Consider the following 72089-nt stretch of genomic DNA (forward strand, 5'->3'; position numbering starts at 1 on the left):
CTAACCGTTTCACGAAGCCCTCCTTGACAAGAAAGGCAAGATCGGGGGCGCTAATGCAGTTTCGCACCCGCCGATTACAGTGCTAGCATACCTCATCACCAATACTTGGGCCCAAATCATGTCATGACTAGCCTGGAGGCGTCTGGGAGTAAAATTATTTCTACTATACGTAGGCTTACTCCCCATGACGCCTGGCACGGCAAGGCATTGGGCCACACGAAGGAGAGTTTTTTGGAGAAAACAATGTTGCTCCTAAATATTTGATTTATCTAACTTGCTTATCACACAATTTTGTAAATGGAAAAGAAGTTAATTTCCCCCCATTAGGCACTTATAAAGTTGTTTTACACGAAAAATAATACAAATATTAATAAAAATCATGTAAGAAGATGAGCGGATACTCACCGATGATCTTGTCACCATATTTCCTTCTTTGTTCGTAGCCTAGTTACAAGACGCGTATAAGAGAGGGCGACGATATCATAAGCAGTGCCAATAAAAAAAAAAAATTTGGCCGATGATAATCGTGAATTGTTAAATACTTGCATTAGCCACTAAATATTTATGTGCTAAGCCTACGTGTAGTAGAAATACTTTTACTCCCTAGACGCCTCCAGGCTAGTCATGACAAGTCTCTCGGTCACATTTAACCACTGCTTTTCCGGCGCTAATGCAGTTTCGCATCTGCCGATTACCAGCATACCTCATCACCAATACTTGTTCCCAGATGTCATGACAAGTCTCTTGATTCACATTTGCTTTCCAAAATATTGCGAGGGGTAACGGCTGTATTTTGACTGCGATCTCGAAGACATCGATCGTTCGAATCCTCAGTCAAACATCGCTTCGCTCGCATTATTTGGTTGCTAAATTCAGTCCATATCAACATTACGGCGCACGGCAAATCCAAGCGATTCGCGAAGCGATGTCTACGGATTAGATCAACGACGTCGAGGTCGAAGCCGAAATACAGCCGTTCTCAATCACGATATTTTGTAAAGCATTGGGTATATTGATATTGAAATGTGACTGAGAGACTTGTCATGACATTTTGGAACAAGCATCGGTGATGAGGTATGCTGGTAATCGGCCGGTGCGAAACTGCATTAGCGCCAGATCGGGGACGACAACCTAACTAAATAGTAAATATTTATGACACCTCCAAACCTTCAACCTGTCAACTTCTTTCTTAATGATAGACGGTAGTGGCATCACATGGAAAGCCAATAGGCTCCAAGAGAGCACCGATGGGTGTATTACGTGCCGCTGTGTACAATCTCAACAATTGCATGGCAATCCCTACCTCGAGCGAAGTTTGTGCAGGCTCCACTCCACTTAACTACCGCTACACAACACTACGCTCCACCTACTCGAACTTCGAGACCGTGAACTCGATCTGATATTCCGTGTGACAGAGGTGGGATTTTATGGGGGGGGGGATATAAAATTCATGCAACATCTTGATTTTTTAAAAGAATTAAAACTAATATTCTTACTTTACATAAAGTTTCATTTCTTTCCCATGCTTTTATCAGTCTCAAAATTGGTGATTTAGAGCCAACATGAAGTTACTCACACATATTCACAATTCGCTGCAGATTTCAAAACATTGCATGCGGATGCAATATGCGCGAGATACCGGGTCTGGTCTGAGCTCAGACCCAACCAACCTCACGCGCATGCGATGTATTGAATATTGATAAGTATGCGGAACCTCATGTTGGCTCTAAATCACCAATTTTGAGACGGATAGAGGCATGGAGAAGAAGTGAAACTTTGTGTGCAGTAAGAATATTAGTTTTATTTTGTTTAAAGAGCGTGATGTTGAATGAATTTTATATTCCCCCCCCCCCCATAAAATCCCACTTTTTGTCACTCGGAATATCAGATCCAGTTCATGGTCTCAAAGTTTGGGTAGGTGGAGCGTAGTGTAGCGATAGTGAAGTGGAGTGGAGCCTGCACGAACTTCGCTCGAGGTAGGCAATCCCGCAAATTTAAAAGAGGTTTTTATGAAATCAAGTCCGTCCGGCCTTCTATGAACACGACAAACTTACAAAAAGATGTGAAGTCAATTCACCCTAAATATCATCAATATCCTTCAAATAGCTTCATTTAAGCGCTAATTTCTCTTCCGGTTGATAAAATATGGATCCGTCTTTAATTTCCGAAATTGTTCGTCTAATTAGCTAAAGGACGCATGATTTATCTACATATTAAAGACACTACATAGAAAAGACTAGGCACAAAGACTATTTCACATGTAAATCAATGCAAAGCATTACGCGATGTCGGCAAAGTGTCCAATCTTTTCATTGTAAAGACTTTAGCGACAATAACAGAGTGTGAGTAAGGTTAAAATGCTCCTCTACTTTTAATGTTTTCATTCATTTTATGTTTAATATAATTAAAGAATATGACTCTTTGCACCTGAATTGTAACACTGAAATATGGAAATGAAGAAGTTTTATCATTATGTATTTTTATTAATCTGCAAATAAAATTGTACTATGTCACTCACATTCATTTCATTAAAGATTCAAAGAGGGATCTCTGGATGATCGAGCAGCAAGTCCATCATTATGTGGGAAAGATACTACAGGTGTACACAGAAAAGGCCATGTTCATGTACAAGACACGGTTGGAGTTCATAAAAGGTGATTATGTAGGCATTCACTTCAGTAGATATTATAATTGCAAAATTAAGCAGATTGTATTCATGCAGTGGCATACAGTGTAGTTGAAAATCCTTGTTAGGAAAAGTAAATTTATTTTTCATTTTTTTTATTAAAGAGTTTCAATATGTGCTTATGACTATGAGGCGCCGATTGTACCAATATTATATAGCACAATTATTTGTTATATAATAATTATTTATTAAATAATAACCATTATATATATATAATTGACATTTTATTTGTAAATAAAAACTATTATATAAAATAACATTTCTAATTATTTATATATAATTCCAACTAATACTTCATTATTTGTAAATAATAATAGTTCGATATTCCATTATTTATAAATAATAATTATTTGTTTTTCATTATTTATAAATAATGATGTTTTCTTTTTCATTATTTATAAATAATGATTATTTGTTTTTTCATTATTTATACATAATCATTATTTGTTTTTCATTATTTATAAATAATCATTATTTGTTTTTCATTATTTATAAATAATCATTATTTGTTTTTCATTATTTATAAATAATCATTATTTGTTTTTCATTATTTATAAATAATCATTATTTGTTTTTCATTATTTATAAATAATCATTATTTGTTTTTCATTATTTATAAATAATGACTTTCGTTTTTCATTATTTATAAATAATCATTATTTTTTTTTCATTATTTAAAAATAATCATTATTTGTTTTTCATTATTTATAAATAATCATTATTTGTTTTTCATTATTTATAAATAATCATTATTCGTTTTTCATTATTTAAAAATAATCATTATTTGTTTTTCATTATTTATAAGTAATCATTATTTGTTTTTCATTATTTATAAATAATGACTTTCGTTTTTCATTATTTATAAATAATCATTATTTTTTTTTCATTATTTATAAATAATCATTATTTGTTTTTCATTATTTATAAATAATCATTATTTGTTTTTCATTATTTATAAATAATCATTATTCGTTTTTCATTATTTAAAAATAATCATTATTTGTTTTTCATTATTTATAAGTAATCATTATTTGTTTTTCATTATTTATAAATAATGACTTTCGTTTTTCATTATTTATAGATAATCATTATTTGTTTTTCATTATTTATTAATAATCATTATTTATTTTTCATTATTTATAAATAATCATTATTTGTTTTTCATTATTTATAAATAATCATTATTTGTTTTTCATTATTTATAAATAATGACTTTCGTTTTTCATTATTTATAAATAATCATTATTTGTTTTTCATTATTTATAAATACTCATTATTTATAAATTATTTTTACAGTTTTCCATTATATACAAATAATAATTATTTATATACAAATAACCATTATTTATTAAATAATGGAAAACTCGCTATAACATGCAAATGTGGGACCGCCCATAATATGAATATTCATGTTCGAGTGCGACCTGTATTCTAGGGTTCAGATACACCGTACCATTTATTTTTCAACCCATCTGTCCTGCTCTCTCTTTCCAACGGCCGCTATCATTGTCCCTTAAACGTTTATGTGAAAATTGCATGGTTATGTATTTTCTTAATCGTTAAGCTTATTAATAGCTTGATTTTGAAAAAGTTATTACTATATTTGTGTTAATTTTACGCGCCTTACCTAATGTCTGGTGATAAGGCTAAGCCCTGCCCGCTTTAAGCACCATTAAGCTTACCTGAAGCATGTCAACGGTGCCAAAGATCTAAGTTAATGACGGTGCTTTGCATTACTGCATAAATGTGAATTATGGAAGAAACCATAAGAAATGTAGTTAGGCGAGTGGTCATGGAGATGGGCCTTGCCCGAACTCCAAGTTCAGTTTCAGCTCCATCGGCATGGTCTTCGAAGTTCGAGTTCGAGTTCGATCCGACTCCAAATACCGTCCGTAGCCGTAGGCGTAACCGGTGGCGGTACTCCACGGCCACCACCAGCACCCGCACCTGGCCGTGGATCTCTGGCTGAAGACGTACCACTGGAGGCAGCCGTAGGCGTAGCCGTGCCACCAGCTGCAGCTCTGCACAGTCCACATTTGACGGTACATGCACAGGTACAAATTAATAACAGTCGTAAGGGGTTAGGTAGCCGGGAGGAGTGTCTTACTCTCGGGGGGGGGGGGGGCACTCGACCTAAAAAATGGTGGTGGCTTTATTCCATCAAAAATTCGAGTGTGTAATTCCCAATGGCATCGGTTTATTTAGTCAGAAAATTAAATACTCTTGGAGAGTATTAGTTGTAATATCGGTTGATATCGGCCCCAGGGGCCCGTTGCAGAAAGAGTTGCAATCAATCGCAACTCTAAAAATCAGGCGCAACTTGATTTTCAACCAATCAACAGCGCGCATTTGATTTTTTGGCGTGGGTTTTAACGCAACTCTTTCTGCAACGGGCCCCAGGGGCCCGTATTGTGGGCGTATTGTGCGTATTGTGGCGTGCGCCTGTAATCCAAGCTGTGGGGAAGTTACAAAGTGATGCAGAAGTTCGAGGTTCGAGCCCTGGTCACGTCTTTCGGATGGCGTTAAAAGTCGGTCCCAAAATTAAACGTAAATAATCGTATCTGAACTGTAAAAAGGAGATGCGTGCAAAATCGGGAGAAAAATTGGACTACTTTGAAAATTATTGGTTGCCCGATCTGGGCCACCAAAACTTAACATTTTTTCAATACTGGTTTCCCGAGGAGAATTTCTGGTGGCCCCGGGCCACCGCTAATGTCGAGCCTTGATTTAGGGTTAATGAACTTTGGTCAAGTTTGGGGTATTTAGTTTAGTTTAGTTTAGTTTACTCCAACGATGTTGTAGGACTAAGCCTGTTCATCGATCAAAGTAGAATGTCTATTGCTGCTCTCCTTCAGACAAAATTAGGTGTGCTACTTGTGTTGGCAGGGAGGGGTGGCAGGGGTATCGTAGACAGCAAAAAATTTCCATGAGAACACACGAGAATCGAAAATCACTCAAAATCATAGGCAATCTTCTCCCAATGCTTATCCAGTCTATTCTTAAATGCAATCACTGAACAAGCAGTAACTACATCTTCTGGGAGACTGTTCCACACATCTATCACTCGGTTAGCAAAGAAAAACTTACGCACATCAAGACGTGAATATCTTTTCTCTAGCTTTAAGGAATGACCACGTGTTTTCCCACCATATCTCCGACAGAAAAGCTCAGAACTTGTATCATAGTAACCATGCAGATATTTGTACACGTCAATCATGTCACCTCTTTTACGTCTGTGACTGAGTGATGGCAATTTCAGGAGGCGAAGACGTTCAGAGTATGATAGGTGCTTAATACCTGGGATCAACTTAGTAGCTCTACGTTGGACACTCTCTATCCGCCTCTGCTCACCCAGCTTATACGGTGACCACGCAGCCTGGCCATACTCTAAGAATGGGCGAATAATACCCTTAACTCTTACTGTGCTAGTACGAATACCCCTTGACTGCCAGGGGTATTCGAGGGAATCCTAAATTGACCGAAACGTAAGCAGAGACCGATTTTAAAACGGTCAAAACTCTTTACCCGTACATTGTATAATGAAACTTTCTACACATGAAATCATGCATGGTTCATGGACTTTCTGATCGTGTTATTATCTTTCTTATTCGCGTTTTTAAAAAATGAGAAAAAATGTAATATTTTCCATTTTTTTTTTTTTCAATAAGTAAAACCTAGAAATTATAATTTCATGAACATTTCAACGAGCAAGTAACCTGATGAATTGTAGAGATACCAAGAAATTAAGAAGATAAAATGAAAGTTCAATGTTTACCCTTTTAAATGACATAGATATTGATGAAAATGAACGAACAGAAATAACAAAAAATAATGCTCTTTTGAATGAAATACTATTTTGGCTATTTAAGTTGCTTCCTCTGAAGAATACACACACAATTGAAAGCGTTCTTTTCCAAAAAAGGGCATCGTCTTCGATCAAGTGACCAATCACAGAACAGCTGTGTTCCCCACGCAAACACACACAGTAATATATCAGAACCCTATATCTTCAAAGTGTGGCCAACCGTAAACTTTCATTCGTGTAGTCTTCAAAATAAGACCCTGTGCTTTTTTTATTCGTAGTGTAACAAACAAAGTTATTGCCAGTCAGAAGAAGACAAAATATGAATTTAAAGATGATATATCAAAATATAAAGAGGGATCGGACAGATTCACTACTAACAAGTTTCGGGTATAAAATCCCACAAAATGATATGGGCGTTCTTGGCAAAGTACAAAAAAGCAAGAAAAAAAACCCGTTTATTTTTCGTGAATCAAAGAAGAGGAAATGCAGATCAGTTACAAACAGAAAATCAATACAAATTTTCAAAAAAGAAAATATGCCTATTTGTTCTGTATTACCGGTCTGACCAATGTAGCCACCTGTTAACATTCTCCGCGACTACATGCTTTTGTTCATGCCACTAAGTCATGAACAATAGATGCCCAGACTCTCTTTCACGAGGAATCTCTAATCCGCGCTCCCTCCTGACCTATTATCTAGGAGAGCAATTTAGCACAGGATGTTCTTAGAAATCGGGGCTCACGCACGTCTTTTGATTTGACTATTCAATACTTTCAAAGGTTCCGATATTTATTTCTTTTTACATTTTACTTTTTTGTGGGTGACCCAGGTAAAAAGAAAACAATTAGCCCCCCCCCCCCTACATAAAAATCCGGCATCCACCCAGGGTCTCCCCAGCTCGTAGCACTATCCGTAGTAAAAACAGAATAATTTGTTCAGATAACATGATGTACAATATATAAAGGCCTTGTCACACCGCCCGAGCGTTGTTGGAGCGGAGAGAAAAAATCATCACCGCTCGCTACTGTTCACCATTTTCGATTTCGATTGTTTTTTTTTCTTCTGATTTTTGTTTTTTGTCTGATATCTATTAATGCATTAAATCAGTTGTCAATTCAATTTTTCTAGTGCTTGGAGGAAAAAAAAATTGAATAAACCTAATTTCATATAATAAAATACAAAAGAACAAATGAGGATGTGACATCATCAGCCCACCTAATGAATATTCATGACGACTGTTTTCACAAAATATTGCTAAACTTTAAAATTCAATAACTTTGTTATTTTGTTATCCGATTTTGATGAAATTTTTCAGTATTTTGCTCAGTGAATTATGCTCTATTTATAAAACTATAAATACTTTCAGCCCAGACATTCCCTTTAATAATAAGAAGGTGAAGGAGAAGAATAATGATAATAATAATTACAATAACAATAATGATAATAATGATTATGATAATAGTCATACTAATAATGATAATAATAATAACAATAATAAATGAATAAATAAATAATGAGTGTGATGATTGTAGTGCGCAGACAAGAGTTGGAAATGTCAGCCTTCTTTACTCATATATTCATAGCGAGAACAATTTTTTGAGAATGCTAAAAACAAAGTATAAGACCTTTCCCCCGTCCCCCCCCCCCCCCGAAAAAAAAAAAATCTTCCACAAATCGTGCACATTTTCAGGCATAAAAAAGCCTTGACACAAGAATACTACCATACCGGCCTGCAAAAGACCCGATCGATAGCTCATGAATATTCATATGACAATAGCTAATGGGTGAGTAGTGTTGGGTGAGGAACATCGTACCGCTCTGTCATTGGTCAATTCCGAGCTGAATGCCCTCGCACATTCGCCTTTGCTCTGCCCATAGAAGTACGTGTATTGCTACACACAACCGTTATATCACACGTGTCTATAGGGGAAATCTTAATTCAGATCGCGGCAATACCTGAAATCAACTCTTCAAAATAATGATGCAAAAATACAATTTTACTCAAACCATGTAAACCACTATTTTTTATATGATAAAATGAATTGTGAATTCCTTGCCAGTATAACAACATAAAAAACACAGAACATGGTGTTGATTTTCTGGCTGTAAAATTGGTTAAACAAAAAAAAGTTACTTGGGCACATATACGTGCCAATGGCATTAGAGGCCTAAGGGCACAAATAGCTGCCAATGGCTCTTAAAGAGTTAAACAAAAGCTTAATTGAGGTCTTATCCAAATGTACAAAAGTTCTTCTTATAATACCAAGCAGTCTATTAGACTTTGACACCACTTTGGAAATGTGCTCCTTGAAAGAAAGACGTGAGTCTACCTGAACTCCTAAATCTCTCTCACTCTCACATTCACGTAGAACAACCGATTGCGAACCTTTGGTCATATGATACTCAGAGTCAGACCTACTTCTTCCAATCTTCAAAACAGTACATTTATCTGGGTGAAAACGTAGCTGCCACTTCTCAGCCCAGGCCTCAAGCTCAGTCAAATCATCTTGCAATTTACCAGTGGCCCCTGGAACATCAGAACGAACATACAACTTAGTATCATAACTTTGAAAGTTTATGGATCTAGTTCATGAAACTTGGACATAAGGTTAATCAGGTAATAGTGAACACCCTGCCTGAGTTTCAGGTCACATGACCAAGGTCAAAGGTCAATGGACTTTGGCCATATTGTGGGTATTTGTTGAATATCCATCATAACTCTTGTAAGTATATTGGTCTAGTTCATAAAACTTGGACATAAGAGTCCTCAAGTATCACCGAGCATCTAATGCGAGTTTCAGGTCACACGACCTAACACAAAAGTCATTTAAGATCATTGAACTTTGGCCGTTTTAGAGGTAATTATTAGATTGCTGTCATAACTTTCAAAGTTTATAGATATAGTGTATAAAATGTGGATATAGGGGTAATCAAGTATCACTGACAAGTCTAGGTCACATGATCAAGGTCAAATGTCAATGAATGTATCCTTATATCAATGTTGTTTTTTGTGAACAATTATTTCATAGTAGTTTTCAAAGTCAGCACTGCTGCTATATCAAATTGTGTGATGCAGGTGAGACAGCCAGTTCAATTTATTCAAAAAATATGTCAATGTTACCAGAATCTTAACATGTCTGTGTTGTGACACATAGCATTGGTGTATTTATCCTTTAAAATGAACTTTTCAAAAGCATTCTGACCCCATGTAATTTATTTCATGGGTTTAGCTTTTTGACCTTTGAGGGTCATTTTGGGTATTTTAGCCATAACTGACCATTCCCGCAGTTTTGCATGATAAACTCTGCACATAGGTAGGAATTTAAGGTCTTCAGCATGTTTTATCTTTCTTTATAAACTGGGATTTTGTAGATTGCGATTTTGTTTTCATTTGTAATTGTTAAGAATGCTACAAAGAATATAACCCTAAAAGGACTGGGGGGCCACGATGCCCCCCCCCCCCCCCCATCAACGCTTTGCATGATATTTCCAAAACGCAAAAAATATAGCACAGTGAAATTATATGACTTTTTTCTTCAAAGTCTTGCAACACCAAACACCAAATTTGTGACATACAGGGTATAGCATTGTGACGCCGCATGACTTTTTACGAGACAATGTCATGCTGAAAATGGCTCATTTTTATACTTTGTGTACAAAGTTTATTGGAGATGAAATTCATCAAAGGGTGATTTATTTTTCATTCTAATTTCTCTGCACAATTGATTTAGTGTTTAATTCAGTTTTTAAATGGTCTGTAATAATTTCCATAAAAAAAGTTTGATTCACCGACCCCATAGGCTGAAAGGGTGATGTCTCATATCACAAAAATGCATTCTTGCCTGTCAGCAGTAGCTTACCTTCTTGCAATAGAGGCTATTGCATATGTAAATTGGATTCTTTGTACAGATAAATTTTAAATGTTGTCCACATAATTTATGTATGCGGGAGATAAAATTATCTGATCTACCTTTGGATTGATGGGCTCATAGGTAAACGGTAATGTGTAATTATATAATATTTTATTAACAGATCCTGAGGTGGAAGGTCTCACCCTGGAGGATTTCTTGCAGTTTTTCTGTGGGGCAAGGTGCATCCCGCTAGGTGGGTTTGACATGGTACCGACCATCAAGTTTCACAACAACATGCTACCTCACCTTTCGACTTGAGCTACAAATCAATCGCAAGTGTGCTGGAGCCGAGGCATTTATAAAGGATATGGTGTTCGGTCTTAAGAATGCGCCTGGTTTTGGACAGGTTTAACTGGATTTCATTGAGTGGAAGTGGTTTGGATACACCATCTCTAAAGTCATGGAAAGGAATTATGAAGGTGGATAGATGTGGAAGTGAATTAGAGAAAAGTGTAGGGTAAAGAATAAGAATTTATTTAAAAAATGAGAGTAATCATTAAAAAGATGGGTTGTAATCCTGAAAGTAGTGGAAAGGCCGAGATGTAGTCACAGTGACAGGCTTGAGTAAAAGGCTGATGGAGAGGTGAGAGAGGGCGAGTAGACAAGAGAAGCTTGCTTGAGTCAGAGTGGAGTTTCAGGTGTACAATAAACCACTGCTGTGATTATTCATACCACCATGCAAGTCTTCAAATATACTTCACATCTTCATTGTATTTCAAATTGTTATGCCTCTTCCAAACATCATTTTGGTTTCGAGTCATCCATTCATTTGAGATCTGCAGTCATATTTTTATATTTACTTAAGTGCCAATGACCATGCATTTCTTTCTTGCCCACCAGAGGTGAAGGCGAGACTAAGGGATCCAAATGTCAGCCCTTCACAAACATGATAGCAACTCCGCAATCTATCTTCCTTTTTCAACCAAACTTGGATGGTAGATGTCCTTAAGGAACCTGCATGTAATGCTGCAGTTGGAGGTCACATGTTAAGGTCATTTGAGGTCAACATTAAAGTTTATGTGCAAGACTCTTTATGTCACATGTCACTTTTCACCCAAACTTGGGCTGTTCTTAAGAGATCTGCATGTCATGGTGCAGTCAGAGGTCACATGGTAAGGTCAAAGGTCTTTTTCAGGTCGGCATTAAAGCTAACGTGCAAGACTCTTATGACACATAACTCCGGAACCATAAGTCACTTATGAACCAAACTTGGGTTGTAGCTGTCCTTAAGAAAAAACCCTGCATGTTGTGTTCATAGGTCACATGGTAACGCAGAAGGTCATTTTTAGGTCATTATTATGACAGAACTCCGCAACTTTCCGTCACTTATGAAGCAAACTTGCTGTACTTAGGAGACCTGCATGTTATTGTGCTCATGGTAAGGTCAAATCTCATTTGAGGTCACCATTAAAGTTAATGTGCAAGACTCTTTATGTCAAAATGGTATTCCATCCCAGTTATTTTACAATGTACTTTTGATATAATCATGTTGCATGCCTTAGCAAATCAGAATATTTTTGGTTACCATCACAAGTATGTGAGAGACAACCTCGCTTCTGCCTTGTATTATTTTGCTTGGTAGACTTTGGACCAAAATGTAAATTTGATAATTCATTTTTATTTGTTGTCAAATTATTTTATGTTTTTTGTGTATCAAACCATAATCGTTGAAAAAGGACACAGAACTTCATCTTTGATATTTTTTTAACAATACTTGTGTTGGAATTCATTGTCACCAAAGAGTCAAAGTATTTAAAGTTTATAGGAAGGTAATAATTCGGGGCCGGAATTTTGCTGCTACAAGTATTTCAATATAACGTGTTTGTTAAGACAGTGTGCTTTCATTATTTCAGGGATCGGGATTCATGGTCTATCTCTGATACAGACCTATCTGCAAATTTCTTGCCAAAGGTGTCAAGGATTTCGAATCAAATTGTTTATGCAGACTTTTGAACTTTCATTTTTTTGGTAAGATAGACTTACAAGACCAAGATGCAACTCTTCAGGATAATCCAATATTATTTGTTGTCAAATAAATTTATGATATGTATCAAACAAGAACCTTTGTAATGGACACAGAACTTCATCTTTGTTAATTATTATATTTAGTGGATCACATGCTACATGTACAAATAAATGTACCCAAGGGAGATATATTGATATAAGTGAATTCACTAGAAAGGTACTATATTGCTGTTGTGTAAGAAGGTATTTATAGAGGACACAGGTGTGTTACCATAAAGATACAGGTGAAGGTGTAACTGGTGCTCTTGCATTTTATCAAGTATCTAGTTCACAAAGTGACAATACTGGGTTATCAAAAGTTGCAGTTCAATTGAAATTGTTCTAATTTACTAAGAACTTCATAGATGACTGAAATTAAATCTTGCCAGAGATGGTGCTTAGGGAGCTTGTCAAAAGTCCATGCACCGTTCTTGATCGTTTTTACCGCATCCGGGTTTTCGCTTCGGCTTTCCCGCCCAACGTTCCCTTGTCTTCAAAGGAACGGCCGCCATCAAAGGCCCATTGATGCCACCGTTCTTTTGTTCGTCTTTCCTGCAAGTCTTAATTTCTGTCGAAAGACCGAAGAATCTATTCTAAATAGCTCCCTCTACGACCAAAACAAAGGCGTGCCTATATATTTACTGTCGGATCGGAGAGTTCGGGTCACTGTGGTTCGCATCTATAATGGAAGTTCGGGTGCATTCATAAAGCCACGGTAGCTCAATAAAAAATCACGCACGTGTCATAAATCGTTACTGATCTTTCGAATTTGCTGCAATAACCATGAAAACCTTTTTTTTTTTTGCAATTGGAAGAGAGTCAATTCAGGATGTTTTAGGTGGGAAAATAAGATTCCACACATTTTCGTTTCGTACGCCCAAGCCATTCGTAGAAATGGAAAGATGAAATGACTATGACCGGAACAGCTTGGCACTATTAGGCACAGATAGATCAACGATTTATTAGAAACTGTAAGAGATAGTTTGTTCAATTTTTGGACGGGCAACCATTTCCCCAGGATAACATATTGTCTCAGTCTTAAATTTCCTTATCTCCTTGTTTTAAAGAAGCGGGACCAAAAGAGAAGATGAAAAGAGGAAGAAGAAAACTAAGAAGGATAGGGAGAGAAAAGGAAGGGAAAACAGAGAGATAATAAAAAAATAATATTGGGGTGGAGGAAGAGGAAGGGTGAAAAAAATATGGAGGAAAAACAGTTGAACGAGAAAAAAACTAGGAAATTTGAGAGGGGAAGAAATTTAGGATCGACAATCAACGGGAGAGGGGGGACAAATTGGAATATGGAAATGGATAGAGACAGAAAATAAGGGGAAAGAAGAAGAGAGAGCTGGTGGACGATGGGGGGGGGGGGGGGAGAGAGAAAAAAAGGGGGAAAGGGAAAGAGTGAAAGGGGAACAGAGGGGAAGACTTGCAGTGGCGGAGGCTGGATGTGTGAAAAGGGCTAAATTTTCCAATAAAATTTGATTTCATACCTATCACATCACAATCATTTTAGGGCCATGCTCATATAACCAAGGAGATATCATCTCCTTGATATAATATAGTACTCAAGAATGGAATGGTGACATGAACTTTTCTGACCGGGATTTACCAATATAATTATAAACTTAAAAGCTTTAAATCATCATCAAGAAGGAATGTAAGCGGACAAAATTCAGTTAAAAAATAAGAATAAACTAAATGGGAGGCTTACAAGTTGCATAAATTGTGTGTGATTTTTATTTCATCAAAAAGTATGTTTCTTGGTATTATTCATTGAATGTGTGACTTTCGTAACGTTCAGTATTTTTCATTTGTCATAATCACCAAGGCTACCACTACCACATTCACCATCACCGCCACCACCACCATCATCATCATCAGTGTTGATTATCATCACTATCATCAGCAGCATCATTATCGTCAGCAGCAAATCATCTATGTCATTATCATAGTTATTGAAATTAGGATCATTTTGGTAAGGAAATAATGAAAGGGACTGAAAAAAAAAGGTTGTAGCGGGAAGGGAAGGGGATGAATTTGTTCTAAAGTAAAAATCAATGTGAGTAGAATTAACTCTATGTTTTTATCTATATTGCAGTGATGGTAAAAATCAGTACAATACTAGGATGCCATGATGGTCAATAATTTAAACTTCAAATTTCAATACTTCACGTGTGAAGATATGGGGCCGTAAGCTTCAGGGTAATTATGTAGAATGATATTAAAGAGAAATTCCAGTAGTTGCAGTAAACACTGATTTCATGAGAAAGTCTGTAAAACCAGGCTTAATTGTCAGTATATCATCGTGGATCTAGATCTTGTACAGTTACATAAACTGAACTTTGTGAAATCTTGAAATCTACGCTGAAAAATGTTCAGACTCAACTTCCCCAACACAGATAAGCGCACGTGGGACAGTGTATAATTATTGCTTGGAGCGTCGGGCCCGACGCTAGCTCTTCCCGAATCCTGTGCTTATTTGCTGATTTCTCAGCAATTACACAATTTCTTCCAGAATCCTTTGGCACATGCGTTTTATTTATACAAACAGACACTTTGGTGGTCATTCATTGGATTCTGTACGAACTCATTTTGATATCGTTACCAAAACTAGCATTTACCTTTAACATTAGATCATTACTCTAAAATAGATGAAAGATAATTATTTATCATCTATATCAGGTTGTACACAACTGGCCTACAGCAAAAGCAAATGGGGCCATGATATAGTCTTCTCCAGCAAGAGAATTGAACGTTATTGACCTTTCAGGATTACCTGGCATTAATACTCATCGAACTGTTCTTAGTCATTGCCCAGGCATATGGTCATGAAAGAGCAAGATCACTCACCCGTGTAGAGAATCATTAATTGACAATGGCATGCTCAGCGGGTTCGCTATAGACCACAATACCTCTTAACGCGCGAAGCGAGTTAATGAGAGGTTATCTCAGGTCAGACTAGCTGGACAGCAACATAGCCCGCCAGCGGTACGTAACAGGTGTTTTACAAGGAAGGGGTCTGGTCAGGCGAATTCCTTTGCCCTGGCGGAGATATGTTGCGATGCCAAATATGGTATTTTGTCGGACTTCACGAGGAGGCGTGGCCAAAAAATGTTGCGTTGCGAATTTTGGTATTTTTCGGACATTACAAGGAGGCGTGGCTAAAAATGCTACGTCGCGTTAGCTGACGTGGTAATTTCGGGAGGGGGCAAAAGCCAATTTCTAACAAGTTAGCATTCTTCTTCGTGGAGTCGATTTGAAAGCATCTTCCGTCTCAATTCACCTGTCTTGTGCAACATACTTCCTGTATTTTTGTTATTCGTTCGTTGAACTCTTTAGTTGTGATCCTTCTAATTGTCTTTCTTACCCATTCTTATATCTTAAAGAACGCTTCGCAGTTGAGAATTTATTCTTTTATCTGGGAACATACCTGTATATTTGTGTTATATCCGTTTGTTGGACTTTTGAGCTGTTAGGAGTCACAGTTTGCTCTAAGGACTTTTCAATTTCGCCACCCCTGCATTATTCAATCATGCCCAAGGTTAAGCCAGGCAAAAAGTTCAGTCAGAGGAAGTCTACTCGTCGTTCGGTCCGAGATGCCGCCAGCCAGCCTTCTCCTGTCGACCTCGAGACAGACGTCGGCCAAGTTTTTACTTCTACGCAGAGCCCAGCTGCTGGAAGTTCGGCGTCGACAACCAACGGTGAGTTCGGGACAATGGGGGGCTCCTGGCCTCTTGTGACTTCTCCACAAGATCCGGTCATTCCCCAAATTCAATCCCAAGCTTCTCCTTCTATCCCTCCTGCCCCTGTAGTTGAGGGGCTTAATAGTCATGATAATTTTACACCAGCCCCCAACCCTCCTTTTCCTACGCTGTCTGCGCAGCCAGATATGCTTAGCTGTGTGTGTGATGATTTGGACGGGGAGGTGCCTTCCAGTGTTAAGGAGAAGATTTGGAAAGGTGAATTTGTAGAGTTAGGTGGATTACTAAAAAGGGAAAGCTTAAGTGAGGAAAGTTCCCAGTTGCAGGCCTTCAGCCTTTGTGCCACCGGGTCCGCTTTAATGCTTCGCCCCCAAAGCAAGGCTCCGGTGATCGCCAGCATAGAACAGTGGACATCTGCGTTCATTATTTACGCGTCTATATACTTGGAGCGACACTGTATGCGTGCGCGCGAGCTCCTCAAGTATATGGATATCGTTCGCTCTATTGTGCGTTTTGGGGGTTTCAATTGGCGGGCCTATGACATTCAATTTCGGTTACGTCAGGCCCGTCATCCACATCGTTCCTGGGCTGTCATAGACACCGAGCTATGGCTGACAGTAGCTTCGACGCCCGGTCGAGCAGCGTTTTCGTCTTTTGGGGGTAACCAGCCCTTTCGACCATACGACCGGTCGTTTCGGCGGGGTAGTTTCCCATCCTCAGGATATGCCAACAGACAAGGGGCAATTCGGGCCCCTGGCGCCGCGCCTGCCCCCTTCCGCTCCTCACCAGTCTGTTTCGCCTTTAACGCTGGGTCATGCCAACGCACCGCCTGTCGTTATGCTCACCGGTGCGGAAAATGCTCCTCAGCAGCGCATGGCTCACACGCCTGCAACTCTGCCGCTGCAATCGCCAAACAGAAGCCTAGCTCCAACTCCAATTGAACTTGGCAGCATGCTCCCATTTCTTAGACGGCACCATAATCAACATAATGCAGCTTTTCTGATTTCTGGTTTTAGGTTGGGTTTTTCATTGGGTTTCACAGGCGAGCGTCGCTCTGTGTTCTCGCGTAATTTGAAATCTGCTAGGGAGCATAGGGACATGCTGTTGGAGAAAGTTGGTAAGGAAGTTAGTTTAGGGAGAATGTCAGGTCCTTTCCAAGACCCGCCTTTCGATAACTTTCGCTGCTCCCCGGTAGGGCTCGTCCCCAAGCGAAATCCGGGAGAATTCCGTCTAATTCAGCATCTATCTTCTCCTCGGGGGGCTTCGGTTAATGACCACATTGATTCCGATTTATGTTCCGTGAATTACACTTCATTTGACAAGGCGGTTGATCTCGCTGCTCGCTTGGGAGCTAGTGCTCTCATGGGAAAAACCGATATAAAATCCGCTTTTCGCTTACTACCAGTGAATCCCTCCGATTTTGACCTTCTGGGGTTTTGCATTGATGGCGCGTATTACTTTGATAAATGCTTGCCAATGGGCTGCTCAATTTCATGTGCCCATTTTGAGCGTTTTAGCACTTTTCTTGAGTCATGTTGCCGTGAAATTGCGAATTCAGAGCAAATTTTGCATTATTTGGATGATTTCTTTTTCGTTGGCGCAACACGGCAGGAATGTCGTTCCTTGATGTATCATTTTAACTCTTACTATGCCAGGCCCAATACCCCTCTAGTGCCAGGGATATTCGAGGGAATCCTAAATTGACCGAAACGTAAGCAGAGACTGAGTTTTAAACGGTCATAACTCTTTACCCGTACGTTGTATAATCAAACCTTCTACACATGAAATGATGCATGGTTCATGGACTTTATGATCATGTTATTACCTTTCATATTTGCAATTGGAAAAAAATTAGAAAAGATGAAATATTTTACATCGTTTTTTTTCAATAAGTAAAACCTAGAAAATTATGATTTCATGAACATTTCAAAGAGTAAATAACCTGAGTAATTGTAGAGATACCAAGAAATTAAGAAGATAAAATGAAAGTCCAATGTTTACCCTTTCAAATGACGTATCTATTGATGAAATTGAACAAACAGAAATATGAAAAAAAATGCTCTTTTGAATGAAATACTATTTTGCTATTCAAGTTATTTCCTCTGAAATACGAGAGGGTTTATACACACGCAATTGAAACCGACCTTTTCCAAAAAAGGGCATTGTCGTCGATCAAGTGACCAATCACAGCACAGCTGCGATCTCCACGCAAACACACACAATAATATATTAGAGCCATGCATCTTCACAGTGCAGCCAACCGTACCCTTACATTCGTGTAGTCTTCAAAACAAGACCCTGTAATTTTTCAGAATGCGCGGTATTCCGCAACAACCGATTTGGGGGAAACAAAATTACTAGTGCAGAGTAAATTTTATGTCATTTAAATTCTTGTCAATATTGTCGTAATGCAAAACATGTTTTAGAAAAATCGTAACCTGGATACGATATGTGTGCGATGCACTCAACTATATACTGTTTTGGATAATGTAGGCGATTTCTATCCAGTGTCGGCAACAAACATTTGCGACCCACTCAACTATCGTTCTAAAGCATGAATCAGTGTAAAGTTTGGTCATATTTTGTCAGGGTCGCAAAAAATATTTTGAAATATGATCATATCTGATCTTTGTAGCCGCATCTAGGAAAGGATATTAATCTGGGCCAACTATGCATCTCGTACATGCCAAGGAATGGACAATAGATGCCGGATATTCTTTTTCGTGTGGAAAATTTAATGCAATATAAATATGGAAATATAATGACAATTTTAGACAAGAAAAGGGCCTCATTGCATATTATGTCTTTGAATAATTGATTATTTTCAAATTTTGGCTTCATTCATTCTGCGAGCGAGCATACGTAGCAAGCGGTTTGAATATTTAAAAAAATGTCTTCGTTGACATGCCAGGAAGCCCAATGGGATTTCTATTTGATATAAAATCGTAGCTAAACAGTGAAAGAACGATAAACATAACAGGTAACATTCACTCTGTAAACATTTCATGATGGGGGTGAAATATTGATTATATCTGCTTCGGTATTAAAAATAATAATCTTCGACCAAAGTAGCCACCTGTCTGATAGCGACTACATTTTATTGTTCATGCCACCAAGTCATGAACAATAGATGCCCAGACTCTCTTTCATGAGGAATGTCTAATCCGCGCTCCCTCCTGACCTATTATCGAGGAGAGCAATTTAGCACAGGATGTTCATAGAAATCGGGCCACGCGCGCGTCTTTTGATTTGACAATTGAATACTTTCAAAGGTTCCGATACAAACAATAACTTTTCTCTCCGTTGAGATCAAGATTAAAATTCCTCTGTCTCTTTCCCCAACACCTTCCATTGACTTATTGCCATTAAAATACATAATTTTTATTCAAATATTTGTTTTGACTTTAAGACATTTAGCATCGACAATATGCGTCAAATTTCCTGTAATCTAAATGATGATGATGATGATGATGATGATGATGATGATGATGATGATGATAGGGATGATGGTAAAGATGGCATGGATAATGTCGAGAATGATAACAAGAAATCACGGGGAAAACAACACACCTCCGCCACCACGACCACCAGCACAAACACTGGCATCGTTACTTCCACTTATCAAAAGCATAAAGAAAAACAAATAGTTTAAAATAATTAAATTTACTTGTAGCTGAAGCCTATTTTGCATATTTAGAAATAAAGGATAAAGATGAGATTTAAGAAATGTATAGGCTATAGTCCTTGACAAATCAAAAATACAGGAAATTGAAAGATAAAAGAGGAAACAGAAATAACGAAGCAATGGGGTGTGAAGGTAGAAATTACTAACAATTTGTAGAAATTTAGATCTTTATAATTTGTCGAACCTTACGATTGTTTATTCAAATAATATGTTTGTAATGGATTAAAGCTATTGCTTTGGACAATATCAGAAATTATATTTTCTACACCTCTTTATTTGTGATATTTATAATTACCCCGTCATTAAAAATATCAATCTAGTCAGGATTAATTTTACTTCCCCTTCCCTGAAATAAAAAATGAAATGAACATTATTTGCTGTTCAAATGATATATAAGTGCCACCACTAAATTTTATACCGTGCATTGTCAATATTTTATTCATGCGGTAGGATTTATGCACAATCAACATACTCGATATGTTAGTACATTTCACATTTCCAATTATCAAATTTGCTTGATTTTTTTTTTTTTTCATTTAGTAGTAGTTATCGAGTTTATGCTACCAGATTTGGCATATGAGCTCAGCGTGTAGGGGAATATACCCATTATCTTTTTGCTGGCAAAAAGGGAGAAACAAAAGAAAGCGGATCATCGGAAGAAATTATACATTAATATAAATTATTTCTCGCTAATAAAACAAATGAGGAAGAATGGAAAAAAAACGCATTACGGAAAATGCATGACATTCACAGAATTTTGTAAATAAAAGATCATGGAAAGTGCGTTTACTCGCTCGATTCGCTCACTCACATTTTTCTTTTTTTTAAATCTTCCTTACACCCATCATATTTTTTACTTCACCCTTGTTTCATTGGCAACATATATTTTGTTAATGATCAAAATAATATTTAGGTTTCTTTCCGTAACAGATGCAAATTTGATGTTTATTTTTTCCACCAAACTTGGTACGTAATTTGGTGTTGTTATCAAATTTGCTTGATTCATTTTTTTCATTTAGTAGTACATGCTATCAGATTTGACATATGAGCTCAGCGTGTAGGGGAATTTACCCATCATCTCTTTGCTGGCAACATAAAATCATAATTATTTCATTATTTCATACTTGTGTGAATAATATGTCTCCCTTATAATGAAATAAGTTGCAGCAATAAATATCTAATGCATTAAATCAGTTGTCAATTCAATTTTTCTAGTGCTTGGAGGAAAAAAATTGAATAAACCTAATTTCATATAATAAAATAAAGAGGAACAAGTGGAGATGTGACATCATCAGTCCACCTAATGAATATTCATGACGACTGTTTTCATGAAATATTGATAAACTTTAAAATTCAATAACTTTGTTATTTGTTATCCGATTTTGATGAAATTTTCGGTATTTTGCTCAGTGAATTCTGCTCTATTTATAAAACTATAAATACTTTCAGCCCGGACCATCCCTTTAATACTAAGAAGAAGGTGAAGGAGAAGAATAATGATAATGATAATAATAATTATAATAACAATAATGATAATAATGATTATGATAATAGTAATACTAATAATGATAATATTAATAATATTAATAACAATAATAAATGAATAAATAAATAACGAGTGTGATGATTGCAGTGCGCAGACGAGAGTTGGAAATGATAGGCTTCTAGTTCTTTACTCATGTATTTATAACGAGAAAAATTTTGTGAGAATGCTAAAAACAATGTATAAGACCTTTGCCCCCCCCCCAAAAAAAAAAAAAAAAAAAAAAAAAAAATCTCCCCCAAACCGTGCACATTTGCAGGCAGAAAAAAGCCTTGACTCAAGAATACTACCATACCGGCCTGCAAAAGACCCGATCGATAGCTCATGAATATTCATGTAACAATAGCGAATGGGCGACTAGCGTTGGGTGGGGAACATCGTACCGCTCGGTCATTGGTCAATTCCGAGCTGAATGTCTCCGCACATTCACCTTTGCTCTGCCCAGAAGTACGTGTATTGCTACACACAACCGTTATATCACACGTGTCTATAGGGGAAATCTTGATTCAGATCGCGGCAATATCCGAAATCAATTCTGCAAAATAATGATGCAAAAATACAATTTTACTCAAAAAATGTCTATGTAAACCACTATTTTGTATATGATAAAATGAATCGTGAATTCCTTGCTAGTATAACAACATAAAAAACAGAGAATATGGTGTTGATTTTCTGGCTGTAAAATTGGTAAAAAAAAAAAAGTTATTTGGGCACGTATACGTGCCAATGGCATTTGAGGGCTAAGGGCACGTATAGCTGCCAATGGCATTTAAAGAGTTAAGGCGATGTGCGAGGTTTTTGGCGTCCCGATAGCGGAGGAGAAGACTGAGGGGCCCGTTCCCACTATCATATTTTTAGGGCTTGAAATCGACGCGGTTGAGCAGAGAGTTCGGGTACCCAAGGAGAAAGTAAACGTGTTACAGGCAATGCTCATTGATTTTGTTAAGAAAGATAAGCTCTCGTTGCGGCAGTTGCAGTCGCTAATTGGCAGCCTTAATTTCGTGTGTAAAGCCGTGGCTCCCGGAAGAGCCTTCCTAAGGAGACTTATCGATCTTACTAAAGGGGTCCGCACCCCAAACCACCGGATAAGGCTTTCACGCGGCGCAAAAGAGGACATGCAGGCCTGGCTTACGTTTCTGTCCGATTTCAATGGCACAGTTATGTTTTCACACTCAACATGGGTAACTAATGCTCATTTTCAGTTCTTTACTGACGCTGCGGGTAGCATTGGCTTTGGTATATCCTTCCAGGATAAGTGGGCTCAAGGGAAATGGCCAGCTGAAATACTGGAGAAGAATTATTCCATCGCTTTTCTAGAGCTTTTCCCAATAGTAGTCGGTATACGTATGTGGGGGGCTCTTCTAGCTAATTCTAATGTCTTATTTTGGTCAGATAATCAAACAGTTGTTCATGTTGTTAATTCCTTAACTTCGAAATGTCCTAGTGTAATGAAACTGGTTCGTTTGCTTGTAGTTCTTTGTTTGGATCATAATATTATGTTCAAAGCACGTTACGTGCCAGGCTCTCGCAATGAAAAGGCTGATGCCCTCTCTCGTTTTCAGATGGACAGGTTTCGCAGGTTAGCACCAGGCGCAGATCTGGCTGGCAGCAAGCTTCCCGCCCATCTTTGGAGCAGCTTCATATAGAGAGAGAGCATCTGTTGTTTTCTTCGCGGGCGCCCGGCACTCATCATACTTATAGGAACGCTTGGTCTGTGTTTAAGCAGTTTCGGCTGCAATATCATTATGATATAAGTATACGTCCTGACGTTGAGCAGGTCGCTCAATTTATTGCTTATCTCTCCTGGAATGGGTATGCGGGGGCAACAATAAGTACATATATATCAGGCCTGGCTTTTACGATGCAAACATCGGGTTGGCCTGATGTGACTGACGCGTTTGTAATCCGGCGGCTGGTAGACGGGTGCAGGCGGAAAAATGCTCGCCGTGATACCCGGTGTCCCATAACCCTGCCTATTCTCAAATCCATCCTAAATTCATTGACTCACGTATGCGTTAATACGTATGATCTGGCATTGTTTCGGGCTGCCTTTCTAATCGCTTTCTTTGGTTTTCTTCGAGTAGGGGAGTTCACGTCTCGATCTAGACATGAACCCGTTCCTTTATCAGAAAAAGATGTTATTATTCAAGGGATGGGTAATCAAGCAAAATTGCGCATTGTGATTGCGAGGTCTAAAACAGATCAAACTGGACGTGGATGCTCGATTTTAATTCCACAGAATGTTGTTTCGTATGTATGCCCACTTCGCGCTGTAAATGATTACCTCGCTCTGCGGAGCTCGGTCGGCTCTGCCTTTTTCCGTCACTTTGACTGGTCACCCCTAACGAGGCACCAATTTGGCCAAGTTTTAAAGCGTGCCATTAGTTTTTGCGGGCTACCCGTTGCTCATTTCTCTTCCCATTCTTTCCGTATTGGGGCGGCAACTTCTGCAGCCATGGCAGGTATTCCCGATGTTTGCATTCAAAATATGGGGCGCTGGGCTTCCAACACACACAGATTGTATATTCGACAACCTCTCCCCCCTTAATTTAAGCAATTTTGCCAGTTATTTATCACCCTTCTATGTTTAATACCAGTTTGTGCACAATTTAATATCGACCTAATGTTTATTTGTTTTTGTTTTTTGACAACCCCTAACGAGCAGTAAATATTAACCTTACTCTCTCTCTCTCTCTCGCTTGTTGCCATGGTGACGCAATGGTTATCTTACCCGTTAATAGTTCCATGGGCGCAGGCAGAATTGCTCGCCCACTGTTAGTAGATTGTGGTCTTTGCTACACTTATCGTGTTTATGGTAACTATGTACCCCCCCCCTTTTTAGAATGTACAATTGGTGCCGCTGTTTCTTTCCTTTTCTCTCTTCCATGTGCAGTTATTTGGGGTCTCAACGTGGGTTGTGTCAGCATTCCACGGAATCGTAAGAGAGGAAGGGGACAATTCACGTTTCGCTGACGCGGGCAGTCCCGCTCTAGTTGGGGGCGGGCCCTCACTACTCGACACGTGGCCGGGTCCTAAAACTCAATACATCCGCGAACAGGAGAACACTTGATTTCTTTGTCGCGGAGCGAAATCACTAGAGTAACAGCTGTTTTACCTCCGTCGAGGACTCGCTGGCTCGGACGTCGCGAACAGTTGGAACTTTTTTATGAGCAGATGTTATGACCTGAATACCTTATCCAGAACTCACACGTGGTATCATCAGATCTCACGTCCTTACTACAAACTTCACTATTTAGTTACTAAGCCCCGCCCCCCCCCCCCCCCCCGCCTCTCCTTTATCTTAGGGCACTAGACTCTTCGCAAGTGGACTGAATGAGCATGAATCCTCCTAGATGGTTTAATTGTGCGTCCCTGTTCGTTTAATGCACCCCCCCCCCTTTTCCCAGCTTCTTAGCGTGGACATCGTAAATACAGCATGGTTTGAACTATTGGCATCATATTGTGTTGTGGCGGCGGGCTGACGATGAGTCATCCCGTTTGGCGGCATTCCATTTTTTGCCACAACACATTATGATTCTTCACTTATTTTGGGCTTCCTGAGATAATATTTTTCATTTATTTAGACCAATTTCGTATATTCCACTCCTCATGTTATAATGTGAACGGGGCTTGGTTCGTCACCCGATTTGGATGAGGCCACCAGCGAATTCCATTTCGGACCGAACATTAACGTTGCCTCGTTCACATTCTAGTTCAGGGCCGTTGGTGGGGCTTCTGAGCACTAGTTTCTGTTTTAAAAGTTTTCCTGCATAAGCTCGTGTTGCAAACGGGAATCTTTGCTTCGTAGCTTTGCAGATGGAATTTTACGTTGCCCACATTTGGCCAACATGACAAACTGGTGTCTTTGTCATGAATGTGGATGGACTGTTTTAATTGTCAATTGAGGAGATTGGTTTAATAACTTTAATTTTTCGCATATGACACATCTCAGGAGGCTTTACGTTTATATTATTATGTTTTGATTGTTGCATTATATTATGTTGGCTTTATTTGACAACACATCATTTTACATTTTGGTATACATCATTTGGAAGATGCTTTTCAGAAACAATTTTTATTAAACTCCACGGAAAATGCATTTACTCGCCTCTCGTGTATTTTGTCTGGGTTGAGATAATACCTCTTAACGCGCGAAGCGAGTTAATGAGAGGTTATCTCAGGTCAGACTAGCTGGACAACAACATAGCCCGCCAGCGGTACGTAACAGGTGTTTTACAAGGAAGGGGTCTGGTCAGGCGAATTCCTTTGCCCTGGCGGAGATATGTTGCGATGCCAAATATGGTATTTTGTCGGACTTCACGAGGAGGCGTGGCCAAAAAATGTTGCGTTGCGAATTTTGGTATTTTTCGGACATTACAAGGAGGCGTGGCTAAAAATGCTACGTCGCGTTAGCTGACGTGGTAATTTCGGGAGGGGGCAAAAGCCAATTTCTAACAAGTTAGCATTCTTCTTCGTGGAGTCGATTTGAAAGCATCTTCCATCTCAATTCACCTGTCTTGTGCAACATACTTACTGTATTTTTCCCTCCTCCATCCCCTTGTCACCCCCACTAATTTTCAACGTCAAGATGTTTTGTTTCATGTTATTCATTCTAACCTGAATGTGAGCTTCGGGCCTTAAGCCTGGTCGCACACCCAAAGTGGGCCGCAAGGTAATTCCATCCAACCTGTTCACCTAATTTTGGATACCTTTTTGTATTTTACTTTGGTTTACCAGTTTAGTTAATTTATCATCAGGTGTTCAGGGGGGTGTTTTCGCCCTTGCTGGAGCTCGGCCTTTTCCTATCACATTATGATTCTTCGCTTATTTTGGGCTTCCTGAGATAATATTTTTCATTTATTTAGACCAATTTCGTATATTCCACTCCTCATGTTATAATGTGAACGGGGCTTGGTTCGTCACCCGATTTGGATGAGGCCACCAGCGAATTCCATTTCGGACCGAACATTAACGTTGCCTCGTTCACATTCTAGTTCAGGGCCGTTGGTGGGGCTTCTGAGCACTAGTTTCTGTTTTAAAAGTTTTCCTGCATAAGCTCGTGTTGCAAACGGGAATCTTTGCTTCGTAGCTTTGCAGATGGAATTTTACGTTGCCCACATTTGGCCAACATGACAAACTGGGGCCCGTTTCATAAAACATTTGCCGCAGCGGCAACTCCCATTTTCTGCGGCAAATCTGTGTTTCTGCGGCAAATCTCAAAACAGCGGCAAGTTTCCATTTCATAAAACTTTGCCGCAGATACTTTCTGCGGCAAATGACAATTTCAGCGGCAATATTTGACGCAGCTCAAGGAGCTGCGGCAAATGACAATTTCTGCGGCAAATTTGACGCAGCTATTTGAGCTGTGTCAAATATTGCCGCAGAAACAGCTTTTTCATCAAAATACCAACTATTTTGAGGGCCTAAGAGCCATATTGGTCAATTTTTTGATGATTTTGATTTGATAAATTGCTTTTTGTCATTCTAAATAGAAAATACATGTATTTTTACTCATTGACAAATAAAAAGTAGATATTTATTGAATCATCAATCATTCTTTTTAAAGTCAAATTTATTTCAATAAATAGATACATAGGGAACATACATTGTGTTCCTGCAAATCTACACTTTCAAAAAAGCTTTTCTTTATCCTGTAAAAGAATGAATAAATGATGTCTCATTTTGTAAAAGATGTTTCCTCATTGGCTTTTGAGTTTCAATTAAATTCATTTCATAAGTGCTGTTGTTGCTGCTGCTGTTGGTTTTTGCTGATGTGTTTGTTGAAACTCTTGCTGAAGTTGTGGTTGCTATTAATGTTCCCGGAGTGGTTGTTGGACATCTTGATGTTGTTGAGGTTGCCGGTGTGGTTTTTGCACCTCCTGCAGAAGTTTTTTAAGCTGCTGTTGGTCAATGCTGTCGTTACATCTCCTGTGTGGTTGCTGCTGTTTTTGCTCCTGCTGCTGTTCATGTGATTGAAGTACCTGAAATAGAAATTAATTTATAATGCATATAAGCAAGATACCAAAGTTATTCCTAATTTCATTTTCATTGTTAACCCTTAATAGACTGGGGGGGGGGGGGGGTGGAGGCACCTTTCGATACTTTGCAAGATTTCTCCAAATGGACAAGATCCTCAGGCGCCCCCCGGGATGATCTACCAGAATAGCCTCACCTAGTAAGGTTTATTAACAGGATTTTGTACTAATTACATTCAGTTGATTTTGCATCAACTCAATTCATCAAATGAATGTAAAGGGTCTACCAGTAAAAAAAAATTATGTGAGCTTCTTCGGGTAATCTACCTGAGTCCTATTACTCCTTTACTGACAAATTAATAATTAAAAATATGATGAAGTGAATAACTAGCATCTATGTCTTTGCAGTAATTTGACATGTTGCATCTTAGGTGGTAGTGGTGGGGGTCAATAATTATAGAAATGCAGAATATTCATGTAGCCTACCACTTTGGCAAGAGAAAGCAAGTCACATTATCTACCAATGATTGATATTGGTTTGTTGTTTTTGCAGCTGTAAAAGAAATATCATATATCAATTTAACACCTTGAACTTAGAGTTTAATTCTAAAATATGGACTGGATTCTTGACGAAGAGCAAATCAAGAAGACAAAAATCATTCAAATTGTTATCATGTGACATACTTCCTATGCCAAAGTGAATCAGAATTATAATCAAGAGTGTTTAACTTACAGGTGAAATCACATTTCTAGGCTCTTTGTATGGCTCTCCAAACCCTTCAGTCGTTGATTTTGGCATGGCTTTCTGATACTATCTTGTGTCTTTCTGGAAATGTGGACAAAGCCTCACCTGAAGGAATAAATTAAATTGAAATTTTCAAAAAATGTTTGGCACTTTTTTTTCTCACATGTATACATTGCATGTATATCAAAAGAAAATAAGAGGAAACGTCATTTGACTTCTAAGTTTTTATCATGGGGGGGGGGGGTAAAGGGATCAAGATGGGTTAATATGATGAACAAAAATGCAAACATGCAACAATAGATACTATATAAGGAATCTCTGGTTGAGAAACATCACTTCATATGCTATGCAATTGTTCCTCATAATTTATCTTGCACACACATGTACACGTAGTGAGGATGGGTGAGGGAGAGAGCGAGCGTTGTCATCGTACATGCAAAAAGTATTAAATCCATCACTGGTGTATAGATGAGGAGGCAATGCCCCCCCCCCCCCAATGTTTCATGACCAAGAAAAAAAAAAGGGAATGGGAAAGGGTGAAATAGTCTATTATTTTCTGATTACGTCAAAATCTTTCAAAAAATTTGATTTCTGTATTTAAAAGTTCAACAATTTTGCTCACTCCCTTCGCTCTCTTGCATCTTTGGAGAACTTTTGTTCCATCCGCCATATTTAGCCCTCTCAAAATATTTGGCTCATTACGCCACTGAAATCCAATGTAAGAATTTTATATTTTAATGTAAACCTAATCTAACCCTAATAAGACTGCCAGGGTATTTTGGAGGCAGGAAAGATAGGGGTGGGGGCCCTCAAGATCTTGACCGTTTATTGCGCAATTGTGAAAAAATGCAACATGCCTGTCACAGATGAAAAAATTGTATATTTGATCGTTCTAAAATTATTTAAATTTATTTGTAATTAATAAATTTTACTTATTCATGCATGAAATTAGAATTTGGCTGGAAATCTATAAACAAAGCCCTTGAAGTGGTTTTTTTTTGTTCAGACACATAAACGTTAAATGATATCAAATTCCATTCATCTGTATTTTTTTTTTTCTGAAGTATTTCTTTGTTGTTGTTTTTTTACTTTTTTTGATATTGTTGACAAAATTTTCTGATCATAAGCAACTTGAAAGTAATTGATTTTAATCAGTAAAAATAAAAATTACCGGTATGATACAATTATGAATTTTGGCTAGAAACAGAATTTGCATTGGATTTGTTCATGAAATCACATTTTAAAGCAATTCTGACATGTACTTACACAACGTTGCGTAATTACAGAACCGGGTACCCATGTGTCACAAATTTTGTCTGAAAACTCATGAATCTTTAAAAAAAAGGCATATAATGACGCGGCACCATCTTTCACGTTGTGGATTTATCGCGAAAATTTTTGAGCCCCCCCCCCCCACCGCCTTTTTAGGTTTAGATTGCACATCATGATGGGTTTTACTGATATTCATTCTGCAACCCATATTTCAAAGACTATCCATCATATCTGACATTGATTTTTACCTGTGGCTGCATGTTAGTCTCTGCTTTTCTACAACTGTGGCCAAATATTCTGCAACAAGTTCATTAGATGGGCCCTTGGCATTTTTCTTATTGTAGGAGACCGGCAAGCCCTGACTTTGAAGTTCCTGGTCTATCCTTCTCCAGCTGCAATCAGTTGAGGACTTGGGGGCTTTGTGTCAGGAGTGGTCTTGGTAGTGGCGGTGGCAATGGTGATGGCAGTGGCAGAAGCAGACTTGGTGGTGGTGGCATTAGTAGCACTGATGGTGGTGGCAGCAGTGGTGGTGGTGACTGCAATTGCAGCATTGTTGATGGTGGTATACGCCTCATCACGACCAACATTTGCTCCTGCTGCCATCTATTATGTTTTAAGTAGAATAAACATTAAAACATTTGATTATTAACACATCAACTTCAGAACACTAGTATATTGATAATAAAACTTGTAGATATTCAGTCAAAGCATAAAATGAACTTCCACAGAAGAGTACATGTACCTTCTTCTAATAGAATTTCAGACCACCTTGAGGATGTAATGCTCAAAGCAAGGTTTTTATTTGACAACATTGGTCAAAGAGGAACATGGATTTAAATCTCAGAATACAACTCGTATCATTGGTTGATCAATAGTACTGTACAATACCCCATTCAGATATACGTTGACCAATTATTTCTTGTTGAAACACATATGTCTTTGTTATCAATCTTGTAGGGTATAGAGAGCATGCTGATTCTATAGCTATCAGTGTTGTGTACCGAGGACGGCCTCGGGACCAGAATTTGCGTCCTCGGCCTCGAAGCCTGATGTCTCGGCCTCGGTCGCTCTGTCTTGATGTCTCGGCTCCGAGGCCTGACAAATGCAGTCATTTCCAGCACATAAATTGTGTCCATCATCAACGCAATGTGAATTTCTAATGCACACACTATTATTAGATCTAGATTCCACCCACCCCCCCCCCCCTCTCTATAGATTATATATACCGGTAATATATATATATTTTGCCTGTTTTTTAAATTTATTCTATTTATTTATTTTCAATTTTTTACATTCATTTATTCATTTTTTTTTTTTTTTGAGGGGGGGTCAATGGTCAATTGAATTCAACAAAAAACTTGCAAATTTTTTTAGCGGTCTCTGTCTCGGCTGACCCAGCCTAGGATACAACACTAATAGTTATGCATTTAGATATGATTCACACATAGAAGTGTTGTATTGTCTAAATTAAAAAAAAAAAAAAGGTCTATTGAGAGACACATTCCTAACATCGATGCCTAAACTGTAAGCTCAAAAAAGCAAAAGTAGCCCCGGTATCGATCTGCCATTTTGTTTTCAATTTTGAAAGCAGGAGAACGAAAGCGACATAACTTTCGCCTTTTTTTTAGCTTACACTTTATGCATCGACGATAGTATTGTGTCTCGATAGATCTTCATCCATGTAATAGAGGCAAGTGCATACCGTAATCTCCCCCTTTAATTTGGGGTGATATGGTGACCACAATTCTACCCCATTTATCTGCCAACTAGCCCAGGAGCTGTCCGTGTAATACACGGACAGCTCCTGGGCTGCAGCCAGTACAGCGGGCCGCAGTTGCCTGGGTTACTCGAAATCTATCACAAAATCAGATTTTGTATAGAGTCTAGATCTAGAATTACTTAGATCCTCTAAAAAAGGCCCAAATTTTTGCTAACTGACTCATAGCTTTCAAAAAAAAAAAATTTTGCCTTTTTTTTTTTACTGTCTGGCCACCAAACTGTTTATACTCGCAAGCAAGCCACCCACACCCCCCCCCCCCTGAAAACTATAAGAAAAACAATCCCTCACAGTTACAGAGTACAATATTTGTGACAGTCACCCCCCCCCCCCACAAAAAAAAAAAAAAAAAAAAAAAAACATGCCAAAGCCGAGGCCAAACATGAGCGTGAACACCAATCAACACCCATCAATGCTCCTCGAGACTTGACTGCATTTTTGTCGCCCACAACAACCCAAGCCACAAAAAAATAAAGGCTCACTCTCACACAGCTGTTCACATATCGCACTGAATTAGGTAATTAAAGACTAAAGTCAGAAAGAAAGACAGATGCAACTCAAGTCGCAACGCCGCTCATTCGAGCTCCACCCCACACACATCAACACTACTGCCGTGTACTACGCCGAAGCTCCGGGATAGCGACCACTCGGCATCTCGATGGTGCCTCCACGATATCCCCGGGCAAAATGCATGTTTACCTCGTAGAAAACGATGGAAATATAATATGTATTATCAATGTCATTCTTTCGGAAGTGATTTATTTATTACTTTATCAAATGATGTAATAATTGAATAAATACGATAATTAGAAAGTACTTACATCTCCGATTCAAATTTTACTTCAATTCTGTCACCATCAAAATTTTATCGCAGACGACGTGTGTGAAGAAAAAAACCGGCTGTTAGCTGCAAATCAGGCTCGTTCACGAACTATTTTTCATTTATTTATTTTTATTTACGATAACAATTTGTTATTGCTTTTATGAAACGGATATTTGCAACTATGACAAGTTGCCATTGCAATAACAAGATTTGCCATAGATATGGGAGATGTTACAGTTGCAAGTCAAATGTTTTATGAAACGGGCCCCTGGTGTCTTTGTCATGAATGTGGATGGACTGTTTTAATTGTCAATTGAGGAGATTGGTTTAATAACTTTAATTGTTCGCATATGACACATCTCAGGAGGCTTTACGTTTATATTATTATGTTTTGATTGTTGCATTATATTATGTTGGCTTTATTTGACAACACATCATTTTACATTTTGGTATACATCATTTGGAAGATGCTTTTCAGAAACAATTTTTATTAAACTCCACGGAAAATGCATTTACTCGCCTCTCGTGTATTTTGTCTGGGTTGAGATAATGAATGGGAGAGGCGCTCAGAGAATAGTTCCCCATATCCGGTGTCGTGATTATTGTCATAATTTCAATAGACGAACCTACTTCAAAAGACCGTTGGCCCGTCCGATGGGGAATCTTTTGTACTATAGTGTATTACAGTGCGTGTATACAGTAACTACCGTCCCGACTTCTTCCTTTCACCATCATCGAGTAGCGATTAGCACGTAAAATCGCATAAATTATCTCACAAAACGGATCTAATGTTCATGATTACCAGCATCACCATAATCATTACTATTATCTTTCATATATTCTTAACTATATAAAATATAAAATTGATATTGGAGAACGATTGCAAATAGATAATGAATGAATGATGGTGGTGATGATGATAACAGTGATGATGATAATGATAATTATAACTTTGAAGTGATATTAACAGTCATGATAATACGAATAATAATATCAGTGATAATGATCATGATTAGATGATAACAAATGAAGATGATTGGTATATTTTGCGGCAATGAACCATGTATACCTTGAGACGCGTTTTTTTCTTTATCATGTTTGTTTTAAAAGGGTTTTCACATCATGATCCTGAAATACATAGATTATATTTAAATTAAAAATAGAGAGAATGGATGGCCTTCATCTAATTTTGGAAAAGATTTTGCGGGTTCTCAAGTCCAACGCAGTATCAAACATGATTGCATATCGAGGTCGATGCGATTTTTATATCGACATCATTCCCCAGAGTCTATCAAGTTATGAATTTGTAAGCATTTTCGCAAAATTGGCATTTGTAATACGAGATTATTATAATGTTAGAGTACTGTAACATCCGAACTGCAGGCCATCCCGGCTACGTACGTTTTGAATACATCGGCCATTTCGATTTATGGATGCATGATACCATGCAATTAAAGCGGTGTACGCCTGAATTATATTGATTGTATTAATTGTATTATAACGTCGACAAACAGAATTCATCAGATTCTTTATCATTACACCAATGACATGAACTTATGCACATATAGGCCTACGTCTTCTGCTTGATAGAACACTGACCCCCCCCCCCCCCCCTCCCCCATTAGAGCGAGAACAATGAAATTGCGCTCTCTCATTAATATTGATTTCGATACGGAGATCGGGAAACGCATGCCATTAATTAATAATAATTTACATTATTTGTATACCACTTAGCACAAAACGTTTATCTAAACGCTAAGGAAAAAATATATAGAGAGGAATTTCACCAAAAATAAAGTAGCTGTACAGTTCACAGTAGGCTGTAAACAATTGAGGGGCTTCACATGCGGAGAGAAAGCTATATTTAACAAAAAAGGGTTTTAACACGGATTTGAATTTCTCTCTTGAATTTGAATTTGCTTGTTTAATACTTTTTGGTAGATTGTTCCAGAGTTGGATCCAGGGGTGGGGCAAGGGGTCCGCCCTCCCTCCTCCCCCTATTGGCGGAGCAAAAAAAAAGGGGGAAAGGAAGACCAAAAAAAGGAAAAGAGGGGAGAAAAATGGTACACATGAGAGGAGGAAAACGAGTGAATAAATAAGATGAGGGGCAGACTTCGAAAACAAAAAAAAATCTGTCATGTCATTTTATAAAATTTTTGCTCGTGCTTCGCGCTCGCATTACCTTTTAGGTGATTTACATATATGGAACTTTAAATATCAAATTTTGAAGTAGATATACATAACATATTTCAGCTCTGAAATCGAACTTAAAAAAAAAAAAAAAGTGTTTTGTAAAAAATTCTTTTTTATTGTCTGAATGTTTGAATATTAACATTTTCTGCTTGCGCTGCGCGCTCACAAAATTTGATTTGTCAGGTACCTATTATTTTCCTGTATGCCATATAGTTATCAAAATATCCCTATTCATGTCAGATTGTAAAAACGTATCAGCTAGCGCTGCATGCTCGCATTTTGATTGGTGAGTTATAAAAATTTAAATATTAATTCTATAACAAACTACTTAAAATCTCCATTTTATGACAGTTTATCAACAATTTTCGGCTGGCGATTTGCGCGCACATTGATTGTTAAAAATATATTAACTCATGCATCTTATTTATTATTACAAAAGTGCTTTAAATGGCCAGTTTTCAGGCTATAATATTGACTGATTTCTCGCTCTGATTAGGCTTATTAGATTAATAAATTAATTTAATGATAAATTGTCCTTTTTTCAGAATGAAATATCGACAGGTTTCATCTCGCGCATTGATAGGAAGAGAAATAGGAAGACAGTCATAATTTTCATACGATGGAATAATGTTCTTAGAATGTCCCGGTCCTACATGTATGTCAAAACTCAAAGTAATAATAATGAAACATACCAGCTCCTTTAACTGTGATCCATATCCACTCACAATTTTCCTACAAATCTCGAATTTTCCGCTTGCGCTTCGCGCTCGCATCAGTTGCTTTGTTATATATTCAACTTTTTCATGATTACAAAAATTTCTAATTTTTCAGGTAGAAAGGTCAAAATTCAGCTCGCGCTTCGCGCTCGCGTTATTTGACTTTTGAAATATGTAACGTCTTCAAGGCTAACTGCAATCAGCCGTTAACAGATTTTTTTTATCAGAATGATCAAAGCGTATATTAAATTTATTCATCTCGTTTAGGATCACAAGCATTGCCAGAATGCCATTTTAGGACAAAATACATGGAATAATAATAAAAAAAATATAGCTCGCGCTTCGCGCTCGCACTATTTAAATAAGGCTTATGAGATTATTTTACATTTATTTAAACAAACAAAAATCAGATTTGAACGGCTGATCGGGGGAAATGTGGTTAAAAAGACCCCCCCCCGCCCCTTTTGCGAAGGCTGGATCTGCCCCTGCAAGTGTACTCACTTTTGGAGAGTCACAGCAAATATCTGTAATGTGAATATGAATATGTCGTTCACACACGAGTAAAGACCTTGATTTTTTAACACCACGTTTTAAACGGGTCAAAATGCCCTATTTTAGTGACAGCTTTTTTGTCTAAAAAGTTTTCAAGGGAAAATGTGCCCCCACCTGAAAATTTGCCACTGATTGAATACATCTAAATCATTCAATTATAGACACGTGTAGTCCAGAATAATGCATAAATCAGAATGATTAATATATATATAATAAGCTTAACGTTTTTACTTCTACTATTTTGATCCTGTTTTGATCCTGTTCAAAAACACAATTCGAATTAACTTCATCGCAGTGGTGCCAACACTGAACAGTTCAATGTTCTTGCTCGTGAATAAATGCTATTTTCCCGAAAGCACGAATCCAATTAATGCTTATTTAACCACATGTCTATCCCGGCTTTTGTATGATAAAAAAAGAGATCAGGCTCAGTGGGATTAAAAAAAAAAATATTCCCCGCGCCTGAACAAATCACGCTTGCATTATTTAGTCTGATACTTACCCTCTCGATGACTTTGAATTATTTTGGTTGTAATAAAATCAAGTATAACATCTGTTCTATAAAACTTGATTTTGTAACATTTATTATAAAAATACTTATGAACAAATTATTTGGTTTACATAAAAAGCGCCTTCTCATATTTCAATTTTACCTTAAACGTACACTGTAAATATTTTCAAACGAAATCTATGAAAAGGGTGGAATTTAGACTTTCATTTTGATGCCAAATAGTCTCATTAATTGGGATTAGTTGCAAACACGGTGTTCGAGTAAAAGACACATCGGGGACACACCAAAGTATCAAGACAGTCATCCGCGCTGACAAAGTGGTAATCTCCCATTGAAATACCCCCACCAATCAAGGGGTCATCCTTCTATTGAAATCCGCCACCAGTCAGACCACCTCTATGTTAAACAATAGGGTAATCTCCCCAATCAAAAATGGGGTAATTTAAATCTACCTTGACAATTGGGTAAGCCGAGCTCTCCCATTATATACAGCTAGCAATGCACTGGCCCAGGTCATTTTCAACGTCCGGCTTTCGGGGAATTAAAATGAGCATCAAATGGGTAGTTTTCTTGTACTCGTTTTGTCCCCATACTAGAGCCTTGATTTTGGTTCTTTTCGTAATGTGTATTTTAATATCTTTTCCATTATATTTATCAGCATTTCGACATTTAATGTATTTAAATACTTGTCTTTGTAAAGAGCAATATTACATAAAACCTGTTTGGCGCAGGAAATTATAACATAACGTTCCACCGATATTTCATCAACACATTTTTAATTAACCATGTAACTTTCCTCTTTATAGGTCTACTCTGAATATATACATTCGAGTTATATTCTTTGCCTATCATCTCTCCGTGCATTTTTATAATAAAATATATTTGGAAAAGGGGTGTTTACCAGGCGAAAGTGAAGGTCCTCACTTGTGCATGAACGACATATCCTCATTAAAATACATGCTGTGAGTTTCAAAGGGGGCACACTTGTGTAAAAATGGCATATTTACATTAACAAATTGATAATGGCTCTCAAAGGGGGAGGGTGCACGGGCCGGATGCCACCCCACCCCCCCCCCCCGGAATCACTACCGTACCCTCCAGGTGCAGAATATCGACCCACTGACTTCTTTTAGTAGAGGTCACAGAATAAACCACAATACTTTTGAGAGGCCAAATATTGTACAAAATAAATACAGCGCCTATTAGATTGTATTGTGTTACTTCGGCAGGATCTGCGCCAGCATACACTCCATCCTTCTTGACCTAGTATGCCTAATACCTCGGTCACGTTTTTTTCTACGGCGGCCGTACGGCGAGTCGAAAACAGCCGTTTTAACAGTTTTCGTACCAGCTAAATATAGGTGGTTTGAATAAAAAATGAATAAAACGGCTGTTTTCGACTCGCCGTACGGCCGCCGTAGAGCAAAATTAATGTGACCGAGGCATTACCATTTCCTGAACGTTTATTGATTTTTTTGTGTGTAAAAGTATTTAAATAAAAAAATAAAAAAGCTATACAGAATACAACTATGCGATTAAGAGGTGAAGTACAAAGTTAGAAGGGAAACTAGGCCAAAGAGCCTTCCGTATTACTTACTTTACGTCGGTAAATTATGTTTACCTTAGACACTGGGAATCTAATTTGCATTTTGACACACACACATTGCAGATAAATTCAGATATTTGATAGGAAGAAGAAATCAACGGCAATATGCACGTACTGCATAAGTCAAACGTGAAGGTTAAAGAAATAAGTATAGAAAAGATTTAGACAAATTCAAAGGAAGAAATGAAGTTGGATGAAAAAAAGGAGCCATAAAATTAAGTTGAAAAAAATAAATGTTGTGAGTAGAACTGGAAAATTGAAAGAAATAATTAAACCTCCCCCAACTGCAGAACGGTTTTGAAGGGGGATCACCATGCATAAACTCATGGTACTTCTTACGTTTTGTACGCTATTTGGGGGAAAAATAGTGTGGAGGCTTCAGCCCAGACCCCTTCGGTTCTGTGGCTCCTGGATGGTAATCAAGAACACTTGGTCACTTAGTACTCTAGATCACAGGGGAAATTGATAAGAGAATAAAGACAGATCCCAGGTAAAAATATAATATAGGTTTTCCTGTCCGATTTCATGTCGGAGTCACTTAAATGTGTTAATTTGCATTTTAATTCACGCGATATTTTCCCCCCGAAGAGATCGGTCATTCAAAGTTTAGAACGGGATTCATTAAAAGACGCTATAATTCCTTTATAAACATTTAACTAAATTCATGGTCAAGACTACCTCAAATTTGATAATTTTAATACTAATTTGTTAAGTGCTTTTGATTTCGTTTGAAGGTAAAGATGTTTGATATGGTCTTACAAAGTAACGAAAGTACTTTTTGTTCTAAATTTCGGGCAATGAAATTCAAGAATTGTGCATTTAAACAACAATGACCGATATGACTGCTTGAGCATCCAATTTATTTTTTAAAAGTTCAAATTAATGATATTTTATTCGTTTGTTTTGCACGACATCTGTATTATGTGTGAATATATTAGTTTCTAACATGTTAATGTTTAAACATATGTACAATAAATTAGATATAGGCCTATGTTTAGCTCAAATGTGAATTTCAACGATGCCCTTAGTTTTATCTTTTTTCCCATAAAAAACGCTTGCATTTTATGTGTTTATTTTTTTTTGTCACAGTAGCGTTTCAATGTAGAAATTTAAATGCCATTATTTTGGGACCAAGGTATGATTTATATTGCATCTTTTGCGAAGGGTTTTGCATTTCGTTTACAAAGAAGTTAAGGACAATTCCATATTGTTCCTTTTCACCCGACAATGCTGACTGTGTGGGCTCAGTGTGATGAAAAAAATCTTACCCGCGCCTGAACATTTACTTTTAGAAAGTCAATGTCTTAACGGTATATTCTTCAAAATAAAACAACTCGTGCTAAAGCTTAATTGTTCTATTTTAAAAAAATCAAATCTAAATCAAATTAAACTTTGTCACTACTGAAACCTGAAACGAAAAATTATCAAAATAAATTGTGAAAGCGTAACTTTGGAAAATATATACCCCATTGGACTAGGCACACCGATAAAAGGACACAACGATATTCAGATCAGTGAATACAGATCGGGCGTTTAATAGTTTGCCTAAAACGCCGATATCGTGGACATAGAGGGCGCTCATGCAAAAACATCTTATCGGAGAGCCAACCGGGGGGTGTCAAAAGAAAAGATAAAAGCGCACGCTTCCGTTTTCGCTGCAAAAGGGCACGCTGGCGTCTTGAATGGCAAGAGCACTGACCCGTAGAAAGAAAAATGGACAACTGCACGCTGAGCGGGTTCGCCGTAGAATATAAAGGTAAAGACGCACGCACACCTTTGACAAGACGCCTTAATGTAAAAATATTTTTTTTAAACAGATGACACTTTTTATATCGAAGTCCTCAGGACCAGCAGTTTATTTTTTTTGTGTTGAAATTTTTAACAAAGGTTTAAAGTTATATAGACAATAATTCGGGGGCCAGTTTTTTGCTGTTTACAGATAATTGATGAAAACAGTGATGTATTAATTCATCATTTCATGGATTGGGATTTATTGTCTATCTCTGATACACTTAGATATCTGAAAATGTCTTGCCAAAGGTGCCAAAGATATAGAATGAAAGTGTTTATGTACACTTCTAAACTTCCATTTTTTTGGTCTCGCATGCGTAGCAGAGCCGGGGGGGGGGGGCACTTTCATTTACGAGTGGATACCATTTGGACCATGGGGTCTCGAAAAGCACCCTAAACAAGTATTTTCCATATTCCGAAAATGCAAATCCTTTATAAAACATTTTAATTTTGTTTTATCATCCCCACAAATTTGACCCTAAACACATAGTTTTCTTAGCAAAATAGATACCCTTTTTTCATTATTTTTGTGTTTTTGACACTCTTATGTTACGTACGTAACGTGCCCTATCTTCAAAAAGACATCCTCTTTACATGTTTTTTGGAGAGTGGTATCCACTCGTCACTGTAAGACCCCCCCCCCCCCCGGGTAGCAAAGTAAGACTATTGGCACCGCTTCTCGATGACAATAGTGTCAACATTAAATCTCAACCAAAGTCAAGTTTTTGTAGTGCCATAGCTAATCAAGTATTACTGAACATACTGCCAGAGATTAAGGTAACATGACCAAGATCAAAGGTTACTTAGCGTCAACAAACTTTGGCCATGTTGGGGGTATCTGGAATTTTCATAACTTAAAAAGTGTTAGGATCTGATCAATTAAACTTGGGACATAAGAGCAACCATGTATCCCTGAATATCCTGTGCGAGTTTCAGGTCACATGGTCAAAGGTAATGTAGGGTCAACAAACTTTGGGTTTGTTTGGGGTGTTTGTTGGATTGGCATCATATAACTTGGCAGAAAGTTTATGGATCTAGTTCATGAAAAGTAGACATAATGGTAATCAAGTTTAAATGATTGTTTTACACACGTCTGAGGTCACATGGTCAAAGGTCTTTTGGTAAATGGACGTAGTATTTATTGTCATATGAATATTCGCTTTTGTGAATAATTATTCAATAGTAGATTTCAAAGTCAACACTTCTGCTATATCAAATCACACAATGCAGAGTTTTGACCAAAATTCAACTCTAGACGACTCATTATTATTTGTTGTCAAATTATTTTATGTTTTTTGTGTATCAAACCATAATCGTTGTAAAGGACACAGAACTTCATCTTTGATAATTCTTAACATTACTTGTGTTGGAATTCCTTGTAACCAAAGAGTCAAAGTATGTAAAGTTTATAGGAAGGCAATAATTTGGGGCCGGAATTTTGCTGCTACAAGTATTTCATTTTAACGTGTTTGTTATGACAGTGTGCTTTCATTATTTCAGGGATCGGGATGCATGGTCTATCTCTGATACAGGTGTATATCTGAAAATGTCTTGCCAAAGGTGCCAAAGATTTCGAATGAAATTGTTCATGCAGAGTTTTGAACTTTCATTTTTTTATTTTGTAAGATAGACTTTGGACCAAGATGCAATCTAAGGTGATAATCCAGTATTATTTTTATGTCAAATCAATCCAGTACTTTTTTTTGGTGGAATCACATGTTTTTGTGTATCAAATCATCTGTGTTAAGGATATAGCATTAATATTTATACTTGTTTTAAAGATGACATGGCCACAATGTTGAGATAGTCCTCTGTAGGTTTTAAACAAAATCAGTTTAATGTATTGTGTAAACTGTACAAATGTACCCAAGTGAGATAAATTCGAATAGGTGAATTCACCAGAAAGGTAGTGGCAATCCAATAGTATATTATGATTGTTTAAATCTATATAGGACACATACATGTTTACCATAAAGCTGAAGCTAAAGAACTAAGAGGTCTTTGAACTTAGTATCTAGTTGACCATATGGCAATAATACAAAGATTATCCATATGTAAAGTTAACATTTCTGTAAATGAATAAGAGCAATCCAGAGCTGCCAACTTGTAGGAAAAAAGTCATAGCTATTAGGATTTTCATGTCAAATTATGCCACTATGCTTTTGACCTTGATTATTACACTTTTGATGGCAAAGTAGTATGTGAACATTTAATACTACACAGTAATACATTGCTCAGTGTTAAACTCATCTGTAGACATCCAATGATGCACATGATTATGTTTCTTTGTGTACATTGCTATGAATGTTATCATCATATGCTTAAATACTGACTAGATTGGTTCTTCCCTCTTGGATTTATCAATGATTTATGCAAAATGTAGTACCAGAGATGATTTTTTATCTGAGCCATCAAAAGGATTCATTTCTTTCTAGGGATACACTCTTATACTGCAATTTTTGTATGCGTTTTTAATGTATGACTAAAACGCTCTATATAGATGATAATTTGTAAGACCTTGTGTCGCAAATGAATATATTATTTTTATTTCAAAGTAATGACTTCTGAGCTTCTGGATTACTACTCGTGCAATATTGTAATGGATTTAGTTTTGTTTTTCAGCATCATATTCAGTTCACCTTCTAACAATACTCGAAATTTCGGGTTTTGTATCCCCCGGTGTAAAATTAAGGTTACTTTGAAATCAGCAGCATTCCACCACCTTATTGTGTGTTTTGTAACGGAACATATTTATTATATATATATTCGTTATATATTTGAGATCAAGAGTATATGAAGAGTATATTTTTGAGAAGGAATGCATTCAGTTCCAACCAAAGGTTTATTTCCAAGTATTTGATTATAAAAATTTTCAACATTAAAACTTGTGTCTTCGTGAGAAGATTTATTGGTGACAAGATATTAATATCTCGTTTTCAATATTTTGTCATTGAGATTTGCATCCCTGACGAATTAGTAAAGGTCGGTGAAAAGGACACAATAATTTATACATAGTTTTTTGTTCTCTTTACAAAGGTAACTTACAAATTGCTGAGCGAATTTGGTCAGGTTGGTTTTCAATCTTATTAGAAGGTAGTGCTGACTGTGGAGGTATACCCATCAACTGCATAGTTGAATTGCATTCAACACTTTCATGTCATTTGCTTAGATGCTATATTAAAGGACAAGTCCACCCCAACAACAAGTAGATATGAGTAAAAAGCGTTAAAAATTCAAGCATGACACTGACAATTTCATCAAAACTGGATGTAAAATAGAAAGTTAATAAGAAAGCTTAATTTCACAGTTAAATGCACATCCTGGTCAGTATGCAAATGACTGGTGGCATCACCGACTCACTATTTCTGTTGTATTTTGTTATATGAAATAGTTCAATTTTTTCCTTAATGTCATCTCCCTTAACATGTGGAATCACCATTGTTTGAACATTATGGCCGGTATTCTCAAAGGAGGTTTAGTTAGTCCATGGACTAAATCGGTGGTTTAAACCTCCGATTTAGTCCATGGACTAAATTTTGGTATTCTCAAAGGTGATTTAGTCGGGGGTTAAGTTAGTCCGTGGTCTAAACGCGTCGTTTTACGTCATCAATTTTAGTCAGCTGTCGTGGGTGGTTTAAAAAATTTAGTCCATGGACTAAATTTCGTGCGCATGCGTAGTTGCTTAATCCTCTGCATTTTTTTCTCTCTTTTTCCCGCTCAAATTTCATCGGAGACAGATCAGAGACCGATTTAGATTCGGGTTACATGTATATTTCACTGAACCAGTTTTTGGTAATTTTCGCCGAAAACGTAAGTATTTTGTTGCCTCTTTATTAAGGAGTGCGATTCTGTACTACAAATTACTATTCTATAGTATAAACGATGATTAAACAAGATGATGTTTCTCTCTATTGAATGTTTATTTTTATCGCACGAACAGTTCGCCTACAGTCCCATTCGAACGTTTACGTGTTGGAAGATTTCTGATAATGGGGGGGGGGGGGGGGGGTTCGGCTAGCCTAGGCCCTGGCCGGCTTAGCAAAGTTTTAGCTAAGCACTGGCGGATCCAGGGGGCACATTTATTGAGAGACAAAATAAAAATTTGTAATGTAGAAATGCCATTAAATACATGTTGAGGTGTGTTCCCTCTTTTGTTTTTAAAATGAATTTGAAGTAGGCCTAGGGCTAGGCCCAAGACAGTAAGAAAAGAGTAGGCCTAAGCTAAGTAAGACTTTTTGGGTATGAATGATAATTATGAAATATCCTTAATTTGTGGTTGAATTTTTTTTTTCGCATAATTTGACATTTGTCAAAAAATGTGAAAAATCTTGGATCTGCCCCTGCTTTATACTTTATAGCCAGGCCCAGCTAACCAATTTTCTTTGTCATGGAATCTGGATGCGAAGATCGCATGTTCACATCACTTATGCAATTACAATTTAATAAAACCTTGTCTTCGGTCACCCAAGCCAAGGGTTCATTACCGTATGGGCACTAGTATTCAACCCGGCAAAATTCAAAGATTTTGACATATTCCCCCAAATATTTAGAAATAGGGAATTTATCTTAATTTCATACCTTTGTTATTTCCAGGATAATCTGTTGTCGGTATTTTCTTTATCAATCTGTCGACTGTAAGCGCAGAGGATCGAATTGTGCGGCGATGGCCTTTTGCACTGAATGGCACTAGTATTCAACCTAGTGAGGATAGATAGCAAATCTCAAAAGGGTTTAGATTGCTGAATTAGATCTAGATCTATGTAAGTCTTTGGCTTTGATTAATTCCCTGTTTGGTCTCATCTCAAATGGTCTAGTCCATAGTCGGATGGGACAAGGGCAGATTGAGTGACAGCTAGGCCTATAGGGCCATCTTTCATCGCTAGGTTGAATACTAGTGCCGACGGATTGAATACTAGTGCCAAAAACCATCGCCGTATAATTCGATCGCCCGCGCACACAGTCGACTGGTTGAAGAAAACAATAAAGGAAAAAGAATAACCAGCATTTGCTCTTGGAAATAAGATGGGTGTAAAATTAAGGTAAATTCAATATTTCTATATATTTGAGGAAACTGTCCAAACAGGTTGAATACTATATAGTGCCCTTACGGTACATGCTGCCGCGCACAGAAAAATCAAGCCATGTATAAGTCGCGTGTTGTGGACACCAGCAGAAGTGGGATCCTAGCACGTGCGGCCCACTAACGTAAGTTAGAAATCCACTGCCAAACGCGGTTCATGGTGTGACTGTGAGGACTGAGGTTAGTATAACTAACCTCACATGGTTAGTATACTAACCTCGCAATATGTGTGAGTGTCATCAGTTATATTCCCTGTGACACATCTAGATCTAGACTTCTATTCTAAATCAGGAAGATTGTCAACTGTATTAACAACACAACAGTTAGATCCAGTAAGACGAGATCTAACATTTATAGATCTAACAAAAAAGTTACTAACTTTAGATCTAACTTAGATAACTTTTATCTAACTTTAGATCCAATTTAGATCTAGACTAGAGTACTATTTAAGGTTAGGCCTACATGTAGATCTAGCTTAGGCTAGATTCTAGTGTAGATCTGGATCAAGATCTAGGCATTAGCGTACCTAGGGGGGGGGGGTGTCCCTTAAGAGTCACAACCCATGAAAGGGACGTATCCCTGCCCCCCCCCCCCCCTGATGAGCCGCTCCTTTGTACTTGTAGATTTTATTTTTTTTTTTCCTTGTCAACTTTTTTTCTGGTACGAAATCATTCATTTTTGGTTAAAGACCCTTTTTTTCTTTAAAATAAGATTATCTTACAAATATCAGAATGCTACAGACAAAGATATCAATCCAGAAATTTTCAGCTCATTTCATTCTTTGAAATACTGTAGATTGTACCGGTATATTGCAGAGATTAAATAGTTTATATATTGTATTTTAATCAGGTACACAATGGATAGTTTTTTTAGCATTTTTGATGCAATAAATTTTGAATTTTTTGTACAAAAATAATAGCAAAGATTGAATAATGTTAGAAATATTGTAATGGATGAAACTGGATATTAAACCCAGTTTGTAACTTTGTTGATGATAGATTTTTTTTTAAATCACCATTTCAACTCTTGTTGCAATTAAAATTGCAAACCTTTAGGTCAGACAGGAATCACTTAAGCTTTATATTCAAATATCAAGATATTGATGATAAAAAGTTCATGTCTCAGTGTACCACAAAACCATGAAAAATTCTTCTTGTTGTGTTGGCATTTCTCTCTGTGTGTTTCACGTTACTGCTCCAGTCCACACACAGGTTCTGCCTGCTTGGTGGTATCGGGCATGGCGTACGGCAAACGTCTATTTGTTGCTTTGTTCTGGAGAGTTTTATTTCATCTAAAACTCCCATGTATTGTTGAATGTACTCTTGAAAAAGATATGCAATACCCTGTACCTCTTATTTTGTCAGAAGCAAATTTTCCTAATTTTGACAATGTTTATCCATCCTTTAAAGAGACCATATCACTAGTAATCATGAGTGCTGTGACATTTTCCTTTTCTCTTTTTTTTTTCCTTAAGGAGTCACGACTAAGCTGGTTACCTTTTGTATCTTGGCCCTGACAGGGGCAGCATCCACCAGCGTTTTCCCTGCCATCAACATATATGCAATCACTTCTACAGTAGTGCAGGCTGTCTCCAACACAGCAGCTGTGCAAAAGACTACTTCCCCTTAAGCAGTAAGTTACTTATTGATAACTTCAAACAGAATTCACCAAAAATTGTCTCCACTAAGTCTCATGTTTTGTTGAATATACTCTATTATACTCTATATACTATTCTGTCAGTAGCAAATTTGTCTAATTTCAACAATGTTTATCCATACTTTAATCCTAAATAGACTGGGCTATTTCGACGCCTAGGAAGACAAGGGGGGTGGGGCTGATTAAGCCCCCCCCCCCCCTTATGATCTTGGTTGTCGATCATGCGATCACGACAAAAATTGGCGTGTGTGTTACCCATGGCAAATCTACAAGACTCTAAGGTCAAAATCTGTGAGAAATCTCATTGCTAATCAATTATGCTAATTTATGCATAAAATCAAATGTTTGCTATAATTTACTAAATAATGCCTCTAAAATAATAATTTTGAGTGAGCCCCCCCCCCCTCGTCTTGTTAGGGTTAAAGGAGACCATATCACTAGTAATCATGAATGCTGTGACATTTTCCTTTTTTTCTGAAGGAGTCGCGACTAAGCTGGTTACCTTTTGTATCTTGGCCCTGACAGGGGCAGCATCCACTGGCGTTTTTCCTGCCATCAACACAATCACTGCTACATTCATTTTTGGACTGAGAATATGGCAAATTTCTACCGCCTTCGTCAGCTTGACAGGGTCAGAGAGGTATGTTCTTAAGGTTTTTCTGTTTTAAGATTCAAAACAAGTTGTAACAATTTAAAAAAGAGTATGTTCAGAATCCAATAAATTGACAACCAAAGTGTCTGTATGAATGAAAATTATTTTACAAAGAATTCTGGAAGAAATTTCAAATTTCTGAGAGATGAACAAAATAAGCACTGTATTCCAGCCAGATGTCATGTATTCTAGCAATATTAATTCACTGTCCCATGGCAATTTACAGTTTGATAGTGTTTCAGCTTAGATTTATAAAGTTAAGTTGATGGAGCTTGTCCTAGATCTAAATCTAAATGATATTGATCTTGGTACAGCCTTTCTTAAGAAATCAATGGTCACTCTAACTACAGTGTACTTTAATTTTTCTTCAAACTGGAAGTTGAGGAATTTGACAGTTACATGTATATATTTATCATGAGATGTCATTATTATTAATTGACATGATACTGGGCAAGATTAGCTACACTGACAATTGCTAAATCGTCTTTCATATTTGATTTTTTTTCTCTCGTGTAATTATTGCTTGTAAAGGCGGAAATGAGGCCAGATAGGGGACTCACAGATCACAAGAATCAATTTGAATTGTATGACGATCGTGATTTCAAGATTCGATACAGATTTACAAAACACACAGCACTCTACCTCATCAACATGCTTGAAGGAGATCTCAGTAGGAACACAGATCGGAATAATCCACTACCTGTTGTGGTACAAGTCATGACTGCTCTGCGTTTTTATGCCGTAGGTTAGTATATAAGTTAGCATGTTATCACGTCTTTTTCCTAATTTTAAACAGAATCTTCCTCCTTAATCTATTTTACTTATTTGCTCAGATGTATGATATGGTAAACATTACTTCTACATTAAAGATTACGTGCAAGGCTCTTATGACAAGTGTTATTCCATACCAGTCATTTCATAATGAAGTTTTGATACAATTCTGTTGCGTGCCCTCGCAAATCATAATATTTATGGTTATTTTCATAAGTGGGCTAGACACAAAATAGCTTTTGCCTTGTTCTCTTTGATTCGAATCAACTTTTTGTTTTGCTTGACTGCCCTTTAACATAATACAGGCCAAACATTCCAATATTTTTGATGAATAAAAAAATACGTCTTCATTTGAAACAGTGTATTGAACATTTTCAGCCTTTTCTGATTTACATACAAGAATTAAACAAATAAACATGCTATATTTTAAAAAATGACTCTTCGATTTCTACTATTCCATGTTTAATTGAAGGTTCATTCCAAATTATGCATGGTGATGAGGCATCAATATCTCAGCCATCTGTGAGCCGAGTCATCAAGAAGGTTTCAGAAGCTATTGCAAGAAGGAAACGGGAATTCATGAGATTTCCAACGAGAGACGAACTTGAAACAACGCAGCAGCAATTCTATGAGTACTGCGGTTTTCCCGGGGTCATCGGTGCTATAGATGGGACCCATGTCTACATCAGGAGTCCTGGTGGGGAACAAGTAAGGAAAAACAGGTATTCAGTTAATGTACAGGTTAGAATGATTGTATTTTTAACAGTTATCTCAAATTGTTTCTCAAAAAGCCATGTTTTTAGTCTTGGGATGGATTGATATGCTTATTTATTTCATTTTGGAAATGGGAAATTCTTCAACATAAGTAGTATTCATTTTGGAAACATACTATATTCATTATTGTTAGATTGCAGAGGACTTGCAATTTGATTTTTGTTACCCCCCCCCCCCCCACCCTTGACACCTTTCTCGAAAAATCTGTAACACTAAAAGATTGCACAACTTTTAATACCAAATTTTCTAGGGTACGCAATTCCAAAGTTATGTACATGTGACCTGTTGTAAGTTCACGACTGACCATGAATTTGCTCGAACACAAAATTTTTGTACACATCCAATGCAAATTCTGTATGTAGCCAAACTTTGTAAGTTCCTAAAAACAATTAAATTCATGTTATTTATGACTGAATAGTATCACCAACGATTTCCATCGAAAAAATACTGAAAAAGCAAACTAAAAAAAAAATTAAAAATACATATAGATCTTTAAAAAATAAATACATAAGGAAAAGTTTTTGATATCTTTTTTTTTTTTTTTTTTTTTTTTTTTTTTTTTTCTATTACAAGCGCCATTTTACTGATGGCAATGGTGTTGTCAACATTGAAATCTTAACCAAGGTTAAGTTTTTGAAAATGTAATTGGATCAATTCACCCAAAGGGCTAAATTATACTGTCTCCAAATTTGCTCATATTCAGTTTATAGGGTAATTGATTTTCTGACAAAATGGGCGTGACCTCCCATTTTTCTAATGGCCCTTGCACGGTAACTGGCAGTCTGAATTTCATGCAAGTGGTATCATTTGAAAGGGAATAAGATGAACTATCTAAATGACACATTATTTTTTTACATAGGAGCTAGTTTGAATACATTGACCTTTAAGCCCAGAGATCCGGGGGGGGGCTAACTATTGTTCATTCTTGACCATTCTATTTTGAACATTTTATTTCTCTTCGAATCATGAATAGGTTGTCTGTGATCATGCTGGGAAAATGACAAGTATCGTGGCAAGGTGGCCAGGCAGCACTCACGATTCAAGGATTTTCTCTGAGAGTTCGCTGAAACAACAGCTGGAGGCAAGGGCAGAAGGTACTGGGTGGCTACTTGGAGATAGTGGGTAAGGATATTTTTTATGTGATTATATACATTTTATAAAGGCGTCAACATTGAAATCTTAATAGAGGTTAAGTTTTTGAAATCTCATCATAACTTAAGAAGTATGTGGACCTAGATCATGAAACTTAGAAATGAGGGTAACCAAGTATCACTTATCAACTTGCATGAGTTTCAGGTCACATTGTGAAGGTCAAAGTTAATTGGCTGAAAATGCTATTTATATAAAAAAAAGGGAAATAAATTTAGAATCTAATATATTTTTTTTGGTTCTTGGAATATCTCATGTATTTTTTTTAGATGTTTAGTATTTTTCATAAATGTAATGTCTAATAAAAATTGGTTGAAATATAACTGTTTTTCTTCATTTTTCAGGTACCCCTGCCTCCCGTTCCTGATGACCCCCATCCTACATCCTCATCCAGGGCCACAGATGCGCTACAATAATGCCCATAAAAGAAGACGGTGCGTTATTGAGCGCACCTTTGGCCGTTGGAAGAGGAGGTTCCCTTGCCTAAATGATCTGCGCGTGAAGGTGGACACTACCTTTACTATTATAGTGGCATGCTCGGTTCTTTGGAATATCTCTCTCACTCATGGAGAGCAAGATATTCAAGAACTTGAGCCAATTGATGATGCAATGCCACCTGACCACCTTCCTCCTGGCCTCCGTGATGCTGTCGCTGGTAGGCTCAGGAGAGAACAGATTATTGAGGACCATTTTACCCACCCTTAGAATCTCCAGAGTAGCCACTCGGTACCATCTGCTCAGGCAACAGTTGTTCTTTCAGTTACTCCAGTGAAATTCCAAGAATTATGATGCTGTCAAGGTACTTGTTATATTTCCAGCTAGCAGGGTTTCACGCAGCTACATCTTATTATGTAATAGGTCTTCATAAATGAAAGTGGTTGCAGTTAACACTGATTTTACGAGAAAGTCTGCACACCAAACTTAATTGTCACTATAACATTGTGGATCTAGGTCTGGTACAGTTACATAAACTAAAGTTTGTGACATCCTGAATCTAAGCTGAAAAATGTAAATCACACTCAAGATCAGCAACTCAGATAAGCACATGTGGGACAGTATTTATTATTGTTTTGAAAAATGCCCAACAATTGACCTGAATCCCGTGCTCGTTTTGCTAATTTCTTTGTAATTTCACAATTTCTTCCAGAATCCTTTGGCACATATTTTTATGCCCCCGCAGACGAAGTCCGCAGGGAGCATTAAGCGTTGCCTCTATCCGTCCGTCCGACCCCTCACTTGGTTTTTGCGCAATAACTTGAAAAATATTTCATAGATTTTTAGAATTGTGGGTGTGCAGGTAGATGACACCAAAATACAGGCAAAGTTCGAATTTGAAGTCTGCAGGTCAAAGCTTATTAAATGAGCGAGTTGGTTTCACCATGATAACTTAAGAAATATTCAACATATTTTTTATAAATTGTGGAGTGTAGGTAGACGACACCAAAATGCAGGCTAAGTTTGATTGCGGAGTCCGCAGGTCAAAGGTCATAGCTCATATATACAAGTTGGTTTTTGCGTAGTAAACTAGCGTTAAGTGGGGGCATCTGTGTCCTTTGGACACCTCAAATTTTTAGTTTATTCATACCAGCAGACACCATGGTGTACATTTTATTTGATTCTGTAAAAAGTCATTTTGAGGTCGTTCCCACAGCTGGAATTTATCTTTAAATCTTATTTTGTTTTATCTCAATCTGTAAATATCAAATCTTTTACCCGATATTATTTCATAATCTATAATCAACCAAGCAGGTAATAGTTCAGTGGAATATGATCTTAATCTAGTTTTTCCTTTTGTCAGCTGCATCATGGTCATGATGAGCAAATATCCAGTAATCATACTCAAATTTACATGGAATGTGATAAGATAGTAGCTGCATGAAACCCTGCTCACGAACAGCTTATACACTAATTGGCATTTATTGTTTCCCACCATTCACTCCTGATGTAAACATATCTCATATGTACACCAAGCACACCTGGTTAGCCGTAGCATTCATAGAATTGTTTGTTTTTTCAGTCTTCTTTGAATGTTGTGAATTCTTGAATGTAACTTTCCTTTTTGCTTTAGTTTCAAAACCATCTTGAATGACTCGAGCAAACGGTGACCGATAATTTTGCCTTGTCACCATTGCATACAATGGCCTTTTTCTATACTCCACGAGGCCTTTGACTAGTTTACGACAAGTAGTTGATCAATCTATTGTGTGTTTCTCCTGATTTCTTCAAGCATGTTGATGAAGTGTATTCCATAACATATGATAATTGCTCAAATTGAATTTTTTCCAGAATAAAATATGCAAAAGATGTATTGTTTTCATCTTTTAAACTTTTTTACTATAAAAGAGATTTCTGGTCAAATTATTGAATTCAGCAGATTTATTTGTAGTCACCAATATATGAAATTTAAAGAATGGAAACGTAGCTTGCATAACTATGTGAACAAATTTTTTTATTTTGTCATATAGAATATAAATTTCATTCCTTCAATCTGATATATACATATATTTCATTCTTCCAATACGGTATATACAAATTCTATACAAATATAGATGAATATAGATTATTTCTGCTCATACTCTCGTCTTCAAATTGCAAAGAGTAACTATGTGAACAAAAAGTGTATATCATATTCCATTCCTCCGATGTGCAAATTAAATGCACAAACATTTATCATTTGAAAAATGTAGATTATTTGTACTCATATTATAAACTTTTGAGTTCAATTGGAATGAGTAATTATGAACAAAGTAGTGTATTTTATTGTTGTATAGAATATACTATATTTCATTCTTCCAATGTGGAATATACAAATTCACTACAAATATTTATCATTCAATAAATATATATTATTTCTGCTCATACCCGATGTGATATATACAAATTTGATACACAAACAATTATCATTGAGAAATACAGATTATTCCTTCTCATATGATAAACTCTAGAGTTCAAATTGCAATGAGTAACTATGTATTTTATTGTTGTATAGAATATATCATATTTCATTCTTCCAATGCGGTATATACAAATTCACTACAAATATTTATCATTCAATAAATATATATTATTTCTGCTCATACCCGATGTGATATATACAAATTTGATACACAAACAATTATCATTGAGAAATACAGATTATTCCTACGCATATGATAAACTCTAGAGTTCAAATTGCAATGAGTAAACTATGTATTTTATTGTATAGAATATATTATATTTCATTCTTCCAATGCGGTATATACAAATTCAATACAAATATTTATCATTCAATAAATATATATTATTCCTGCTCATACTTTTGTGTTCAAATTGCAAAGAATAACCATGTGAACAAAAAAAGTGTATATCATATTCCATTTCCTCAATGTGATATATACAAATTCAATACACAACCATCATTTGAGAATTATAGATTATTCCTACGCATATGATAAACTCTAGAGTTCAAATTGCAATGAGTAAACTATGTATTTTATTGTATAGAATATATTATATTTCATTCTTCCGATGTGGTATATACAAATTCAATACACAAACATTTGTCAATTGATAAATATAGATAAATGCTGCTCATACAATGTACTCTATTGAAATTGCAAAAAGTAGATAAGAACAACTATCATGTCCCGGTTGCATTGCAATAGTGTATCATGAGAAGAGACCAGAGGCTCTCTGGAATCAGACACTTCCTCTACTCAATTCATTGTAGATGAGAAGGAAAAAAATAATTATACTCTAGTTAACTTCAATCAAAGGATTTTTTTTACAAAGATTCAATGAACAGTAGTAGTAGTAGACAAGTAGATAAGCTAAGAATGTTATGGTATGCATAGTTAAATACACATTTATATTATTCCAAATTATTAATTTGTAATATATTGAATAGATAGTTTAAGGATCTGAATTCAAATTAGCATTGACCTTGTTAAGTGATCTACGAGCTTCCTCTTCCTTGTATTGTGCAATTTGTATTTCTAGCTGAAGGATTTCAACTCTTAATTCATGCTCACGTTTGAGCCATGCATGCTCTTCTCTTGCCAATTCAATCATTACTTCTTGTGCTGGACTGAGACTTTTTTTCTTTGTGTTTGGTTCCAGCTGTTCTAGATAATGCAAGCTTCTCTTGGCAGATGGTCTGGTTCCTGTATTCCTATAATTTAATTAGAATAAAAACATTTAATGTGTTTTTCCTACAAGGTTTTGGGCTTTCAAGTTCTCATCCTAATATATCCTGGACTATTTAAATAATATGTAACCCAATATCTCTGTCTTTTGTGCTATGGAGCATGCATTTCAATCACAACCCAATTTTACAAAATTAGTTTCCCCATACTATTTCATTGTTGAATAAGGAAGATGCTTGCTTTTGAAGTACATTGGTGCATTGTTCAATTTCAAGTTACAGTCATATTTCATTTTATAAAGTATTTAATTATTTGTTTATTATATATATTTCATATTGTTTATTGTATTCATGTGTAATTCATTGTACGGTATCACAATTTTTCTTAGAACTGGGCTAATGATGAATTTCTTTATGTGTTTATAAATGTACATGTATTTTCCACTATCTAAATTGTCACATGAATTTTGTCATATATTTGCAAGAAGGCAAATTCACATGAAAAAAATTTCAAAATCAATTCATTTATATGATGGACTTTAAAGTATTTGAATAAAATTACAATACCTTGAGGGGTTTGTTGGTTGCAGAGTAGATCCAGGTCCAGTAGGCTTGGTAATTTTTCTTGGAAGAATAGGTGGAATTGAGTCCCCCTATTTGAATTAAGAGTGCAATATAAGTTGTTTAAAGAGTGAATAGGGTGAATTCAAGAATAGAATTCCTGCAATTTATTTTTATTTGGATGTAGATGAATTCAAGATGAATTAAAATAACATTAAATTATGCTTTTATGCATGTTAACATATTGTGGTCTACAACCATGGAACTGTTGACTGGTAACTACCATGGTAAAAACCTACAGCCAATCAAATTAAGGGATTCCAAGATACTATTGTTTGATGATTTTATTTACATACCAACTACTGTTTGAATTCTGGTCTGTAAATGTTGAATTCATATTAAAATTTCAGAATATTACAAGCTTTGTAGCAATTTTTTTTTTTTTAATAAATGTGACCTGAGTTTCATTCAACATTAAATTAAAATGTTTGTCATACTCTGGTAAACTATTGTTTGATCAACTTGGATTGGTTATGAAGATTGTGAGAGGATGTAATTTCATTTATTAACTATCCTTTATTCATATTTGCTTCAGGTAGTTAGCAGATGAAGAAGATGACAGTTGGTGAATGGTGTATGAGTCAGGCTTAGGAATCTCCATCCCTCCCCATTTACTTTGTTATGCTCAGTTATTGAAATAACCTGAAGTGATTAATTTAATTATTTTCAATTAACATTTTAATTTTAACTTGAGTTTATCTGATTGTTTGATTTTTCTGCTTTCAGACAAAGGTTAGATTTTCCTTTAATTGCCATCACAGCTCACTTAATATAATTAATAAAATATATGAAACAATGAATTTGAAATGAATAAATACCTTGTTCCAGAGGTTGACGGTGTTAAGTCAGTTAGGGAAGATGGGACATTCTGTTGCTGGTTGCTGAGTAAGGAATAGTAATGTATGGCTGATAGTTATAAATTAATCATTTATTATCCTGTTATTTCTACATGCATTTATATATCTTTACGGAAAGAAGACAAATTAATACATTCATCATATCAATTTTCATACATATGTGTTCCAAAGTGTTGAAACTGATTCCCACCCCCCCCCCCCACACCATCAAGATAGAAAGAAAGAATGATTAAATCAAATATTGAAATAAAATGAACAAATTTTAAGTAAGTGATATAAAAAGTTAATTTTCATCTCTCAGTTAATTGAATATATTTAATGAATAGGAGTTATTATTCCTTTTAAAAATACCTTGCTCCAGAGGTTGATGGTTGATGGTTGACGGTTAAGTCCAGGGATGCAAAATTTGCAGATTGGACATTCTTTTGCTGGTAGCTGAGTAGAGTAAAGAATAGTAATGTATGGGCTGGTAATTAGAAAAACAACATGCATATTTCAGAATGGAAAAATGTAATTAATTGAAACCCTAAGAAACCCTAACAAATATTTCCTCATAAATTTTCATGTTTATTAAAGGTAAATTGTGTCATTGGTTTATTTCAAAACTTTCTTTTAAATTTCACTCTTTACTTTCCACAATATTCATAAACAAGTTCTGAGTCCATACAATGTATTGCATTGGCCAGAAAGAACTGTTTTTATTCTCAAAAAAATATATAAAGATGAGAAGATTTGCCGAGTGAGCTTTTTTTATATTTATTTTTTGAACTAACATAAAAAAATGAAGAGCGCCACCTTGAGACCAAATGACATCAATAACTGCTCATGAATATTCATATCTCTAGCTCTCGCCTCTGCGCGAGTCTCAATCAAGTGCAGTGCCGATGCACGGTACGGACGCATGGACGGGTACGGAGTCTGTACACCGTGAATGCACGGGTTTCTTTCCCGGTTTCTATTGCATTTCGTAGAAAGCGTGTACATTGAAAACAAAGTCTGACGGCTTTTTCCTTGCTTTTATCTTTGCTTCGTTGATCTGTATTGTTTCTCTATTTCTCCAGGGTATGGAGGGAGGGAGAACGGTGCTTGCGAAAGGGAGAGAAAGGGCTATATTCTTATTTATTATATTTTTCTAGTTTTTTATATGTATTTTTGTTTTGTTTCCGATTCACTGAATTGTTATCATTTTCTTCAGGTTCTGTATTTTGATTTGTTCATTATTATCACGTGTAGTAATATACGTTGTAATTTCTTAATTGTTTAAATAATAGGCCTATGCTACATTTTTTTTAAAGGAAAAATTAGAAATCATTTTGTATTGAACTAGCTTGGCCACCAATTTCGTTATTTGCTTTGTGTGTCATATAGCTCTCCACCACTGAATTCGTCAATATACTGCCTCGACGTATTTATCAATTAAATTGGACAAATACCGCGTGGCCTATAGTGTTTTTTTTTACAATATCCAGGGGCGGATCCAGCTTTCACTAATAAAGAGGGAGGGGGTTGAAAAATATTTTCCCCGATCGATCCGCAGCTCAAAGCTATTTGTTTGTATCTATATAGTCGTAACAGTTACTCATAAGCCCTATAAAAAATGCGAGCGCGAGGTAAAATTTTCGGAAATCGTGTATTGTGTCCTGAAAATTGACGGATCCATGCAGCACGGGCCGGCTGTGCCCCCCGCCCCCCCCCCCTTCAGAGGCACAATCAATATTTCTTATGTAAAAATCTATCGTTCTAACCATTTTTTTTTTGCTTGTCAAATTTTCCTCGGGAAAATGTGCCCCCCCCCCTTTGGAAAATCCTAGATCTGCCTCTGAAGATTAATCATAATAAAACAAAATAATCATAACGGTACGTGGGGCCTATGGTGCACTGGGTAGCCACTTCAGTTCCGTAAACTGTTCTCCCAGCGGGCCATGCTAATACCCCGGCTTATTAGCTTGGCTACCTAGTAGGCGCTCAAGCATTTGAATTAGTAAATGGTAGTTCCCTTGTTTGTTTTACCATGGACCTATAATAGGTCCATGGTTTTACTAAGGCCTGTTTTTGTTTACATTGATCAGCTGATATTTCTTTAATTTGATATGAATAATACCTTTTTATTGTAATCGATATTTTACTATGTTTTATTATACAAGGACCAAGATGAAAAAACCAGTAATTACAACTCTGATCTTGTGAACCTTTTTAAATATGACTGAATGAATAAATAAATTAATAGGTAGGCCTATTGATAAATAGATATTCCATCGAAACTGAGGCAATGCGAACACGAAGCGCGGGCTAGATTGTTTTATGCAGTGACATGGTTCCCCCCCCCCCCCAAAGTCTGAATTACCCTCACCTTATTTTATTCATTCTTCCCCCTTATATTTTTTCTTCTCTCCCCACCCTCTGCTTTCCATTCTATTACTTGTTTCCCTTTCTTTCCCCCTATTATGCGCCGCCAATAGGGGCGCCCCATTGGCCTCCTGGATCCGCCTATGATACCGGTACGTCAGGCCTGTATATTATAAGCAATTGATGTTTATGTAACATCGATTATCCCCCCCCCCGAAAGTTTTTTCTTTTCAACTTGTTATGGTAGTATATACTAAACAAGTATCACGTTTGACTTTGTCCAACTTTGTGACCTAAACTTTAGTACGGTTTTCTCAGTGAAATTGATGATGACGTCTCCTGGGTGCCTCCCCCTTCACCCCACTCCTCCTTGGTCCTCTGGGCTTGGCGAATAAAATTGCGTACGTATCATGGAGAGATATATCGAGGACATACAGCTAGGCGGAATTATTTGGGGAAGGGGTCTTCCATTTCTTTGTTATTCAGCGATGGTTCAGCGAATGTGCTCTATGCAAAATCACGTTTTGGCACGACTTCTAAGCGCTGGGCATGTCAACGGACAATAACAAAATAAATGCAAACATGTCATGGATCGAAATGGTAAAAAATATATATTTTAAAGAAAACCATCGTTATCAAAATTTGATGCAGTCAAACCAAATTTTTTTGTTAATACCAGTTTCAACTTACATTAAAAATTATAACCCGAGGCCATATTAGCACCGGGGGGGGGGGGGCAGAGAGCACTTGCACCCCCCCAAAAAAAAATCCCAGTCGGAATTTTTTTTTTTTCAAAATGGAAAGTGCCCTTTTTTCAAAATGATGTGTGCCCCTTTTCAAAATAAAATACCTTTTTTGAAGTCAAACAATACATTTTAGGTTAGAAAATCACAAAATTTTTGGCTCGCGCTTCGCACTCACATCATTTTGAAAGAAGGGCACTTTCCATTTTTTCCCTACTGGGATTTTTTTTTGGAGAGGGGTGCAAGTGTTTTGGTTACAACTTCTGCTTACAATGTTCAATTTTCAAGTTTGAATATCACAAATTTTCAGCTCGCGCTTTCCGCTTGCATCATTTATTGTTTATTCTTGGTTTCAAAACTTAGAATGTCCATCAGGTTAAAATATCACAAATTTTCGACTCGCGCTCGCATCAATTATTATTTATTGGTTTCAAAAAGTGCTTAGATTGTCCAGTTTTCAGGTTGGAATATCGCACTCGCGTCCATTATTCAGTTAGATACCCATCTTTTTCATGATAACAAAAACAATTGCTCGGAATGTTTGATTTTCAGGTCTTATTAGTACATGCAATGTCCAAAATTTTGAGCCCGCGATTTGCGCTCACACCATCTCGCAAGGATGCTCTTTTAACAATAATTTGCGCGGTAATAATTGACCAAAAAGCGAGTTTCACAACTTCAGATTTGAAAATGTTTCCAAACCGCTTGCTTGCTACGCTCGCTCCCGGGAAAAATAAAGCCTGATTACATATTTAATCAATCAGAAAAGACTTCAAAAAGGCTTTGCTCACCTTAATTACTATAAAACGCACAACTATTTAACGCAGATGATAATTTCATGGTGAAAATTTCAATTGCATAAAAAATACATATAAGTGCCCTCTTTTGCCCCCCAAATGAAATACGTTCCACCGCCCCTGATTATCACCCATCGCACTTGCTGGTATTTCTATTTATCGTCATTCCCCCCTCTCAAAGAAAAAAACTTATGCTTTTGCCCTTTATTTAGCCTGCAATGGAACTTGTCGGAAATTTTATTTAAACGCGAGCATATCAAACAGGATGCAAATGGAGGTCTATTCAGCCGGGCATTATTTATACGCTTTGGATTCTTGTTTGCCTAGAAAATGTAAAATATTTCAAGAGTTCTTATATTTTCATTACATCTTTGTCCTTATTTCTCTATATCCGTAGCTCCACCATGCGCGTATTCGAGGGCCCTTGGGGCACACCCCCCCCCCCCCTGGGTAGGCGAAAAAGGGGCGCAAAAAATAGGGAGAAAAGGGGAGAAAAAATGAGGGAAAGAAGAAGAGAAAGAGAAAAGGGGGAAAGAAAGAGAGGAGGAAAACAAAAGAGCGAAAGGGGAGCGCCGAATTAATGTTCGCCCTAGGGAGGGGGGCGCCCAATTGATAATCGACCCATAGGGGCGCCGAATTTAAGTCCAACATAGATAGGGGAGCCGAATAGTTATTCGACCTAGGGGGTGCCAATTGATGTTCAGCCTAGGTGGGGGGGGGGGGGGCGAATTAATGTTTTACCTCGGGGCGCCGTATAGATGTTCCACATAGGAGGGGCCGCATTGAAGTTCGACATAGGGGCACCGAGGGGGCGCCGAATTGATGTTCAAACTAGGGGCTGGGGCGCCGAATCGATATTTTCCATAGTGTTGCCGAATTGATGTTTGACATAGGGGGGCGCCGAATTGATGTTCAACCTAGGGGGTGGCAAATTGATGTTCAACCTAGGTGGAGGGGGGGGGGGGGCGAATTAATGTTTTACCTCAGGGCGCCGTATAGATGCTCGACATAAGAGGGGGCCGCATTGAAGTTCGACATAGGGGCACCGAGGGGGCGCCGAATTGATGTTCAAACTAGGGGCTAGGGCGCCGAATCGATATTTTCCATAGTGTTGCCGAATTGATGTTTGACATAGGGGGGCGCCGAATTGATGTTCAACCTAGGGGGTGGCAAATTGATGTTCAACCTAGGTGGAGGGGGGGGGGGGCGAATTAATGTTTTACCTCAGGGCGCCGTATAGATGCTAAGATGTTAAGTTCGACATAGGACATAGGGGCACCGAGGGGGCGCCGAATCGATATTTTTCATAGGGTTGCCGAATCGATGTTTGACATAGGGGGGTGCCGAATTGATGTTCAACCTAGGGGGTGCCTAATGGATGTTCACCACACGCGGGCGCCTATTTTATTTTTGTCCTGGTGCGCCAAATTCAGGTTCAATTAACCAAGGGAGGGGGGTGGGCGCCAAATTCATGTTTGCTCGCATCAAATACTCATCCTGTTCATGATTACCAAAAGTGCCTATAATTTTAGATCAGAATACAAAAAAAAAATCATCCTACTCTACGCACTCGCATTAATTGTTTAGTAAAGTGACGATCCTGTTCATGGTTAGATAAGTGCTTAGAATGTCCAACTTTGGATCGAAAAATATATAAAAAAATCAGCTCGCGCTTCACGCTCGCATAAACTGTTTTGTTAGTGCTCATCTTGTTCATGATAATCGAAAATGCTTACTCGAATGTCCAAATATTAGGTAAGAATATGAAAAAATTTCATCTCGCTCTTTGCGCTTGCATCAATATTGTTTAGTTAGATGACAATCCTGTTCATGATTACCAAAAGTGCTTAGTCAATGTCAACATTTTAGGTCAGAATATCAATAACTTTTTAAGCTCGCGCTCCGCGCTCGCACAATTGTTTAATTAGATACCCATCCTTTCCATGGCTATAAAATATGCTTAGAATTTCCAGTTTTGGGTCGGAATACTAAAAATTTTACGCTCACGCCTCTCGCTCGCATTGAATGATTTGTTAGATACCCATCCTTTTCATGATTACCCAATAATGCTTAGAATGTCCAAATTTTAGATCAGAATATCAAAAATTTTCAAGGCGCGCTTCGCGCTCGCATTAATTATTTAGCTAGATACCTATTCTGTTCATGGTTATAAAAAGTGCTTATCATGTCCAGTGTTGGGTTGGAAATTCAAAAATTGTCAGCTCGCACTTCGCGATCGCATAAAATGTTGACAGATACCAACCCTGTTCTTGATTACCAAAAGTGCTCATAGATTTTTCCAAATTTTAGGTAAGAATATGAAAAATTTTCATCTCGCTCTTTGCGCTCGCATCAATATTGTTTAGTTAGATGACAATCCTGTTCATGATTACCAAAAGTGCTTAGTCAATGTCAAAATTTTAGTTCAGAATATCAATCACTTTTAAGCTCGCGCCTCGCGCTCGCACAAACAATTGTTTAAATAGATACCCATCCTTTCCATGATTACAAAACATGCTTAGAATGTCCAGTTTTGTGTTGGAATATCAAAAAATTAAGCTCGCGCCTCGCGCTCGTATTAAATGATTTGTTAGATACCCATCATGTTCATGATTACCCAATAGTGCTTAGAATGTCCAAATTTTATGTCAGAAAATCAAAAATTTTCAACTCGCGCTTCGCGCTCGCATTAATTATTTAGTTAGATACCCATCCTGTTCATGATTATAAAACACATGTGAAAAGTGCTTATAATGTCCAGTGTTGGGTTGGAAATTAAAAAATTGTCAGCTTCCACTTCGCAATCGCATAGAATGTTGATAAATACCCACCCTGTTCTTGATTACCAAAAGTGCTCATAGATTTTTCCAAATTCTAGGTAAGAATATGAGAAATTTTCATATTGCTCTTTTCGCTCGCATCAATATTGTTTAGATAATACATATACCCATCATGTTCACGGTTGCATTAAAACTCAGGATCCGCCCCCGGTTAAGAAATTACAGCTCCCGCACATAATTTTAGTATGGTCTACCACTCTGATGAGAAGTTGAACTAAATTGAAACCCCAAAATGCTTAAAATTCTGTGCTTTCTGGTCGCATTTATTTTTTTCAAAAGGTGGTTACAACATATTCATGGATGTTTTTTTTCATGAACACATTGAAAAGTGGTCTTCGATGCCTTTTTCCCGTGATTATGAAATACGATCATTCAAACTGCATTTAAGGCACCTATGATTGCCGTGCTGGGCGCGCGCGCGGGTCGGGGTGCCATTTTCCGAAAAGTTCACAGGGGCGCCAAAATAGTCGGGCTCAATCATGGATCCTGGATACGCGCATGTCCGTTGGGCATCGTTTCCAACACTACCTCCTTATCTATACCGGCGTGATACTAGGCGCTAGTCCATGGATCGGATCGGTTTACTTCCATTTCGTCTGATGCCAACTCGTCCAAATGCCAACTCGTCTACTATCATTATTTGGTCTACCATCAGTTCGTTCACTATCCACATGCATGCATTCCGTCTAATAACCATCTGATCCAATAGTCATTTAGTCCATATACAATTTGGTTATTGGACGTGTTATTGTGCAAAATGAATTGGATACTGGACTAACTGGACCAAATGGTTGTTCGATGAAATGTTGATGGACGGATTGGCATTGCATGGACTAAATGAAAGTAGACCATGTGATGAATGGACGAGTTGGCAGTTGACGAATTGGCAATTTACCAATGGACCTACTAGTACTAGGCCACTGAATTGAACTTGTCATGTGCCATAACACCTAAACTGCTTCCTTATATCCGATACCCCCCTCCATCCTAGCTCGGCCGCCCCAATAAAGGGAAGGAGGAGAGAGAAGAAAGGAAGAGAGAGATAGATTGTTGAAAGGGAATCAAAAGAACGATCAAAAGGGAATTTGAACGCAACATAATATTATACTCTGTTATTGTTTGAATCGTTTCTCTCTCATGAAATCTATATTTTTAATATATATCGTTTCAGTCATTCTCATTATTTTACTGCATAGCGAATTACAAAACGTCCTATCCTCGTTTCCACTGACCACACATGACATTATTTATCATTTTATTATTATCATGCAATGAAATTCATACTGTTTTTACACGCTGCGTCGGCTGCCACTTGACTACCTTGTAAATATTTTTCTGATGATATTCAGTTTAAATCAGTGGCGTTCAAAATAAGGCTTGGGGCTGTATGGATTCCCAAATTTGTCACGGCCAAGAAAAAAAAAGGAAAGAGAGAAGGGAAACTATTATCTGAATATCATGTCAAAATCTATCATAGATTACAAAAAAAAATCAAGATTTGTGCCCTATATGTATATCTGGCCCCTTCATTTTTGTTATGTTAATTATTTACGCCACAGGTTAAAATTAAATTCAACTTAAAACATTTTCCCTTTATCATTGCATTATACATTCATGAATAGTGAAAGCATGTTCATAACATCTTTCTGTATTTTTCGCTTTTTATACAATTCCTAACCTTAGGTTGTGTGTATTCCTTATGTTCGCATTCTCAATGTTATTTTTCTCTTTATTTCAATATTATTCTCACAAACTTTATTATGGTATGCCTATTCAAGAAAGTATTACTTGTTTGCTTGCCCCATGACAGCTTTGCCTTCACGTTTGCAGATCGGAGTGTCTCTCAGTCAGTATTCAGAGCTATTACTGTATTCTCCTTGACCCCCCCCCCCCTGTGAGTTGTAAAACACCCATAAAGGCAAAATATCATATTTTTATCGGCAACATATTTGCGTCACATCACCATAAATTAAGTACATCAGAATAGGCGTATACCCATTGAACCTCGCCAGAATGGGCTTGCCCAAAAATTTCAAACACAAATTTCTTTTTTCCCCGAAAGTCATCACCGCTTGGAAGTAGGCGACCTTCCCGCCCCAAAATATTCTTATTCATACAATAGTGCAATCCGTCACGAACACCATGCACGATTGGCCTTTCATAATTAACTGATCTCCAAAATAGTTGAACCATATTCCAACACTTTCTACGATCAATACGATCGCCTTGACTGATCTGATACTTTCTGATACGATTAATTATTCCGCGATTATATGCCTCTTGGAAGCGGGGGGGGGGGTGAGCTGGGGATGCGGCATGTATTATTTTCCATGGGCAGCACCCCCTGGAATTCTGATAGGTGTCAAATTTGAGAAATGTATGGAATGACCAACATTTCGTGTTAGAACCTTTATGTTTTTCTTTTGCTTTGTCAATTTTTTTTCAGCAGGTAACCCCACCCAAAAAAAATCGTGACAGTGTGAACTGAGCACATTTTTTTTTCAATCATCAAAAATGATTATTATATTATTTTCCCCATGAGTTGTGAAATGTTGACACGCCGAGATCTCCTTGGTCCCAATCCCAATGAAGAATACATTTCCTCGGCTATATAAAACAACAGTTATCATTCGTTTTTCCTATATTTATAGCAGGAAAATGGGAGTCCCAATTCCCGGTTCCACTTTCATTGCTAAATAAGTCTACGTTATGCCAATCAAGATGTGAGTGATGTCTTTGTGTCCTGCTCACGTCGCCACGCACCACAGTCATTCACATTTTTTTCAACAGTTGAACTGCTCGTGCACACACTGTATGCGTAGGCCTATATCCCGGAGGCCTATCTTCCTCTCATTTGTTGCAATAAAAGTTCATCTTTCCATCTATTTTTATTTGTTTATTGTTTATTTAATAAGGGGTAGCCCATTCAACAACAGCTCCCATGGGGCGCCCCTATCTATTATTCGTCATTGGTATCCATTTGTCTTTGTCCATCCATTCTTGGAGTTATACATTCATCGGATGATCCATTCATATATATGCCTATTCATCCATCTATTCATTCTTTCAGTCATCCATCCACTGATGGATTTGATTAGGCATATAGGCTATACCCCCACCCTCCCCATACTGGAGAAATACTCTGCGACCCATTCACTGGAAATCCTTATTGATACACGTTTCAAAGCAGACGTAAATTACTATCCCCTCGGACGTTGCTTCTCCAAGTCTACTTAGTCTTCTTTCACGTACTTCGTTGCCCTGTTTCACACGGCATGACTTGTAAAGTTCTGTTGTAAAACATGCCGGTCGGCCCCCGGGGTCGGCTCCGAAATTCACCCCTCTGCATACCTAGAGCGGTTCTACCATAGACCACAGCGCCGCGCAATATTGAATATACTCAACTTCTCATTACTCCATATCTAGCTACAAGCTTTCTTGTGTGGCTGCAAGAATAAGAGTTTTCCGAGAAATCTTGCCCCTTACGTCTACCCCCCTAATTTTTTTTTGCTTTTGCTCATGATGCCTCTGCTCTGCTTGTGAAGATTGACCAAATAACACTTTATTCTAAATTTGCAACTTGATGCATGGTCGCATACACACACTGTCACGGTCTACACGATGTAGACTACGCTACATACTTCGCATAAACAGGTTTCTCAGCTCACCTTTTGACCTCGCAAGTTCAGTCTAAACAACGAAGAATAATCCTACTTTCATGTCAATACTGTGTGTCCTCCATGGTCCCATCAACTTTTATCTTCCTTTTATGTTTTACTATTTTGCATCCCGCCCTCAAAATAATCGTTTTTCTCTTCGCCCTTCCCTTTCTTCATACTCGGCCCTAGACAGAATGGGGGTGGCCGTCTATATACATATATATACATATGAAAATTTTTCATCTCGCTCGCTTCAATATTGTTTAGTTAAAATTAGATGACAATCCTGTTCATGATTACCAAATATGCTTAGAATGTCAAAATTTTAGGTCAGAATATCAATCACTTGGGCTTAAAAAGTGATTGATATTCTGAACTAAAATTCTGACATTCTAAGCACTTTTGGTAATCATGAACAGGATTGTCATCATAGATATCTCTGATTGTCATCTACCTAACTATATTGATGCGAGCGCAAAGAGCGAGGTGGCCGTCTAATTAAACTCAGCCCTTGCCCTTCTCTGGGATTCTCGTATCTCTTTTAGTCTTGGAGTACTTTCAGATTCATGACATAAGATTCCGAAAGTAAGCAGTATTGGGCAATCCTTTGCTTCGTCATTCACGTCCGATAATCCACGTGTCTGAATCCTTATTCACGTACGATACAATCATGGAGCTATAGCTCCATATAATATGCTTGTAATTGTCTTGTGTGTGCTATCGCTAATAGTGGAGTATGTCTAAAGTAAACGTGCATGCAGAGCGCAAGCATATCGCTATAGCTAGTCCACCTCCTGGACTGTTGGTATTTTGTACGATACGACTACCAAACACAACACACTACATCCCCATAACACGCATACACACACCCCCTGAATAGTCACACGAAACAACATTTTTTTTCGGGGAAAGTGAATCAGTGGGTTAGGTGAATCACTGGGGGTAAGTGAATCAGTGGAGGGCGTGTGTGTGTTGGTTATGTGTGCGCGCGGGGGTACCTGTACAGTCCGATAAGGTTTGCCCCTTGTTTGCCCAATCAATAAAAATCGTCCAGGACGTGGACCAATCGCTAGCCGGCTAGCATCGGCTCATTGAGCTTGCACGCAACGTTCGGTGTTTGCTTCTACTCGACTCAGCTACTTCTGCACACAGCGCTGCACTTTGTTGATACGGGGATTTCTTGATACCGCGCATGCGCCATGACGTATTTCATCGATATGCATGAGGTTGTAATGAATATGCATGATTCGAACGGTGCTCTAATATCAATTTATTTGTTAACTCGAGAGGGCGGAAACAAAATATATAGGTTAACCGACATATTATAATATATATTTCACCCCTCAATATCATGAAAACAGAAGAGTTATACCAATTTCTTTTGAGTGATAAAGTAGAGCATTGATATAGATATTTAATGAAAATAATATCTTTACAATTGATTCACTGACCTTGTCTAAGATTAACCAATCATACACTATACCTTTAATGCCAGTCAATTTTTAATACTAAATTAGTACCAAGGACTCTCTTTTGGAAACATTCTAACAAGTTCCATGAACAAGTACTTTCATGACGAGCTGCTCTGCGGGCCGACCACCTATTTTTGAATACCTACCACATACACTCTTAAAATAACCTCTTCAAATTCTGAAAAGATTTCCTTGTCAAATATTTTCGAATAGAAAACTATTCAAAATGAATAGTTTTCTATTCAAAATGATTAGAAAACTGTTCAAAATGAAAAAGAATCGTTTCATTTTGAATGACAAAGATAAAAAGATTTCCTTGTCAAATATTTTGAATAGAAAACTGTTCAAAATGATTAGAAAACTATTTAAAATGAAAAGAATCGTTTCATTTTGAATGACAATAACAAAAAGATTTCCTTGTCAAATATTTTGAATAGAAGACTATTTAATGAAAATAGAGAATCGTTCCCTTTTGAATGACAAAATGCCCGGGGCACGTACTGACCTAAAAAATGTGCCGCCGCAAACACCCTCTTCACGCCTTAATTGCCTGCCGCTCCGTAGACCCCATATAAATTCAAGCACAATATTTAGTTCACAAGCCCTTTTTGAAAATTCTTAATCCCTTTTGGGGGAAATTTAATATCTAGACCCCCGGCCATTTTAAGCAAATTTCAGATTTTTTTGCTTCCAGAGCAATTGACAAAAAATAGCTCTCAACTTCAAACGGCATTTGACCCCCCCCCCCCCCCCGTCAGAAGCTTTGCCCGGCCCCCTCCCCTCCAAGTTGCCCCCAATAATTTTCGGAGTGAAAAATTAAAGGGTTGAAAATGAGAAAGAAAAGAAAAGGGAGGGTTTTTTTGTCCGGCATTGCCCCCCCCCCACATTTTGTTTTGCCCCCTATTTGCCCCCCCCCCCTTAAAAATCCTGGTGCCGCCACTGCTTTTAAGGTCACTTCGGTTATAGATCTCCTTTTCAGAGTCAACTCGGTTATACCTGTCCCCCGTTTCAGAAACCGGGGCCGCACATCCCTACCAAACCCAAAGTTGAGTGCCCCCCCCCCCCGACAAAATGACGTGGATGCTGAAAATTTTTGATACGTATTCTCTTCAAAATGACGTTGTCTTCGATGAAACATTTCATTGGTCAAACTTGTTGACTGACGTCACCGCGCCGGCCGCGCGCGCAGCTAGCGCAGCGCAGACGATCATTTGAAATCAGTCGCCATATCATGAGTGTATACCGCGGTAAGTTATCCAGTTTAATCTGTAAGATATTACATGATTTTGTCGGTGAAGTAGTTTTATTTTTATATGTATTAATATGCTCTATTCTCTTGAACAAATTTCTTGTATCTGCAACAGTGCCATCATACGATTTTCGGTCAAAATGCAACTCACAAAATGTCAATGCAACTCACAAAATGTCATGTACGATCACTGCGATGCTACTCGATGCACATACGTTATGAATATGATTGATGTACGGTAGCTTAGCCTTAGCCTACTGCATTCGACAGTCTGCATGCAGTTTGCACAATGATTAGTCTGGAATTGATGTTGATTTATGATGTTCACCCCTGGGCCTGGCCCTGGTCTCGCGGCTAGCACTAGCAGTCTCAGTCATAAGACAGCAAATGGAACTCGAGTAAGTTAGGCTTGGAAGTTGGGCTAGGCTAGGCCTACCTTAGGTCTAACGTTAGGCCTATCTAACTAGTATTAGGCCTAACTTTAGGCCTACTAGGCCTAGTAAGTTATGGTTAGCAATAGCATGTCGAGTCGTCTTGAGCAAGGCAAGGCAAAACAAGGCAGACCCATGTAGGCCTAGCTATAGGCCTAACTGTTAGATCCCGGCGGGGCCTAGATCTATCTACATTACGAGTATATTCATGAAGCGTGGATTGTATAGGCCCTGAAGGCTAAGGTATTCAGCGATCTCATGCACAAAAATGTCAAGAAGCATATTTTTATTCCAAACCTCATTTCATACTAGGCCTGGGCCCTGACCCAGGCCAAGGCTAGACTAGATCAAGGCCTAGCCCTAGCCTAGCCTAGGCCCTAACTTAGTTTAGGCCTAGGCCTAACTTTAGTATTTGATATTCAATTTTTTTTCAATGAATGCCTAAGTTATGGCTTCACTGTCTTGAAGGTAGCTATAGCCTAGGCCTAGTAGGCCTAACTTAGGCCTACTACTGATTTTTTATACCCCCGCCACACACAAGGTGTGTAACTGTAAGGGGGTAGGCCTAGGCCCTATATAGGAATCACCGTGTGGCCGGGCGGGCGGGCGGTCCGTTGCAGAATCTTGTGGATCAAACTCCCTCAGTTTTTGATCAATTGACTTGAAATTTAATACATGGGTCCATAATGATATGTAGAAGTGCAAGATATATTTTTCGTCAAAGTCGGGAAATGCGTTGCCATGGCAACAGCATTTTTTGAGTGAAATTCATGCAAAAATCTTGTGGATCTAACTCCTCCCTCAGTTTTTGATCAATTGACCTGAAATTTAGTAGGCCTACATAGGTCCATAATGATGTATAGAAGTGCAAGATATATTGTTCATCAAAGTTGAGAATTGCGTTGCCGTGGCAACAGCATTTTTTGAATGAAATTCATGCAAAAAATTTGTGGATCTAACTCCTTCCTCAGTTTTTGATCAATTGACCTGAATTTTTAATTAGGCTAGTAGGCTTACATAGGTCCATAATGATGTATAAAAATTCAAGATATATTTTTCGTCAGAGTCGAGAATCGTGTTGCCATGGCAACAGCATTTTTTGAATGAAATTTGTGCAAAATTTTTGTGGATCATACTACTCCCTCAGTTAAGGACCAATTAATTTGAAATTTGGAACATTAAGTCCATATTGATGTGTATAAAATATAAGTGCAAGATATAATTTTCGTCAAAGTCGAGAATTGCGTTGCCATGGCAACAACATTTTAAAATAAAATTGGTGCAAAAATCTTGTGGATCATACTACTCCCTCATTTTTTGACCAATTGATTTGAAATTCGGTGCATGGGTCCATAGTGATATGAAGAAGTGCAAGATATAGGCCTAATAGTTAAAAAAAAAAGAAGGTTGCACTGTTGATTGGATTCTCAGTGAAATGTCATTCTTTGATATATCTGATGATGCATAGTTTTTGCCCTAACTGATAGACTTCAAAATATTTCATTTTTTCTTTTCTTTTTGGGGTTATTATAGTGGGATATTATTTTTTATGTAGGTAGAGCGCTGCTGGCGGGGGTAGTATTATTAATCACTGATAGTGATATTTCTAGTTTTTTTATGTAGGCCTAGGCCTATATTATATGCATGCAAAGAGAGTCTTTGGCAAAGTGTCAAGATTGACATTGAGATAAAACTAGCCATCAGTGTCATAACTACCAGGCATGTAGCTGGGGGGGTTGGGGCAGTCACCCCCCAAAAAAAAAACAAAAAAAGGAGAGAGGGAGAAAGGGGGAGAGAGAAAAAAAATGAAAAAGTAAGAGAAGTTAGGGAAAGGGCAGATGTAGAATCACAACAAAGATTGTCTTCTTTTGCTAATGATTTCAGGAAATTTCAAAGCTTCCACGCTTAGCGCAGGAGGGGGAAACTCAAAGCCTACCAGAAACCTGTGATTTTATTTCAATTCGTTTCAGAAATCAGAGTTTCTCAGTTGGCCTTTCTTGTAGATTTTAGTACTTTATTACTATGTGCTTTGATGAATTATCCCACATTTTAAGAGTAGCCGATTCGAAACATTTTCTAAGCATTATGGATCTTTAAGATTAGGCCTCAATATTTTTATCATAAAGGAAACCCTCTGTTGACATAGTTGTGACTGACTACGCATGTCAACACCTAAAGGCTAAGGGCACAGCCGTCTTGTAAATTCTAGAATAATATAATTAAAATAATGGAATTTCAACAATGAAAATTTCAAAACTCATTTTAGGTGACTTATTGTGGGCTTTTGAGATAGTAGGTCACATATGTAGACCACCCCCCAAAAAAAAGGGCTTGACACACACCTGTCAGGTGGTCAGATGAGGCCAAATAAAAATAATTTCAATTTTTTTTCTCGTCCCCTCCTTCCTTTTTTTGGGGCCGCCTTAATTGCTTTGTTATTTGATATTTTTGTTCTGAAATGATATGAATAAAAATATGAGGACTTCTAGACAATGATATACCAAAAAACATTAATATGCAATTACACCTTGTTTCGATCCTCTGTAGTGTAGTACAAGTGTTACTAAATTTGTGAAGAATGTGTTGAAGTTGACCCAATAGCATTTTTGTGTAAAAAAAAAAATCAAATATCAAATAAATAACATGGAACATCTTAACAAATAAACTCCTAGTGCTTTAAGGCTTCACATGCTTCATCTATTCAGCACCATGCACATTACAGTGTATGAGCCTGGGGGTTGAGCGTGCATCATGCAGGCTGCGACGATTTTTTCTTCACTTGATTGCCTGGTCAGGCAAGCTTGGCCTTAAAACTGCTTGACCTTGCTAACAAGCCGCATAACAAAACGGTCTGTGCAAAGTTAAAAGTCAGAATATGTTTATGGTTTGTAACTATTTAAGACATGTATAATTTTTGGATGTGTGTAACTTAAGTGATAACATTGATGCAAGCTAACTTACGATTTGATATTAATCATTGTTGCCCAAACCAAAAAATGATTGCCCAGGGCAATCAGGCAACCAATTGTCACAGCCTGCCCACATGTTTTATTTCTTGTGTTAATTTTTTACTGTCATCAGGTGAAATGGAACATTTGCTTGTGACTGTCATGACTTATAAATAAACTAAAAAGGCATAATGCATTAACTCCCTGAATTTATTTGCATATTTAGATAGAGATGAGGAAGTAGATGCAAAAATAAAGTGGCTTCAGGACCACAAAGAGCCAAGGCAACAAGTTCGATCATGGATGAGGGATACCTGTAAGGCGAGGGCAGGCTACATTAGAGACAATAAGGACAAACCTGTGCAAGAGCTTTTACTGTTGTTTCCACGTTTAATTGACACAGAAGGAATGGTAAGTTTTCAATGGTACTGACTAGTAAAGTCTTCCTGCTTTTGCAGTAATTCCTGCTTTTTTAATTTATGATTTCCAGCTTGATCTTGCACTTTTATCTAATTTCAGCCCGTTTTGAAGGCTTTTAAAAGCCCAGATTCATTCACATTTTCAGGTTTTTCCTTCAGGCCAGCTTGCATTTCTAAGACGATGGCACAGTTCTGTAATGTGATGT

General features: G+C 37.4%; 4 protein-coding genes and 2 long non-coding RNA genes across 6 annotated transcripts in view; 4 read left to right on the forward strand and 2 right to left on the reverse strand.

Annotated features, from left to right (window-relative positions):
- The first annotated feature begins 15359 nt into the window (after window positions 1–15359).
- Window positions 15360–22966, forward strand: LOC135158087 (uncharacterized). Its single transcript, XM_064115371.1, has one exon. It carries the CDS (start codon window positions 15939–15941, stop codon window positions 17046–17048), a length of 1110 nt encoding a protein of 369 aa, XP_063971441.1. The 5' UTR covers window positions 15360–15938; the 3' UTR covers window positions 17049–22966.
- On the forward strand, window positions 22879–25434 carry LOC135158088 (integrase/recombinase xerD homolog; the record flags this gene model as incomplete). Its single annotated transcript, XM_064115372.1, has 1 exon — window positions 22879–25434. A coding segment is annotated over one exon (1005 nt), but the record flags the coding sequence as incomplete, so codon positions are not given.
- A 1779-nt stretch (window positions 25435–27213) lies between these two features.
- LOC129275480 (uncharacterized) lies at window positions 27214–32117 on the reverse strand. The gene is made up of 4 exons (XR_010296880.1): window positions 31926–32117; window positions 29576–29930; window positions 28044–28160; window positions 27214–27316 (listed from the first exon to the last, which is right to left on the reverse strand). It is a non-coding gene; the product is annotated as an uncharacterized LOC129275480 (long non-coding RNA).
- A 16005-nt stretch (window positions 32118–48122) lies between these two features.
- On the forward strand, window positions 48123–51134 carry LOC135153100 (putative nuclease HARBI1). The gene is made up of 3 exons (XM_064115364.1): window positions 48123–48152; window positions 49203–49351; window positions 49723–51134. The coding sequence occupies exons 1-3, from the start codon at window positions 48123–48125 to the stop codon at window positions 50081–50083; spliced, it is 540 nt and encodes a 179-aa protein (XP_063971434.1). The 3' UTR covers window positions 50084–51134.
- A 2935-nt stretch (window positions 51135–54069) lies between these two features.
- Window positions 54070–55419, reverse strand: LOC135158090 (uncharacterized). The gene is made up of 3 exons (XR_010296881.1): window positions 55331–55419; window positions 54941–55003; window positions 54070–54154 (listed from the first exon to the last, which is right to left on the reverse strand). It is a non-coding gene; the product is annotated as an uncharacterized LOC135158090 (long non-coding RNA).
- Window positions 55420–71641: 16222 nt separating this feature from the next.
- LOC135158093 (uncharacterized) overlaps window positions 71642–72089 on the forward strand; it is a 4937-nt gene continuing 4489 nt past the window's right edge. The window contains exon 1 of the mRNA XM_064115378.1: window positions 71642–71875. Within this exon, the coding sequence (XP_063971448.1) occupies window positions 71768–71875 (108 nt within the window). The 5' untranslated portion in view covers window positions 71642–71767. The remainder of the gene's footprint in view (window positions 71876–72089) is intronic.

This window comes from Lytechinus pictus, unplaced genomic scaffold, assembly GCF_037042905.1.
Source record: "Lytechinus pictus isolate F3 Inbred unplaced genomic scaffold, Lp3.0 scaffold_29, whole genome shotgun sequence".
In the NCBI taxonomy this organism is placed as follows: domain Eukaryota; kingdom Metazoa; phylum Echinodermata; class Echinoidea; order Temnopleuroida; family Toxopneustidae; genus Lytechinus; species Lytechinus pictus.

Coding starts and splice junctions, on each gene's coding strand:
- LOC135158087 (XM_064115371.1), top strand. CDS start 15,939: ATGCCCAAGGTTAAGCCAGGCAAAAAGTTCAGTCAGAGGAAGTCTACT.
- LOC135153100 (XM_064115364.1), top strand. CDS start 48,123: ATGGGACCCATGTCTACATCAGGAGTCCTG. Junction 48,153..49,202: donor TGTCTACATCAGGAGTCCTG/GTGGGGAACAAG, acceptor AATCATGAATAG/GTTGTCTGTGATCATGCTGG. Junction 49,352..49,722: donor TGGCTACTTGGAGATAGTGG/GTAAGGATATTT, acceptor TTCATTTTTCAG/GTACCCCTGCCTCCCGTTCC.